General features: G+C 43.8%; 4 protein-coding genes across 4 annotated transcripts; 2 read left to right on the top strand and 2 right to left on the bottom strand.

Annotated features, from left to right (window-relative positions):
- Window positions 1–1182: 1182 nt before the first annotated feature.
- Window positions 1183–4293, top strand: LOC306750129 (transforming growth factor-beta receptor type 3-like protein; the record flags this gene model as incomplete). The annotated part of the gene is made up of 6 exons (XM_079233524.1): window positions 1183–1386; window positions 2293–2376; window positions 2463–2687; window positions 2877–3353; window positions 3887–4076; window positions 4175–4293. The coding sequence occupies 6 exons, from the start codon at window positions 1183–1185 to the stop codon at window positions 4291–4293; spliced, it is 1299 nt and encodes a 432-aa protein (XP_079089650.1).
- Window positions 4294–7639: 3346 nt separating this feature from the next.
- Window positions 7640–10386, bottom strand: LOC306750130 (uncharacterized protein; the record flags this gene model as incomplete). Its single annotated transcript, XM_079233525.1, has 5 exons — window positions 7640–7833; window positions 7913–8078; window positions 8186–8326; window positions 9761–9930; window positions 10128–10386. 5 exons carry the CDS (start codon window positions 10384–10386, stop codon window positions 7640–7642), a joined length of 930 nt encoding a protein of 309 aa, XP_079089651.1.
- An 11334-nt stretch (window positions 10387–21720) lies between these two features.
- On the top strand, window positions 21721–26866 carry LOC306749303 (volume-regulated anion channel subunit LRRC8D-like; the record flags this gene model as incomplete). The annotated part of the gene is made up of 5 exons (XM_079232576.1): window positions 21721–22068; window positions 23156–23746; window positions 24346–24596; window positions 25273–25650; window positions 25744–26866. 5 exons carry the CDS (start codon window positions 21721–21723, stop codon window positions 26864–26866), a joined length of 2691 nt encoding a protein of 896 aa, XP_079088702.1.
- Window positions 26867–48532: 21666 nt separating this feature from the next.
- On the bottom strand, window positions 48533–56724 carry LOC306750381 (uncharacterized protein; the record flags this gene model as incomplete). Its single annotated transcript, XM_079233796.1, has 7 exons — window positions 48533–49785; window positions 50358–50438; window positions 51567–51594; window positions 52350–52485; window positions 52906–52970; window positions 55547–55627; window positions 56680–56724. 7 exons carry the CDS (start codon window positions 56722–56724, stop codon window positions 48992–48994), a joined length of 1230 nt encoding a protein of 409 aa, XP_079089922.1. The 3' UTR covers window positions 48533–48991.
- Between the last annotated feature and the right edge of the window lie 15365 nt (window positions 56725–72089).

The following is a 72089-nucleotide window of genomic DNA, read 5'->3' on the forward strand; positions in this document are numbered from 1 at the left end:
ACACAGTTTTGTGTTAGTAACCATTCTTTCTCACACCCTCAATCACCAATCGGGCAGCTGTGGCACATTAGTCAGTTCCTGTAACACAAAAACATGTTAAACAAACCATTACACACATTACAGTGTAAGCACCGCCAACACCTAAGTGTTGATCAAATATTTAGCCCACAAGTATGTTAGTCCTTTCACTTGCACCTTTGATTTAGGACAGAGAGGGAGAGAGAGAGAGAGAGACTGTTGCATCCCTCCCTCTATTTTCCCACAAAATCCCCATATCTAGTTGCTAACAGAAAGGAAACAGAGAGGCTGCCTTTGATATATCCATCATCAATGAAATGTGCTTTTTTTTAGGAATATCTTGACCATGAATCATGTGTAAAGCTGCTAATCATTATGTTGCTTTTACTAATAATTGATCAGATGGCTGCCTGTAATATAAAAATGATAAAACCCCCACATGGAATTATCCCACAACTCTGCTTTATGCAGTGTTTTAGTGTCTTTTAACAGTTTAAAAAAATAACTCTGATAAACCCACCGTAGACTAGTTGCCAAACATCAGACACATAGAGCAGCTGGAGCCAGATGTTTCCCTTCAGGGGTTTAGTGGAGATCGGAAACAGAGCGAAAGGGACGCCAAATGTTGATCCTGTCTGCTAGGTGTATAATACGTTTGCTAATATTTGATCAACTTTACGTTTTGATATAATACTGCTTCGCAGCTCCACAGCCCCCAAAATGACCATAAAAAGAAAAAAGATCAAAGGGGTTTGGAAGCGAGCTTGAGGTTTTTCATTTGTTCAAAGAAGTTTTTTTTCTCCTTTAGGGCCGGCAGCCTGAAATGTAGAACAAACATTCATGTCCCACCAGGATGAACTGGTTTAATGTTGGTGATCTTCAGACATCATCAGGTCGAAATTGTACTTTGTCCAATACTTTGATTTATGAAATAACTACAAAATGAATGACAGTTCTCTTTGCCCCCGCTGTATTTTATGTTAGTGCTACCGAGCAGATGTTAGCATGCTAGCACAATAAACTAAGATGGTGAACATCACACATGCTGAACATGTGACCACCGTCATTGAGAGCATGTTGCCGTGCACACGGACGCAGTACACTCCTAGTTGTGTTAAACTGGCACGAGCAGTTATTATTAAACATCTCTCCGCTGATACAGAAATGATTCCTATGAAAGTGGCGTCGTCTCACATGAGTTCTCCCCTCCAGAGCTCGTCTGTCCCAGTGACCGCCGTGACTCTGCGAGACTCGGCATGCCGGGCTCAGTCCAACGGGAGTCACTTCCTGTTGGTGTTTCCAGTCATTTCCTGTGGGACTGAGGGTCTCCTGCTGGGACCGCCGAGAGGGGTGCAGTTCAAAAACATGGTGAGATGAGAAATGTGTTGTCTATTACACCCTGCTCCAATCCAATGTTTATTTTACTCCATAAAATAATCCACTTTTAAGTTTTTTACTTAACTTTTAAAGAACTCTGGGAGATTTTATGTCGTTCTTGTTCTATTAACTGACATAAACCAACAGAGGCAGCGAAGGAGGAGAAGGAGAAAAGAAGGAGTGAAGCTTTGAGAGCACAAAGGGAAAAACACCTGACTTCAAAATGAATTCAAAGTTTACCAGACAGCGGCAAAAACAAAAAACAAGGCACATAAAAGATACTTGAAAAGTGGAAGTTGCTCCCAGTGAGACTTGTGACCCAGGTCATCGTGAACACAACCGCCGGCCGTAAAGCCTAAAAATGGGCAGATTAAGTGAGAAAAAAGATAAGAGGGAGGCAAGCAACAAAGGAAATAAATGAATAATGTGTCTATAATGTGTAAAAATAAATATGCATCTTTTCTCTGTCGTAATAACGGTAATAATCATGTTTCTATTAATGTCTGTGAGGTCACTGAGCCCAATCTTTGTTGTGGCGACTTCTTTCTTTTCCCACTGCATGAGGAGCAGTTTCTTTGCAAAGATGAGACTATATAGGAGGAGACATGGCTGGGATGTATTTGAAATATTAATGAATAGCTCTGGTTCTATATATCTTATTTTAGGAAAACTGTCATAGTGTAAAAACACAACCCCATAATGTTTAAATCCCATTTATCACAGTTCCTGAGCCACTTTCTGCCACACATTCTTTCATGTGTGTTGCGTCTTTGAGAATCAATACAGTATCACTAAAACATAATACAACAAATATGTATTGACATTTTCTTACACCTTCAGTGCTGAAGTTGCAGTGAATGAACCCTCCCACCATTCTGTCTCCCTCCTCTCTGGCAGGTGTTACTATGGAGAGACGAGCCTCAGGCCATCCTGGCACTCAATGAGACAGAAAGGAAGTCCAAAGGTCCCCTCGGCATACATGTGAGATATCTGTAAAGTATTCTTCATGACATACTCCATTATTCATGACACGTTTGTAACCTGCAGTCTCCTGTCTCTGCTCTCAGTTCAGCTGTTTGGCAGCAGTCCCCACGCTCGTAAACACACCTCCGGCGGGGCCGTTCCCCTGGGCACCCGAGGGCCCGGGGCCCGATCCAGGACCGAGACACCTTCCGACACCCGGAAACACATCCGCACCCGCTCTTCTTCTGGAGCTCTTTGTCGCTGAGAGCTACGAGCAGAACCGGATCGGCCCCTGTGTCATAACTGCAGACCACCGTGTCTACGTTGAGGTGTGTGTGTGTGTGTGTGTGTGCGTGCGCGTGTGTGTCGTATATTTACTGTGTTTATTTGACGCAGGCTGTCAAAACCAAATTCTTGGAAGTCAAGAACTTCCTTGATGTGATTGTCTTTTTTCTTTCTGAAAGTGTATGGCACCGTTGCCATTGACTACAGCTGTTTTGTTATCTGTTATATTGCAGATTTCTGCCAAAGGGCCCTTCATAGATGTGGTGGAGGTGAAGTCCTGTGTGGTCTCTCCTCTGTCGGACCCGAACAGGTCTTGTTTCTGGACCGTCATAAGCGACGGCTGCTCCTCAGACCCCTCGCTCACCCTCAGTGCAAAGACAAAAGAGGAAGAGGAAGAAGAGGTGGATGGTGGTGATGAAGTGGAAGAGGAAAAGGAGGAGACAGACAGACTGGACAGAAGAAGGAGAGAAGCACCAGAGAGGATGGAAAAGAGGAACGCAAACGTGGGAGCAGAGGAGGAGATCCGGCCCTTGAGGTTTAGTTTCATCCTTCGGCCAGTTTTTAACAACTCGATGCAGTTCCTCCACTGCAGCCTCCGCCTGTGCCTCTCTGACCCGAACAAATTGGAACCCACAGAGGAAAGAGTAAAGACTGACTGTCAGGACAGGCTACGTATCCCTCCACTGGTTTCTAGATCGTCCCGACACCAGGTACGCAAACAGTTAGCGCACTAGGGCTACGCTTCATTGCACAAAAACCGCTGCAGAATGAAGCCTCTTAGCAACGGTATCGAGGGACCAGTTTGACATTTGTTTTCTGGTTCAGAGTCAGACGAGCAGATTGATACCACCCTCACACGTGGATGCTAGATATAAGGCTACAGCCGGTTAGCTTAGCTTAGCATAAAGACTAGAAACTGCTCGCCTGGTTCTGTATAAAATGTTAAAACAATCAAGCGAACTCTTTCCTGCCTCTGTGAAGCTAAGCTAACCAGCTGCTAGCAGTAGCTTCCTATTTAACATACAGACAAAAATATTGCTTTACTTTAATGTGACTTAAAAATGTTCACTATTCAATCAGGGCCAGACCTAAAGAAAGTTTGTCACAGGTTGGAAGTATACGAAGTAAATCAAATGGTTTTAGGATTATAGATAATTATTAATCATATCCACTTGTACTTGTACTTTGTAACACTAAAAACAGAACAACTAACCTACAGACCTTCTCCTGTCTCCCATCTCAGTGTGAGGTCAGAAACCTCTACAGGCCCATGCTGGTCACCCAGTACATTAGTTCACTGGTGCCCAAACTGGCGCCCAAACTGGCGCCCAAACTGGCGCCCAAACTGGCACCCAAACTGGCACCCAATGCCGGCCAAAGAACCAAGAGTCTGAGTGTCTCCCCACTGGCCAGTCCAGACCCGGTGGACAGCAGTGAGTGTTACTTATTCTGTAATTCCTTTCCACGTTACCCTGAGACTATTTAAGATGCTCCTCTGCCTCTCTGCCTCGTGAACGTTGTGTCTCTGCAGTGCCGACAGGACCGGTGATGGGAATTGTGTTCGCTGCCTTTGTGATGGGCGTCTGCCTGATGGCCGGGCTGTGGGGCATCTATTATCATACAGGTGACCAAGTCAGCTCCTCCCACTGAAAAGGGACTTGAATGTCCGGAACCTTTGACATATGAACCGGACAAATTAAAAGTCATCATCATATCCATTTTGCAACTGTTGATCAGTGATTCATGTAACATCATAGTAATTCAACACAGTCAGGTCACTTTAGTGGGGTCATTTGGGTTTGGGATCATTTGCAAATTTTTTTACGTCTTATCCAAATTTGGGGACAATGCATGAAGCACTGTCCAAATTGAAATTCTAAATTGTGCCGTGGTTGCACAATGTGTAATGATGTATTTTTTCTTTTCCTTTTAAAATACATGATGACCATGCAGGTTTCCACAGTATAAAGGAACTCTGTTATTATGTCTTTTGAAGGAGCACGTCCAGCAGCACTTGGAGGAGAACGTCATTTAACAGACCGCACTCGTAAAGGCCACACCTGGACTCCACCGCCACCGTCTGACCAGTCGTCCACCTCGGTGTAGGAGGTAAGATCTGATGAGGACGCTCCCGCATTGAAGTCTATGTTGGGGGAGGACTACTGCACTATATCAGCCTCAAGTGATGTCACTCGAGTCAGCATCAGTTGGGGATTAAGACTACAAGTTTGAAAGAGAGAAAAAAAAATAGCACATTCGCACACAGTACGTTAGCCGAAGTACGAGCCTAACACACCTGGATCTTTGACTAAACTGTTGGTGGTCGCGTTGCATTATGGGCAATGTAGGCGGAAGGTTTTGACAAGGAAGAATAATGCATGGAATGAGACAACAGATGTTCTGCTGAATCGATACTACATGAACTTATTTAGTGGAGCACTCTTTTAAAGAGGATTCATCAAATGTGTGACTTAGTCTGTCTGTCTGTCTGGACTGGGCTCCAGGTTATATGATTCTCATTTAAATTCTGTTGTTTGTCGTTTGCTGCATGCTCTTTCAGCAAAAAGAAAGTCAATTCAGTTCAATTAAATTCTTTAAAGAAATCCTTTAATAACACAAGTAGTGGGCGGACAGCTATTTCTGGCTGCCTTTGAAAAAGTACACCGATTTTTGGTAATTATCTTAATATTTACTTGACACAAAATACCATCCAAATGATTCCAATGGAATGCCAGCAACACGTTGCATCACATTTCATAGTCAAATGCATGTAAAGCTGCCTCTCTGTTCAAATTAGCCACATTCCTACTAGCCTGCAGAGTACAACCCAATGTCAAAGCGGTTTATTTAAAATAAACTGTCGTGGTTAGAAGTGCCGGCAGTTCCAGAATATTTATCAGCAACACCTGCAGATTTCGACTCCGGTGTGCCAGATAGGTCCGAACGTTTTTTTCTTTCTTCTTTTATCTCTCTCTCAGGATTTCCTGCAAATCTGACAAATGAGAACTGGGACAGAGGTTCTAACAGCTTGTGTGTGTGTGTGTGTGTGTGTGTGTGTGTGTGTGTGTGTGTGTGTGTGTGCGTGCGTGCGCTGGCACAGCTGTGAGACCTGTGTTTGTGCACTTCTCCTGCATCGTTCATCGCTCTGCAGCATCAATAAGACCGTGAGGACCGAAGTAAATACTCATTGCTTACTAACGTGTGTTTGTTGCCGTGAGCCATTCTGCATGGTGTCATTTCTAAAGTACTCGTCACACGGAGGGACACGTCCGTCTGGATTCGACGGGATCCAAACTTGGTCGGGTTGACTCGAACAGAAACCACGTCACCGCATCGTCACCTTTTAAGAGACGTGGAGGTCAAAGGTGAACTGAGCGGTCACTGCGAGTGCCTGTTTGAAGAGTCTGTGTTTTACGAAGTCAATTCCACTGTTTGTGCTGTCACTGAATCAGCTGGAAAAACGGCATTTATTTGTATGTGGATTCTGTTTATGTTTATGTGGCAAATAAGATGTAATAAACGAGCCGAGATCCGAGTCGACCATGTTGTTTCACTCAAGGCGCATGCAAGTCAAAGGAAGGTAATGTGCAGTGTATAATGTCAGCCGAAACGGAGCAACACTGATTTGTCCTCATGTTGCGGTGCATGCACCTGATGGAGTTCAACACACACTCTCCTCTTAGTTATGCTTTGGTCTGCTTACTCCTGAGAGAAACACTCTTCAGCTGCTAAACGCTCCGCTGTGTTTTTTTTTATGTAATATTTATTTAACCAGGAAAAGCCTCATTGAGATTACAAATCTCCTTTACAAGAGTGTCCTGGCCAAGAGAACAGCAGCACATGAAAACAAAGTTTCAGACATACGACATAAAAGTGACAGAACATTTTTAGATCACAGCATGAGTAAAAACAAAACGAAGACTCAAGACGCAAGTCATCATATCATTACCAGATGAACCTCCAGCTCTTTCAATCTATTTTTAAAAACACCTAAAGAGACCGGCTCCCAGAGACCCAAATCAGTCTGCAGCAAATTCCAAGCCGCAGGAGCAGCAAACCTAAAACCCCTTTTTCCCATTTTGAGACGGACGTTGGGGACAGATAGCAAGAGTAGGCCTTGTGCATGTGTCACAGAGCGAAGACGGTAGCTTCCAGCATCTTAATAAAAGTGGTCCTAGGACCGAACCCTGGGGCACACCCTTTATTACTTTAAGAGAGATCACCGGCTCTGCCAGTGTCGGTCTGCCGTGTGGTGCTGAGCAGGTTGTGCACAGTTTTTTTTTCTTTTAAGAGCTTTTTTGCGGAGGGGAAAACTAAATCCTAATGAGAGCAGCGAGAGTGGCCCAAAACATTAAAGCTGCATCCACAAAACCACGACAATTAGTTGGTAAAAACTAAAAAGGCTCCGCAGAGCAGAGGGGGGACAGAGTTGCTCGCTCGTTCTCTGCGGGTTTAGTCTGCAGCCCCTTTCAGCCTCTCAACCCGCTGTTGACATGAACATATTTTTAAATTACAGTTTTCACATATATGTCTGTTTTTTCTGTCAATTTTTTTCAAAAATGGACGTCCTGTCCTCCGTGCATTAGTGGAAGCGCATCCTGTGAATGTGTCATCATCAATCATCTCTGCCGGGAGCCCAGCTGCAGTGTATTAAGGATGCTACTTCCAATAATGGGGAAAATCTCACACACACAAACAGACACACACACAGCTTTCTGAGGAAAATAGTTCCCTGAAAATTGCACAACGTGATTGAATAATGGTCCTCTTGACACTGTTTCCTGGCACATCCTGGGGGGGAAACAGCCCATAGTACACATGTCCTGAAAGATACAAAAAAGTGTTGCTTTTCAAATATAAAAAAAACTCAGACAAGTAAAGTTCTTACACAATCAGGTTTTATTATCCAGGACGTTACCGTTCTGACTTTATTTAAAATTATGAGGGATTGAAAAAATATTTACAAATTTCGCTTTCACTTTATCGCCTCGTGGTCTCAGTCTTGATACACGCCTGGATAGCCGCAGTGCGTCTGTCGGTGGCGCTGTAGGTCCACCCCGCGCTGGAAGCTGTGCTGACAGCCGGGGCAGCTGAAGGGCCGGTAGCTGCTGTGCTTTCGGCTGTGGGTGATGAGGTTGGAACTCTGGCTGAATCCTTTACCGCACACTTTGCACACGTGTGGTTTCTCACCTGCGGAAAGGAAAGCGCACCGAGTTTGAGTTTGAGCACTTTCACAGCACGAGTTCTGCCCACCGCTGTGTTCACCCACCCGTGTGTATGAAGGTGTGCTTCTTCATGTCCGACTTCTGGTGGAACCTCTTGCCGCAGTACTGGCAGGGGTACGGCCGCGTGTCCGAGTGGATGAGGAGGTGCGTGGACAAGGTGGACGAGCGCTTGAACGCCTTGCCGCACACCTTGCAGTCGAAGCTACGCTCCTGGATACGCAAACACGTTGACTTTGACATGAGGGCAAACCAGAGAATCCATGATGGGTCATGATGTTTGTACTGAAAATAATAAAACTACTTCTTTCTCACTGTACCTTAGCTCTACCGTAGCTGCCTATCGCTCTGAAGCCGATGGGCATGTCGGTGGCGGGCGGTGATCTTGTCAATGGGACACAGAGGGTGTTGTGGAGATGAGTCTGAAGGCCGCCTCCGGATATCAAGACTTCTGAAAGAGACTGAGGGAGACAGAGAGAGGGGGGGAAATGATGAGAAGAATGATACCACTGTCTAGTCTGTGCTGCCGGTTAGCTTAGCTTAGCATAAAGCCTGGAAAACATAAGGAAACAGTGGCAGTGAATCAATCTGCCTATCAGCACACGTGAAGTTCACTGATTACTACTTCTAAGCTGGGATCAGTAACTTACTGGAGTTACTGCTGATTGCCGAGCAACTACAGCTACGATTTTCTCCTTTTTTAAAATGTATTTTACAAATTGCATAATTTTAAAGCTGAATTTCAGAACTTTTGTCACCACACTCTGGCAGTATTACCATATGGGGGCGACCTTGGCAACAGAGCAGCGAGCAGTTAGCAGCTAACGGTGCGACCAGCGCTAACATGCGACTAGCGCTAACGATGCGACCAGCGCTAACGATGCGACCAGCGCTAACGATGTGACCAGCGCTAGCGATGCGACCAGCGCTAACGATGCGACCAGAGCTAACGATGTGAACAGCGATTACGATGTGAACAGCGCTAACGATGCTAGGCTACGCTTCTGCGACGACACCGTTAGTCAAGGGTGCTGTTATTCGCTGTAACCGCCGTATGAGAGCAGTGCGGCGCGGCGGCCGTTAGCTAGCTAGTGGGACACGCTCACATGCACTAAAAGAGATGAGCAGAGAAGATCGGACACTAACGTACACTGAGAGAGAGCGACTTCATTCTCTGGTATCGTATTTACCATATAAACATGTACGTGGTGTCAATCTTCTCATCTAGTTCCCTGCCAGAAAGCAAATATTTATCTTATTTCCCGAAATATTCCTTCAACAGAATAGCTAGACCAGCAGCCTGACAGACATTAGCTTATTGCACTATATATATATATATATATATATATATATATATATATATATATATATATATATATATTGGTGTCAATGTGTATGTAACACAAAATGCCAAAGATCTGAAGTGAAAACAGTGACACCGTTCCCGAGTTTGTCCACAAAAACTAATACAACTTTTTCAACACATCATGGTCTGAATGTTTTAACACATTTAAGGGATCTTCATCTAAAATGTTGGGATTTATTAAAATTTGTTTAAGACTGAGGCTTGAGTGAAAATAATGCATGAATAAGATGCACTATTTCTTTGCTCCACAGTTTTCACCATGCATTCCTCTGGCAGCAGTAAAGCCTCTTATCTTTTTCAAGTGACCCCTTTGTTCACAAACGTTCTCCACAAGAAGAATCATTGCAACAGCACAGACTGCACGTGAATATTTTTATTTTACACTGCCAACACCAACGCCTTTTGCCAGGCTCGGTGTCATGACAGTTACTTTTATCGTTATTCACCCGAGGTTCCTCTTTCTTGACAGCAGCAGATACGACGGAGATAATAAGGATGTGAATATTCTCACCTTGCGGAGGCCTCCTACCTTTTCACAGAGAGGACACTCGCTGACGGGGGATTTGAGGTCAGTGTGCGACGTGTGGTTGAGTAACATGTAGACCAGTCCCTCCAGCTGCCTCTCTCGTTCAGATGCCTGGCGTCTGTCCGCCGTCCAAGGAGAGACCGGCAGCGGGACGTCTCTGCTGTCCACGGGGGCTTTTGTTCGAATAGGAAAGGATGATGGGAATGACTTTAGTCCACAGAGAATATTCTTCATATCATATTTTTAGGGTATTTGCTTAGCAAAGATGTAGTCTGAATCATGAGATGCACTACTCAGTTATAACTGATATACTATCCAAAGAACACTACTGTATAATTAGAAAGTCTTATAATTAGAAAGTGTTGGGTACCTGAAGGCCAGGGTTCATCCCTGTAAGAGCGGCCTGCCATCCCCTCCCATGGTGAGCAGGCCTCAGCCAGCAAGCCTTTGACCCCTGGCATGGGGGTCAAAGGCCTCACAGCACCCTCAGGACACGTCCTGCCCTGTCCCGTCGCATGCGGCTCAGGCTGGTGGGCGTCTGTCCGGGGCTGGGAGTGTTGTCTGTAGGAGTCCTTAGACGGGCCGAGCAGGTGAGTCCTTTTGCTCCTGACGAGGAACGACCGCGGCATGGTTGTGACTGAGAATCCTGCAGAATAAACCCGGGAGGGGGGGTCTGAAAAATCTATGCTATTTCGAGTCACGCTTGTATGCCGCACACCTGCTGCTACATGTTCAGTTACAATGCCAAAGCTTGAGGTTTCCTCAGCAAATACAGCCCGCCACCTGCGCCAAGGTTTCAGGGCTTTCACTGAGGATAACCCGGCTGTGGCGTTTGTCAACTTCTAAACTGACAGTGTGGTAAACTTTGTATACTTCCAATTGAGCTGCATGTACTGTACGCTGTTCAGTCATTGAGAACAACAGCTGAATTATTTCAAATTTAGGAACATAAGTTCAACATTACCTAAATAAAACATAAATAAAGAGTATTTACCAAGTGTTAAATGTATTCATTCATAATAGAATATGTGTCAATTTGCTTTGGTATTAGTTGATTTTAACATTTCATCATATCACAGTCAACAAGAAAGAGGAAAACGAAAAGAGAACACAAGAGAATCACGCTGCAAAATAGTCAACTATTTTTACCAAATCATTTTCCAGCTCTGTTTTATTTTTATTTAGCATGAGTGTCTGTAATAATAAAGATAACTTATTTAATAACCTGATTATGTAATAATGTAATTGTAAATAATGTCCCTCACATCCTTGACATTGGACAGAAGAAGTTGCCAGTTGATGGAATTTGACATTTAGTAGTTCTTTAGAAAATGTCTTAAAGGTTCAATACATAAAAAATAACCTAATAACCTTCTATATCAGTGAGATCGGAGCTGAAGTGATGATCTTACCTCTGTATTGCGCTGCTGAATGCTTCTTGTGTCTTTGTTGGTGGCAACGTCCTCTTTTCTCTTTCTCACACCCATCGACTGAGGACATGACACAAAGAGATTTGATTTGATTTCGAAAGGCTGCTGAGGATTGTGGGTCTTTAAGCATCGGAGGGAAAAAATGCCCAAAAGGTTGATAGAAATGAACAGATAGGTTTAAAAAATATCCTCTTTGTTTCAATAACTTTTGGGGGTTTTACCTCTGTTGCTTCTGTCCAGCAAAGTCCACAAAAGCAGGACGACACCCCGGTGCTTTTTAAAGGTTTGGTCAACCACACTTTAGGTTTAGGACCCATTTCAAGAGAAAGTCATGTCAAGAGAAAGCTTGATTACTGTGGGGCCAATATGGTTGTGTCACCGCTGAATATACAACTCCAATGACTACTCATGTGGGTGGACTCATTAATGCGCTGTGCATTCTTTGGAAAGTTTGAATATCTCATCTTTCTCATGTGAACATGTGGACCTTTACTATTGAGGCACCAATCACACATTGAGATGCTTCTTCTTTTTTTACCTGTCTGTCTGTCTGTGTCAGTGTGTGATCTTATGTGGCACCGAGTCATTCCACACAGTTCCTTATGTGAGCGGAGGGAGAGCGCTGAACCATAGCCTGACTAACCTTTTTGTCAGGAAGACATTGAAAATCATCTTTTATTTAAAGTCAGATCTGGAATGACATCTTATAAGTAATGTATAAGCTACAATCACGTATAGATATTTGATACAACATTTCCAAATGTGTGATATAACACTTTTTCCAGACCCAAATTAACAGTTTCAATATTAAATCACAGGACTGGAACCCTTTAGTCTTAAAGCCAACATTGGAAGGGAGTAAGAAATCAAATTTTGCTTCATTGTTCTCTCAGAAATGAACCATAAAAAGCCACTCAGTGTTGCTCAAAGCGCTTTAAGACTATTGTCAACATTCACCCATTCATACACTGATGGTAGGGGCTGCCATGCAAGTTGCCACCTGCCAGAGTAACATTAATACAACATTCACACACCGTGCACAGCTACAGGAGCAATTTGAGGTTAAAACCAATTGAAAAATAATCCCCCCTAAGGGGGGAGACTGAGCGATTGTTATATTGAACTGTAAATCATAGCTTGTTTTATGAAAGAAAGCCCAACACTGCTGTATTTGGATGTATTGACCACCAAAAGTAATATACAAGTGAAATATATGGTTCGGTACATGAGAAAATTCAAATGTCACAGATTTGTGCAAATGCAAATTTCTCTGTACTAAACCCTCTCTAACTTTGTTCTGCTCCAATTTATCAAAGTCAACCTCAGAGAACCTGCAGAGAGAATGTTCACATATTGAGCTATGATGTGTGTTAGAGTTGGACCTTACAGCTGCATCATTTCAAAGAAATTATCATCCTGAAAGTGATTTTTTTATAGGCGGACCTGAAACCTTTTTATTTTTTCTGTGTGTCATCTTCATTTACTCTTAACCAGTAACATATAGACTGATATTTACACATCTGAACAACATCTCACATGTGTACATTTTATTATAACACAAACATTATTTAAAAAGCCCTAGTGGTTACAGAGATGCACACTTTTTAGTTTGGGTATGCAATTTTCGAGGCCTAAAAATAGGTGGGTTTTTTAAAGGTTAAGTCTTGCGCAAGGACACGTCGACATGGACTAGCGGAGCCGGGTATCGAACCACCGATCCTCCTCTGATTGAATGGCGACCCTGCTCTGAGCCACAGTCGCAGCCATGATGTTTTACAAAACCGTTGTTTTGTTGCCTTAAGATAAACAAATAGTTTGTTAGGGTTTCTTCAATTCTTTTATTTACAACATTTGCCACGTGTTTTAAAAATGCGACAGGAGAAAATATGTTTCCTTTTCAACGAAGTTGAGAATGCAGATAAGTTGTAAGGAACATTATTTTATAGAAGACAAAGTTGCACTATTTAAGTGTGTGAGTGTTACAATACAATAGTTAGTCTCAATAAACGTCATAAACAACACTGAAGAACACAGTCCTTTGAGAGAGTCTATACTCAAATACTTTACCACCCAACTTCAGGAGAATAATATCTTAAAATATTCAGATCCTCAATAAATATGACTAATAAAGGTACCATTTTTTGATAAGACAATAACAAAACACACCCTTTCTTAAATAATAACAAAAGCTGTTTTCTTGACTTTTGCATATCTGATAGTAATGAGGTCTGAATCTGACCTCAGATTAAAATCAAATCATCAAGGGCTGACGTGAGCTGAAACCAAAACATTTCTCAATGTGGCTGTATTTCTGCAAACATCTCATTTGACTCCTGGTGTAAGCGGCATAAACACAGAGCTGATGTGCACGAAGAGAGGCATGTCAGAGCCCTGTGGTCGGTGTGGTGGGGGGCTTGCAACCTTCTCCCAGGGGCTGACAGGGTGACAGGGTGACAGGGTGAGCAGACGAGAGCTCTGCAGGGAGCTGAGACGGGCTGGTGGGTTTGGTGGGTTTCTGCCTCGTTTAGTTTTTGGGGGTTCAGGGGCTTCTTGTTCCCCCGATGGTGGTAGAAAACTTCCTTTCTAGGAACCTGAAACTCTGGGAGGAGGAGGAGGAGGAGGAGGGGGAGAAGCTGGTGTGACTGTAGTCAAAGGTTCATTTTCTTATTGCTTTGTTTCTGATGTTCACTTATCAGTCTCTAACCCTGAGTATCTATGGTGTACCACGTGGGAGGAATGTGGTATATGTGTGATATGACTGCCAGCTGCCATCCAACCAACCATCAAATTATATATTTTTTCAAAACTGTTCCTATTAACTAAATTAGCCAAATGATGACTACTGACCCCTTTAAAACAAATACTAGCATAATGATGTTAATATATTAATTATATTAACTTTTGCTAATCCAAAAGAGAGTAAACTGGTGTTTTACATCCTTATCTTCTTAAAGTGGCCACTTCTCCACATTAAAGGGAGACTGTAGCTTTGGAAAGAAGAGACAAAACTTTATTTTTCTTCAAAATGAAAAGTTATAATTCATTAGAAACGACACGCCACCTTCTTAATTCAACACACTCAAAGGTTTTTCTGCTAAAACTGGTTTTACCCAGTAGCTTAGGGTGGCTAAAGTTAGCTATTGCTTGTGAACTTTTGATGTAAATGGATGTATAAGAGATTAAAAGAATCAATTGACTCTTCTTTTACCTGTTCTTTTATGTTTTAGCATTTACAGACATCCTGTATAACTCTCAGTTGAGGCCACCGCGGCTGCTGCTCAGCAAAGGTTACAAAGCGTCGCTTTCAGGTTGACGTTTGCACATCAGTAGCACGGCTCAGCCTGTGAAAACAGCTTCACGACAGTATGATGTCTGCTGTGGTTCTGGAGAAAGCTTTCTAAAATCTGTAAAATAAATAGTCCTGATGTTGTCATCAGGTGAAATCAAGTGAAACAATCTATTCTATACCATCATGACACAGAAGCATGATGAATTGTTTAAGACACCGAGCGCATCTAAGTGACTGATATTTGTGTACGCATTGTGTACTTTCTCAATGACATCATTAGATCAAATTATCAGAGAAAGAGAAGCTTCAGATTGTCAGGCCGCAGTCTCAGCACTTTGGGGTTTATCTGTGTTGCTGCTGTGGCTGACGGTGGTTTCAGTCCGAGGACTCGACACAAGAAGCGCTGTGCCACTTTCTCACGGCCAGCAGCTTCTCTATCTTGCTGCCACCAGTTCGCCCCCACCCACTCATGTTTACACTCATTTCCTCACAACTTTTCAACTTTTTCTCGCTTTGGTTGCAAAAGAACAAAGGTTATGGACAGTGCAGGGCTGTCTTTTCCTCTTTAGAGGAAGGAAAGGAGGAAAGAGAGGAGTACAAGTCTGAGAGCTTAGTAAAATGTTGATGCTGGCAATGTCTATATGTGTTAAATGTGTGAATGTACATATAGATAGATATATACTTTATTAATCCCCAAGGAAATTTCTTGTCATAGTAATATCTAAATATACACAAAAGAATAGAATACAACTAACTGGAATGAAATATATTTACAGCCGCAGAGTGTATTCATTAATTAAGCAAATTAAATGTAAACAATAGATAGTGCAAAATGCAAAGTATGTATGTGAAGTGTAATAGCATACACGTATACAGTGATGAATTAATCCACAGAGGATCTAGCAAGCGGTGAGTTGTTGTAAAGTCTTATTGCCGTCGGCAGGAATGTTCTTCTGTATATATTTTATATTAAATGTGTATGATATAATAGAGTCAGTGATAACAAGAAAAAGAGGAATTGCTTTGCAGTACATTATGTACAAACAACAAATCTACATCCACTATAGCCATGGGAACTCGACTGTACCTTTTCTCTCAATATCACACTATATGAAAGGCCATGACACTATCAACACTGCCTTCCACTGAACAGGAAACAAGTATGTTGCTTAGGTATTTTTTGTTTCTATATTACGGCTCATTACGTCCTCCTACTCTTTTCAATCAATGACTTTCAGATTGAGAAACATCGCAGATTCAGATTAAAACCAGAACTGTCACCATCATTTAAGGAAAGAAGGATGATGATGATAAAAATGATGATGAAAATGACGACATCTTCTCAAATTCAGTCAACTGATGGGCATCCCCACTCCCACACACACAGCCAGCTCTCTGAGATGTGTATCATAATGCAGGGCATCAGAGAGGTAAGGGGGTGTGAGAACTGACAAGTGACATGGTACCCAAGGAAGCCACTGCCTACTGCAAAATCAATGGTGCTGGTACCAAGAGAGAGAGCCTAAATGTATAACCACTAGCCGGAATAATGAATACATGCATGACTACATATTACAGTAGTCCTACTCTTATTGTCATAGTCACTGTGACAGTGCATCAAAAAGGAGAGTCTGCATGCTAGCAGCTCTGCATGCTAGCATGCAGAGCTGCTAGCATGCAGACTCTCCTTGTTCGACTGTAGGCTCCTTAGTGCTTTGAGCTAAATGCTAACATGTACACAATAACAACAGGCTGATGTTCAGCAGGTACCGTATGTTTAACGCGTTCATCATAGTTTGTTTAACATGTTAGCATGCTAACATTAGCTAATTAGCTAACAAAACACAAAGTACAGCTGTATTCATATCAGAATGACAACAGCTTTGCAGGTATTTGGTCATAAATTCAATTTGAAATGATGATGATGGTGAAGTTGAAAAGTTTTCCATTCATTAAAGTATTCTAAAATGGAGGAAAAGTGGCACATGAGTCTTTGTAAAATAAATAAATAATAAACTTCATGGCAATCCATAGTTGTTGAGTTGTCTATAAACACAGTCGCCAGCTCCGGACACGGACCGCCACGGCTGTATTCTCCATAGAGGCTACATTTGATGTAACCAGTGTAATGTTAGCATGAAAACATTGGGGAATTAGCACGCTAACGTCAGCTAGCTCACCAGCTAACCACTAAATTAGTCAAATTCAACAATTTAATGACTCAACTAGACACTGTTATGATAGCGTAGGAAAGAATATGTCTATAGCCAGATAATCAGTCATCAACACGAATTCACCAGATGTTGTAATGTGCTGATAGCTTCATTTTCAGTCCACAGAAAGGAGAGAAGAGGCTTGTGCTGTGATTGTAATGCTACACAGTGGTTACTGAAAACGAATCTCTGATAGATGCTGTGTGGAGAGGCGAGGATGTGGGTCTGATTAGACCATGACACATTGGTCATTAACATTAACACCAGCATTGATTGTTTCATCAAAGTACAGACATATCATTTAGTTTAGAGTTAAAAAAAACACTTTTAAGTATGCATTTACTCTTAAAGAAAGTCAATACCAGATACAAACAACCGTATCTTTGGGTAAAAGCAGTTTTCTTTACAGCCAGGGTTAACTTTCAGCCAGCATTTCTACCGAATGTTACACATTGTTTCACATGAACCTGAACCTCATGCTGTTTGTGTTTAAAGATATTAGCCATTTGATGTGCAAAGGTCTGTTGCAAGCTTGTGAAGTTGTATGACAGGAACGTGTGACTTCTGTCACATAACACAACCCCACCCGAAGCATCACTGCCTATGGGCACGGTTGTGTCAGTGCCTGTTGCTGTGTTTGAGTGTGTTGCAAATGAAGAGGTGTGAAGCCGCGCGCCTTTTCTGAAACCGAGGGTGTGGATATCGGCCCCTTGTAATGTTAGCTTGCCCCACCACAGCTCTGCAGTCTAATTATAAAGCCATAGTTCCCTGAAAGAGATATACAAAAAAGCAGCTCCATCAGTGAGATCATGGAACCTCAATGTCCCCTTAAAACCAAACCGACTTTTCAGTAAATGATTATGTTGTTTACCTGTTTAGTTGAAGTGCGAGTCAGCGCCAATCAGCGCCAATCAGATCTATAGAGCCCAAAACCGTTTTTGTAAACATGTTTGTTTCTGCTGTAAAGTTGGGCATGTGGTCTGTGGGGATTGAGTGGTTTTTGAAGCCAGGCTCATTTGAGGAACTGCAGTTTTTGGCTGCATTTCTCAGCACGGGAGCTTGCCGCTCGGTCAACTCTTTGCTAACTCTTAAGCCATAATCTTATCAAGCTGCGTATGTCAGTTTTGTGTTTTCAGCTTGTTGCACTGCCTAATGCAGGTTCAAGAATATAATGATTAAAGAAGATTTTGATAAAACAAAAATTTCCAAAGAAATGTAATGCCTTGTTTGCTGAATCCAAGATGACACTGTAGTTGTTGGACAACTATAGGATGGATTGCCATGAAATTTGGTTCGGATATTCATCTTCCCTTCAGGATGACATGTTTTAACTTCTATCCAGCTTCATCATCAGGTCAAAGTTTGAATTCTTCCAACACTTTAGATTATGGCTAAATACCTTTAAAACTTACAACATTCCCATATGCCTCAACTCAATTGCACTTTGTGTTTTGTGCTAACGAGCAAATGTTAGCAATTTAGCATGCTATCCCGCTAAACGAAGAGGATTAACGTTATACCTCCTGAATAAACCACCATTGTGAGCAGGTTAGTGTGCTGAAGTTAGCATTTAGCTCAAAGCACCACTCTGCTCGACTACAGCCTCTCGGATAAAGCAGGTCATTATCCTGCGTTGGTCTCATCAGGACACTTTGAACCCACATGAAGGACTTCATATCTAAAAAAAAAAAAAGGGAAGAAGCCTTCGGGAGAGAAACAGAGGAGGATCCCTCTCCCCGGATGGACAGAAGCAATAGATGTCATGTGACTAGAATGAATTACGTAACAGATTTACAATACATTACATGAATATGACAGAAATGATTCATATAATAAGTAGTAGGCATGGACCACGATCCAGATAACCACAATCCGTGTCAGCAGAAAGAGGGAGAGGAGGGGCATCAGCAGGGCCAGGGCAGGAGACAGGAGACAGGAGACAGGAGGCAGGAGGTAGGAGACAGGAGGTAGGAGGCAGGACCGGCTCTAGACGGCCACGAAAACTTGAGGCGATGAAGCACAGAGGCTCCCGGGAAGAAGTAGAGTCAGTAATGTGCATGAAGAGACATGAATTCATCCAGAAGCAGAGAGAGTAGAGGAAAGAGGAGCTCAGTGTATCCTAAGATGTCCCCCAGCAGTCTAAGCCTATAGCAGCACTTTCAAGGAGGATGCAGCCAGACTGGCTACAGACTGTTTGCTGTTTATGTCCGATTCTGGAGATTGCACTGCTGATTTGAGTTTTAACAAGTTTAAAAAACACAGTAATCGGTTCAATAGCAGGCTTGACTTTGTAGGCTAAGCTGGTGATAATACAATATCTAAGAAATTGCCCCTGTCCCTCAAAGTTACATCTTCACACCTCGTCTTCTTTGTGGTGACAATAAATGCCTCACTTTCTGCTACAACTACTGCACCACTTGTCTTTTCTTCTTTCCTAACCATGACCTAATCCTGACTTTACCCGAACCTTAAACCAAGTCTTCACCATAAAATGTAACAATAAACATAAAGGAAACATGTATTTTGTCCCCATTTGGTCCTCAAAAGCAAAGCGAGTCCCCACAATGTCACTGTTTAATCAGATTTTTGTACCCCAAGACGAGTAAAACTCTCACACACACATGTTCACTCTCGTAAACACACAGAAAATGCACACACACCAGCTGTGGAGAGTAGATCACGATGTGGTTCATTGTCAGTTTGAGTCTTTGCTCCAGATTCTTCTTGACCCCGATACAAAGGAAGCAGCATCCAAAGTTACATATGACATGCCTGTGTGTTAACACACACACACACACACACACACACACACACACACACACACACACACACACACACACACACACACACACACACACACTCACACAATAACTGCAGCATAACAACTCTCCCCGGTCATCAGTAAGCCGTGTGGAGTCAGATGCTGCCGTTAGTGTAACTCACAGTGCAGTACCTTCAGCAGCCCCTGCTGGATAATGCTGGATGCAACGGTGTAAAACATTTAGGGTTCATGAAAAGAGGCTTGAGCAGTGGTTATCCAAACTTAGTGAGTTTATAAAACATGACAAAATGTTAGAGATTAAACAGGGTTCTTACGGCCATGGAAAACCTGGAAAAGTCATGGAAGTTTAAAATGGTTATTTCCAGACCTGGAAAAGTCCTGGAAAAAATGAAATCCCAAAAGTTTTGGAAAAGTCATGTAAATGTGTTATATTCATACGTTGATGTTGTTAATTTACGCTGAGTTTAAAATAATGAATATGCATTTAAAAGAAAGACGCCCAAAATATAAGCAGGCATACATACAGGCATCTATATAAAAGTTTATTCTTTTATTCAAACTATTGTCTCATTCATTTGTGTCATTTAAGGTTTACTGTGTGCTTTGTATTCTCATTGTTAGTTTAAATACTACATTTTCTCGCTTTTTCATGTATACACCAAAATGTTTGGTCATGGAAATTTGGTTTAAAGTCATGGAAATCCATTGGTCAACATGTGTATGAACCCTGTTAAACTACCCAACAAAAGGCTTTATGAAAGAAGGTAATTCTGGCACAAATAACTTCATCTCAACCTGGCGCAGCCATTCTGCATAGAAAGTATTTTACTTTTGGTATATATAATATATTTTTGAGTATATTATTAGTGTTTTCTTGCAAATGCAATTTTTGTCTAATATTCCTCTGATGTTTTCCTCAGAGTCCGTTCTGAAGGAGTTAAAGTGAAGCCCTCCTCAATGGGCGGGTCTTGAATGGGCTTCTCGTGCTGAATTAGATTTTTCAGCCACACATCCTCCGCTGCCATGGCAACCGGTGAAAAGCTGTGTGTCGGCCGGCCCGAGGAGGAGTTTGTTGTAAGTTTCACGGTAGAACCAGACAGCGCCGGAATGAGGTTTCTGTAAAGCGGTTGTAGGCTGATCCCAGGAGGGAGAGGGAGAGAGAACCAGAGATTTAATCAGGTACGTGCAAGTTAATTATTAATTATATTTCTATTTTTTAGAAGAAGTAGACTTCAGAGATGTTTCATGTTGTACAATTTTATTTTGTTTACTCTTAAATTACAACTACTGATCAAACATTTTTTAAAGGTCCAACTGTGATAGCTACTTTGAAAGCTAAAAGATGATGTCATGTTTTTTCTTTTTCTTTTATGGAATTGTGGAATGGCAATTTTCCCTGAAACTCTGTGTTTAGTGTTCTGTGTAACAGTAAGTATTCATAATAAGACATGCAAGAATCTCTGGTTGTTTTTTAGGGAACTCACTTACCAATACTTACTCAGTTCTGTTCTACCATCACATCATGATTCAAATATTGCAAAATCCTGATCGATGCCTGGAAAAACATGTGAAATAAACAAAACTCCTCTGTACCTCCTCTAGACCACAACATTCATAACAAGAAGCTGATTTAGAAACTATGGGTACACATTCTGACCAATGGATTTCCAGGACTTTAAACCAAATTTCCATGACCAAACATTTCGTGAAATCTCGGTGTAAACATGAAAAAGTGAGTAAATGTAGTTTTTAAACTAACAATGAGAATACAAAGCATACAGTAAACCTTAAATGACACAAATGAATGAGAGACAATAGTTTGATTAAAAGAATAAACATTTATATAGATGCCTGTATGTATGCCTGCTTATATTTTGAGCATCTTTCTTTTAAAAGCATATTCATTATTTCAAACTCAGCATGAATTAACTTTATGAACACATGAATATAACACATTTACATGACTTTTACAAAGAATTTGGGATTTTATTTTTTTCAAGGACTTTTCCAGGTTTTCCATGACCGTAAGAACCCTGTTTTAGGGAAGGATCCTCTTGTTGCTCAGGATGCTCCTGGATCAGGCCCCGGTCACATACTACAGTTTAATTGCTGTTACCGAAATGTCTGTTTGTTTAACCCGTCGACACTGACAGTGAAAACCAGACTCAAGCCAGACTCATCACTTCAGTTTAAGTCTTTACTATTTCACAATTCTTCTTCAGTCATCCCTGTGGGACCCAGAGGTCGCCATGTTTTCCCTGTCGGAGCTGGCGCCTCTGAACCAGCACCAGAGCCGGTGTAAACTGTTGAAGCCCTGGTGGGAGGTCTTCATGGACTACCTGGTGGTGCTGATGCTGATGGCATCCGTCCTGGCTTGTACTGAGCAGCTGTCCAGGGATCGAGTGGTGTGCATTCCCATGGATCCAGTTATCACTGCGAACACCAGTAACCGCAGTACCTCAACTAGCGGGCAAGCATTGACTCCATCTTCAAAGCCCCCAGCTAATGTTACACCCAACGCCGGCCCAACTCTTCACTCTACAGGCCGGGGTCGACGCACACATCTGGCCTACCAGCAGTACGTTTACATTAGCCAGGTACTGTACTAGCCCGAGTCATTAATAAATGATGCAACAGCAGAGGTGAACGTGATTTAAATGATTGACTGTTAAGTCCCTGAAAAGAGCGATAATCCATTTATATTTTCTTTTTTTTTATCAACAATGCATGTGAAAGGTATTCTTCATAATGATGAACTCAGAGATAATTATCGCCTGACATTGCAGCTCCCCTCAGCTCTATGACCCGCAACTTTTCTGTTTCTGGCTCTGGTGTCATTTTTCTTTTGGTCGCAGGAGACATTTCTTGAGCTTTTTGTACAACAACAAAGCTCTAAAAACACACTGCATGCTACTAGCCCTGCACTAAACAGATACAACTAGCATTTAGCTACTGAAGCATTTAGCCACTGAAGCATTTAGCTACTGAATCATTTAGCTACTGAAGCATTTAGCTACTCTAGCATTTAGCTACTGAAGCATTTAGCTACTGAAGCATTTAGCCACTGAAGCATTTAGCTACTGAAGCATTTAGCCACTGAAACATTTAGCTACTCTAGCATTTAGCTACTGAAGCATTTAGTTACTGAAGCATTTAGCTACTGAAGCATTTAGCAGCTAAAGAGCTAGGCTAGCTATTTCCCCCAGGAGTTGCTAGAGACCAAAAACCGAGCTAAAACAGAGTAACCATTGGACTTAAATTCACTAGTGGGTCAGAAACAACTCAAAATAAGTGATGAAGTTGCTCCGTATTAGCCGAAAGTGTAATTGAGTAAATGTTTGCTAAAACCCACCTATTTTTAGGCCTCTGCGCAAAAATTGCATACCCAAATTAAAAAAGGTTTATCTCTACAACCACTAGGGCTATTTGAATCATTTTGGTGTTATAATAAAAGAGTATAATGTGAGTTGTGTGTTCAGATGTGTAAATTTCAGTCTATATGTTACTGGTTATGAGTAAATGAAGAAGTGAATTATACCGTTTTTATAGCAATATCTGCCATAGGGCTCCACCGTTTTCAAGGGGTTAAAGAGTGATGATATATAATATACAGGTTCACAAACTCCAAGTGGACAAAATACAAGAGTTATTGTAGGTTTAAGTGTCTATCTTCTATCTGTCTAGGTGTGCTACCATGAGGCTTTGCCTTTGTGCTCCCGCTTCTTCCCCTACATGGCCATGCTGCAGGCTCTGGTGCTGGTAGCCAGCGGCTCCTTCTGGCTCCACTTCCCCCACACCTCCGCCCGCATAGAGCACTTCTTGGCCATCTTGGCAAAGTGCTGCGAGTCGCCCTGGACATCTCAGGCCCTGTCTCACGCCGTCCGGCAGGAGAGCGTCCAAGAGAAGGAGGTGGTGGAGGAGAGACGACCGCCCCAGCCTCCTCCTCCCTCTTCAGCTTCATCTTCACCCCCGGTAACCCGCACGGGACGCACGAGCATAGACTCGGGCACTGACAGCCCGCTTTTGAAGAGGTCGGATAGTGCGTCCTATGGCGCCCCTCCCTCCCCGTGCCCCTCCACACTCTCTTGTAACTACGCCATGTCGTCTATATCCCTCGGGTCCCAGGTGCACTTTCCTTCCTCCAAGCGCGTCCTGGTTGACAGTCCCAGGCAGGTCATGAGTCTGGATAAGAGCGATGGGGAACAGGCCAGGGCGCTGTTCGAAAGGGTCAGGAAATTTCGGTCACACTGCGAAAGCTCAGATGTCATCTATAAGGTGAGAGATCCTCAAGTCTAGATGATTTATGTGGTACCATCTTCTTTGTCTTTTGTCTGTTTGCTTAACTGGTGAAACATTTTCTTTTAGTTCTTTACCCTCCCAGAAATGTTATGATGTGATGTTTTAGGACTTTACATTGATAGCAACCTGCTGTTTTTATTTATTTCAAAGGTCAAGTTATTGTATTGAAGCTCGTATCTATTGGCAGAAATACATTTGATTACAATTAAGTATGTTTTCTTTAGTGTATGATCACCTGAAAATATGATTCGTTGTGTTTTCATGACCTTAGAATGAGCCGTTAGGGAGCAGGTCGTCTTCACGGGTTCCCAGAGCGGTCAAATCCAACGCTGGCTCTCGATCTGCCTCTTTACGTTTTCTTGTTTTCGTGTCGGCTACCAGAGTTCTCCTACCTACACGCTTGGCACACGGGAAAAGTTTCACTTGGTCTCAATCAGCAAACTCACCTCTAGATGGCGCTGAATCCTACACACAAGACCTTTAAAAGTGCAGGCGTTTAAACACAAGTCAATGTTTGATCAGGCTTGATCGAACTATGTCAATTGCTTCATGATACCTCCCTTTCATCTCTTCAGGTCTACTTGGCTCAGACGGTATTCAAATTGCTGATGGTGACGCTGATCTTGAGTTACACCATCCCTCTTCTCAGCTCCCTCTCCTTCACCCACACCTGTCACCCTGAGGAGCAGGCCTTGGTGGGCTACGATACCTTCGAGTGTATCCATGTGCTCTCCTCCCTCCTCCGCAAACTGCTGGTGGCTTACCTGACCCTACTGGGGCTGTACGGCCTGCTCAACTTTTACACCCTCGGCTGGATTTTACGCAGGTTAGTGCATTGGTGTACAGGAACAAGGATATGTGTATAAATACCCTAAACACTGTATATTTTGATTACAACTTTAAAGCTGCACTAATACATATATGTATACATTAACAAACGATAAATGTACTACATGTAATGTTGAAGGGGTGGCTTGCAATGACGGACCCACACAGAGTTAGTGCTCAACTCTGCAAATTCTTTCAGCTTTCTCAGTTTTCTTCTGAGTCATTGTTCTGGTTTTAAGGCCCGCATCTTCACTGTTTTGATTCACTCCAGCAACAGGTAGCTGCTTTCAGAAAATTAAGTTTGGATATACCCATGATACCCACACGAAATATGAGACAAAGTAAGCGACTAGCTGGTGGCTCTAGTGTAGCATTTAGCTGCTGGAGAGCCAGATATGACCCTGAAGGAGTAATGGAGGAGACCAAACTTAAAGGACAATTAATTGCTGTGAGCTTTTGAAATTTATCGGCAGAGATTTATTGTAACTCTATGTATTTGATGCATTGTATAAACAAAATAAACATGTAAAATGTTTGTTAAATAATTAGTTGAGACTTGAGAGATTTTTCAAATGGCCTTCAAAGCATACCAGAGGCCTGATAATAGGATTAGAGCTAAAGCTGTGTTTTGGGCGACTTTTTTTTATATTTTTCTTGTTCTGTGCCCTACTTAGCGCTCTGCGGCAGTATTCCTTCCACTCGCTGAAGGAGTTGTGCTCCCTGAGAGATGTTCCCGACCTGAGGAATGACCTGGCCTTTCTTTTACACATGTTGGACCAGTATGACCCTCTGCTGGTCCAGCGTCTGTCCGTCTTTTTGTCTCCCGTCAGTGAGAGCAGGCTGCTGGGGGAAAGCTTGGAGAGGCGCTGGGGGGAGGAGAAGCTGCGTGCCATGACGAGCGTGGACGCGGAGGGCTGCTCCAGACTGCAGCTGGTGGCCCTGCCTCGCCTCCCTCCGGCCCTCTTCACCCTCAGCCAGCTTCAGGTCCTCCAGCTGGAACTCATCGCTGATGCCAGGTTCACGGCGCAGGTGGCCAACATGACCTCACTCAGGTGGGGTTTGCAGTGGTGAAACCCACATTTAACACATTTTAAGAATGCTGTGACGTACATACACAAGTCTTTTATTGTTTATTCACCCAACAGGGAGCTCCACCTCTATCACTGCACAGCAGCGGTGGATCCCGGTGCACTCAGAGTCCTCCAGGAGCATCTGGAGGTCCTCCACCTCACCTTTACTCAGGCGTCAGAGATCCCCAGCTGGGTCCTCTCCCTCCGCAGCCTGCACGAGCTCCACCTCTCCGGCCGCCTGAGCAGTGACGGCGGGGTGGGCCGCGGCTGGGCCTTGGGGAGCCTCCGCCAGCTGCGTCACCTCCGCGTGCTGGTGATCCGAGGCACGCTCCAGCGGATCCCCGCGGAGCTGTGCGAGGTGGCCGGCAGCTTGGCGAGGCTGGAGATCTACAACGAGGGCACCAGGCTGCTCGTGCTGACGGGCCTGAAGCGCATGGCCGACCTGACCGAGCTGCTGCTGCAGGACTGCCGGCTGGAGCGTTTGCCCTCGGCCCTGCTGGCTCTCGCCAACCTGCGGACGCTCGACCTGCAGCGCAATAACTTGAGGACTCTGGAGGAGCTGCTGAGCCTGGCTCACCTGCGGCGTCTTTCTTGCCTCCGGCTCGCCTACAACCGCGTTCTGGCGCTGCCGGCCAGCGTCGGTGTGCTGCGAGGCCTGGAGCTCCTGGACCTCTCCAACAACCAGCTTCAGAGCCTCCCCCCAGCGCTCTTCACTCTCCACCGCCTTCGCAGGCTCCTGCTGGCTGGTAACCTGCTGCAGGTGCTGCCCGCAGAGGTAAAGGCGCTGCAGCTGCTTACAGAGCTGGACATCAGCGGGAACCGGGTGGAGAGCCTCCCTCCTCAGCTCTTCAGCAGCTGTTTGGAGCTGCACATCCTTAATGTGGCTCGCAACTCTCTCAGCTCGTTACCCAGCGGGGTCGCGGCTTTAAGTCGGTTGCGCAGGTTGGACTTGCGCAGCAACAGTCTGGAGGAACTGCCGGCCGAGCTGGGCTGCTGCTCAGGGCTGCACGGAGGTGGTCTCCTCGTGGAAGACTGGCTGTTTCTTTCTTTGCCTCCACAGGTCCGCGACTTCCTGAGCCGTTCTCGCGCCCCCTCTGGTACTCAGTCAGAGGGACATTCCCGCCCAGATTCGGACAGCTTCCCATACTTCTGTCCTACACAATGGAGTTTCTCTTCCGCTCTGGAGTCACAGATATAGCTCTCCTAACACGGATTTGCAGGATTTGCTTTTGCGAGGCTTTGGGCAAAACGTTGACCATCTGTTCTTTTAGAAGGCAGCTTTCCTATTGGTCATTTTAATGTGAGGCTTTAATAACTATTATTAGTACACGTTTCTTGATAGTACACATTCTGCACATGAGTTTCATACCACACTAATTACTGAACTAAATTAGTGGCAACCAAAGGCTTTCAGGAAGATTAAATAATGCAAAGTAAAGTAAAGTAAAGTGTACAAAGCAATATGCTGTGTACACTTTGCAGATACACTGAGTACATTATTTATAGTAAATGGACTGAAACATGCAAAATACACCACTACTGTAGACAACTTGTTTTTTCCTGAGATAGATGAGGAGACCATCTGTGTGTGTTGTAGGGTTGAATAACAATTGTGGATAAAAAAACATTCACAAAGTATTTCTTGCAGGGATCTCTCTGATTACAACATGGCACAAAGATTTGTGTTGTTGGATAACAAAGTGTATATCATTAATACAGAAACTACTCAAATTAGTGATAACATGACGATAAATACACTAAAGTCTAAAAAAAGTATTATACATAGTATAAAGAACAATAAACATGTTTATTTTTAATTGCTCCTGTTTGGTCACTTTATTGTGAAAATTACTCCAAAAGTGTTAACATGCTATCAATTCGGAAATAATTCAGATTATTTCCAGCAGGTTATTGTCTCCACACCAGAACAACTTACATATTTGTATTTACCTTTTTGGCATCACAGAAAGAGGCGAGAAGAAAATGAATGAATCCATGAATTCAATCAAATAAATACAAAATTAAATGAATAACAGTCACTGCTGGTTTGCCAGATATACACACACAGAGGTTTGTACAGTAATGCTTCCATATTTGATTAATAATGGGTGCTAAGCTTATTGAGAAATGGGATGTGTCTATGTATGGTCTATCTAAGCACTATAGTATATAAAAAAATGAAAATATCAGATTTTATAGTCATCAGCTTGAGTCATTCAAAGACCAGTTTATGATTTAAAAGTATAACATTGATATTTAGTTATATTAAATTATATTTAGATGCACTCTTCAAGTGCTGTGCTGTCCTGGTGCTTCACTCCAGTAAGCACCAGGAGAGAAATCACTGTTGTGTAAATGCTGAGAGACATGGACTCACATTTGTTTCCCCCCTTTATGATTGTGTAAACGCCGATGGTGAATCAGCACAGAGCAAATACAGTACTCACTTTTATTGTGTTCTGGGCTTCACACAGTGAAGCACAGGGACCCCCAGGGCTGTACACCCTCTTCACATACAACTGTGGGCCTCCCAGGAAAACACCAGCATCATCAAGTTTGCGGATGATACGACGGTCAAGATCACTGGTGGGGCTGAGACGGCGAACAGACGAGAGGTGGAGGAACCTGTGGCCTGGTGTCGGGATAATGATCTCTCCTTGAACGCAGACGAGACCAAGGAGATGATTATCGACCCAAGGAGGAAGACGGTGCAGCACGCACCACTTCACATGGGTGGGACAGAGGGTGAAAACCTTTAAATTCCTTGGAACGCACATCAGCGAGGACCTCACCTGGTCTCACAACGCACTGCAGAACATCAAAAGGCCCAGCAGTGACTGCATTTCACAAGAAGGCTGAGGTCCTTACCAGCTCCATCACAGTGTGGAAGCTGCACTGCAGGACAGGAAGGCATCCAGCGTGTGATAAAAACTGCACAGTACATCTCAGGAGCAGCTTTACCCTCTACAAGACATTTACTCCACTAGGGTAACCAGGAGAGCAGCCCACATCATCAGGGACACAACACACCACACCATCAGGGACACAACACATCACACCATCAGGGACACAACACACCACACCATCAGGAACACAACACACCACATCATCAGGGACACAACACACCACATCATCAGGGACACAACACACCACATCATCAGGGACACAACACACCACATCATCAGGGACACAACACACCACATCATCAGGGACACAACACACCACACCATCAAGGACACAACACACCACATCATCAGGGACACAACACACCACATCATCAGGGACACAACACACCACATCATCAGGGACACAACACACCACATCATCAGGGACACAACACACACTCTTCTCCCTCCTGCCATCAGGCAGACACAGGAACCAAGTCCAGAACCACGAGACTGACCAACAGTTTCTACCCGCAGGCCATCAGGCTGGTGAACATTGGACATTGTAGCAATGCATAGTGCACTTTATACACAGAACAATACTAATACTATTATCATATTTGTATGTATTTATTATTCTATTAATGATTATAGTTAATATGTATATAATATATATTAATATTATTATTATAATATTATTATTATTATTATTATATTATACTATTATTTATATTGTTTGTGCAATACTGTTATATCTTTTATATTTTGTGCCTTATTTTTATTAATGTTTTACCTTAAGTTGAATCTAATTCTGTGTGTTAGGAGGACCCAGCAAAATAAGCATTGCATTGTATAGAATAACTCTGCTATCTGTGAATATGACAGTAAAAACATCTTGAATCTTGAATCTTCACTGACACCTGCTGGCTCCCTGTGGTTCTGATACATTCAGTGTTCTCAAACTTGAGACACACCTCTTTTTCTCTCTTATTCTGACTTGACATAATCTAAAATATTTAGTTTTCTTTCATGACATTTTTTTTTAATTGACTTCCCAAGTACCCAAGTAATCAAAGGAGTACACCTCTGGTGTGTGGAGTTTGCACCAATCAGAGCACCGTGTTACATTTTTTTAAATCTTTTTTATTTTATTTAAAAAAATGCAAATATGAAGGCTCCAGGACAGCCAGATTACTTAGAGGCCAGATTTAGAGTCCACGCAGTTTGTCTTTTTTGTTTATTTCGTCTTCTGGTATAACTTACTCAAGCAACTATTGCGTAACAAAACCAATACAACCAGGATAAATATACACTCGTACTCACATAATATTGTCTAACATCACAGTTCACAGGTTAGTGCGTTCGCCCTTCACTCGGGAGCTCCGGGTTCGACTCCGAATCCGGGCGCAGCATTGTCTGAGTGTGAACGGCTCAACTGGATAGGTCTCCCTCTGCAGACATCTCTGTAGCGGGACCTCTGCTCCACTACTAGCGGGAGCATTGTTCACTGCGGTCCTACAGCCAGGCATGGCTGAGACGGGGCCGTGAGTGAGACGGCCGCAGTCCAGCGGAGTAGAACAGTTCTCGGTGGGGGTGTGAAAACGCGCTCAGAACGGGCTGCTCCCTACAGGACGCTACTCGGCCTGTAGGCACCAGCGCCACACGAGTGTTAAATCGCACTACCAGCACTGCTGATGTTAGATGAGATGCATCTGGGGCCGGGACCCAATTTTTTTTTTTTAAGTTTAGTGATGTTTTGTGTTTTGATTGATTTGTTTTGTGATGATTTGTAAAATAGCAAAAATAAACAGAAGAAAAAAAACATTTACTCACATTTACACATTATTGTGTAAATGTAGTTTTAATTGCTTTTCCTTCTGTCTGAACCTTTCTGTTTAGCTTGGTGTTGAAGCTAATTAAACATCTTCCAACAATGTTTAGTCCATTAAATCTTTTCATAGCAACTAGTTATTTATTGAATATTAATGGCATGAATTTCATATTTAGCACATTTTTAATCAAATATTATAATAAGAACTGAACAGGAGTCGGTGGGAGGTGTAAAGTGTGGTCACTTCAGGTCTGACAGTCTTTCTTGCCTCCGGCTCGCCTTCAACCGCGTTCTGGCGGCTAGCGTTGGTGAGCTGCACATCCTTACTCATCAGCCACAATATATATGTGTATATATATATATATATATATATATATATATATATATATATATATATATATATATATATATATATATAATAAATAACATATATATATATATATATATATATATATATATATATATATATATATATATATATATATATATATATGTATTATTTATGTTCTGCATAAATACTATCAAAAGTCAAGAGTCTGATCAAAAAATGAGTCCTCGGTCGCTCCCTGAGTTTTTTTAATTGTATTTGTGGTGCTTTCCCATCATGCCCCAGAGTAATACTGCACCTCTTTAGAAAGATTTAGACCTAAAGCATCCAAATCTGCAATAATAATCACACTAAACACAAGCAATGAAAATCATGTTTTTCGAAATATTTTTATAATATATATAAAATAATTTTCAGAAATAAAGAAATGAGCAATTTTTTCTACATCTTGGTCGCACCATGAGCTACGTGTACTTAAAATGACCGTCTGCTTCCGCGTGTGTCATCTGACGCGCTTTTAGATGCGTTTGAGGGACAATGAGACCACAGGACCTCGAAACACGGAGAAGAAATTCACGAAAAAACAGCCGTTGCTTTCTCGCAGCTCGCGACGTCAATACTTTACAAACAGTGATATACTTACTACTGTAATTATAAAGACTCAGTCATTTGGAGTTTGATCAACTTCTGGTACACTTTCAAGTTATGTGTATCAATTCCAATGAGTTTATTAACTCATTTGATCTAAATTGATTTTATAGACAGTGGATGTGTTCTAAAACTTCACTGATCCTTGATCTGTTGTGAAGACAGGTGTCTGCAAATGTACATTTCCCGGCGTTTTTTCACTACGATGTTTCAAAAGTGACCGAGAAATAGACACTGTACTATCCGATAACGCCGTTATTGTAACCAGCAATAATGGTTGATGTGCTTTGCGAGGCATCAGTCAGCCAACTTTCGCTCGGTTAGACAGCCTGACGTTACTTCAGCGTACCAACGTCACACGGTATAGTACACGCCATCTTAAAAGACCGATGGAAACAAAGTTTGTTAGATTATCGTGTCAGACACCTGTCTTAACCCTCCTGTTATGTTCATGTATACAGCAATGACGTTCCCGGGTCAATACTTTAGCACAAGCAATATATTCACATCACCGCAGCGCACACACATGCTGCTGTTTGTGTGCCCGGCTTAACCCGCGTAACGGGACGGCACGTGGACCCAGCTCCTCCGGGAGGAGAGGACTTCAACACGTCTGTCTGTCTGGGACTGACGTTAAAGTGAAGAGAGAAGATAGGAACTCACAACCCACTTCTTCGGTGGTTTAACCCCATATGCTGTCCTTAAACAAAGTAAGGTAAGGCGGTTCTCTTTTACTAGCTTGCGTTAACATTACTGTAAGGAAAGCGTGTACTGTCTCAAAGCTCTTTCTCTTAACGTGGAGTTTGTCTGCAAACAAGTTGTCTTTTTCACCCATTGGAGTTGTTGACATCTGCACATGATTTTTCCATCCAAATTACAATGCCTGAGTGCAAGTTCATTAAGTGACTGTAATCTGCTGTTAGCTTAAATTAATGTTCCTGAATAGGCTTAACATGGTTTACGTTAGCATGATTGTGCTGGGCTCCACGTTTTAGCATTGCTACCGTTAGCATGATTGTGCAGGGCTATACATGGTGATATATTCAGTTTGGGGCTGCAACAATGAATCGATAAAAATCGATTATCAAAAGTGTTGGCAACGAATTTCATTATCGATTCGTTGTGTCGCGCGATTATTACGCCGGGCAATAAGTCGCGGAGAAGAAAAAAAAGAGCAGAGCAACTGGCCGGCCAGCGTTTCTGAGATTGGAGTGAGACACGAGAAAAGCTGAGGTTGTGATCTTCTCAAAAATAGAAGATCTTTGACAAGTCGAGTCTTGGCCAATCAGCGTCTTCATGTTCCTCAAACTTGTTTTTAATGGAAGCTAGTCAGCTTGCTATCACGTTAGCTAACGTGTTTGGTTGTGTATTGTCGTTAAAGTTACGTTATGTTCCGTTACAGTTCAGTCTTGCTTGTAAAAAAACGTAACGTGATGAAACATGCCGTCACCCCCCCCCCCCCCCGGTCTGGTTCAGTTCACGCTGTCACTCGTTAACGTTAAACCGGCTCACCGGTGGATCTGGCTGCAGGTTTTTTTTTTTTTTTACTCAAAGTAGAATGAAGCAAATCACGTAGTTGGGCTTAGCCAACAACGTGACGTCGTGGTCATAAGAGACCCAGAATGAAAGAGTTTAAGGAAGAGGACGCTCTATATGGAGCAGTACAGCTTCCCTCTGTCCCAGTATTTCATACATATTGATAAAGCAGGGTATGTAAATGCAGCCTCTGGAGGGATCAATTACAGTTAAAAGGGCTCACATTTGGCAGATGTAAAGCATAGATGTGTATGTTTTTAGTGTTAGTCCATTTTGTTGTTTTAATTAACAGCTCAGGGATGTTCAAGGAGTAACCTGTTTGTGCACTTTCTGAAGATGTTTTGCACTGTCACTTCTGTTTTTGAATAAAGGGTTGGAAATGAACGCTTTTTTGATTAAAAAAGATTTTTTCATCCGATTAATCAAAAATAATCAACCGATTAATCGATTATTAAAATAATCGTTAGTTGCAGCCCTAATTCAGTTTGTTTCATTCACATGCAATTTTCACCAATTGCGCAGTTAGGACAATGGGATTGAGATTTTAATATTAAAATGATATCCAACAGTTGATTTAATTTAAGGCATTCAACACATTTGTGGCTTAACATTGCTACCGTTAGCATGATTGTGCAGGGCTCCACGTGGTGATATTGTTCAGTCTGTTTCATTCACATGGGGTTTTCACCACTTGTGCAGTTAGGACAATGGGATTGAGATTTTTAATATAAAAATGGTTGATTTTAATTTAAGGCATTCAACATATTTGTTGCTAATACACAATTATACCAAACTAACATTACTGCCTTATGTTAGCCACGTTTTTCTTCTTTCTTTAAAGCCTAACTTTAATAAATTGACCGGTTTATTTTCATATCAGTTGTGGCTGAGCTCCTGGACCCAGGTCATGTGGAAATGTAAGTTATGTGCTTTTTCTAGTCCCATCAAAGTCTGTTTTTTGAGACATTACAGAATCCAACATGGCCAGTATTCTACTGTTTCTCCCTTACCAATGTCTACTCAACATATAACTCTCACAAATGCAGAGAACATTTCATTCCAGTTTGAGGAAACTGGAAGAGGGTGTACCACCCCGGGCCAACATTAAACGACCCAGAAGAGGGGAAGTCCAGTTCCTCCCTAACATCCCCGTAGTGAGAACAAGGACATCCTGGAGACCAGAAGGAAGGAGATGCTGGAGCGCACCTTTCCACTCTGAAGAGAAGAGATTCTGACATTAGCACCTCCCATCGCAGAATTGACAGAAAGGAGGCCTGCCCTCTTCTCTGAAGCTCAAGTGAGTAAAACATACTGACGCAATACACAAAAAACCAAGGTGACATGTCTTGGTGACATTACTTCAAATCTTACTCTGGGAAACTTGCAACTTGCTTGCCCTTTACAGATATGCTTAGATAATGTAACTGTTGCCCAACATTTTTAAATGAATCAAACCATTTAATAAATTGAAAATATGGACTTGTCATGATTTAACCTCATTATGGGATGTCTCTTTATGCTTTTGTGTTTGGTACAGCTCTATGGCGAATTCCATAGGATCACCAATCAGAGCCTTTAAATATTCCTTCTTCGCTGCGCTGGATAAAAACACTCCACAGCTGCTCAAACTCTACAAAGAGAGGAAGACCGGAGCTTTTGGTGAAAAGATGGCAGATCTGCTGATGGCATATGACGAGCAGGTAAGGGTGCTATTATTGTTTACTGAAGGGTTGAATTAACTGCAATAATGATAACTGAACTGATGAAACGGCTATCAAAATCAAATGGTCAATTCAATAAAATCAAATGTTGCATCAAATAAAATCAATGAAATGAAATGGTCAAATCATATATTCAATATTTCAGTTAAAAACCTCTCTCTGTGTAAAAGGACAAGAATGACCTCAGTGCAACTAGAACAGCAGCCCTGGCTGGACTGTACCTAAAAGAAGACTCATCGTGATCTTCAAGAGTTGCAAGATAGCGTTAACTCCTCATTCTCCCTCAGCCTTCATTGCTCATCATCTCCTGTTTACACTGATGTATACAAACTTGATGACTTTAGACTCGACAAAATTAGGAAAGAGTTGCAACCTTTTTCCAAACCGAAAGATGAATAAAAATGTTGGAAGAATCTTTTTTTTTCTTTTAAGTTAGATTTTGGTGAAGGGTGTTTTTTGCCTGTCTTGACTTGGGACTTGAATACAAAGACTTGAGACTTCTGCCGTGTTCACACCAAAACAGTTGCGAATTTTCGCAACGCCACTTCGCCTCCGCAGGTGAAAAATTCGCACTATGTGGTTAATCCGTTTTTTCGCAACCATCGCTGGGGAAAGGGGGCTTATCTCTGTGTCTTGAAAACATTTACTATTTCCTTCATCCACCAGGTAAATAACCACTAGTTCTGCTTTATACTTGTTGAGGAAGTCCCACACACGTCGGAACATCAACCGCCCCGTGTCTGGGTTCATAATATTATCCGTAGTCGCACACAGCTCCGACTCCTCCAGGACGAGTGTCTGAATAATGAAGCCGCTTCCAGCGCTCCTTCAGCGGACCAGCAGCAGTTTGATTCAGTAACGGCAGGACGGCGGTGATGCCGGGCGGAGCTTCTATCTACGTGTTTGTGAAAGCATTTACTATTTCCGCCATTCAGCATTGAAATAACCTCTTGTTCTGCTTTATACTTGTTGTGGAAGTCCCACACACGTCGAGATCTCGGATACAAGCGGCCGAAATGAGCTTCCTCCGCAGGGTGGCCGGGCTCACCCTTAGATATAGGGTAAGGAGCTCGGACATCAGGAGGGAGCTTGGAGTCGAGTCGCTGCTCCTTCGTGTCGAAAGGAGTCAGCTGAGGTGGTTCGGGCATCTAGTCAGGATGCCTCCTGGACGCCTCCCATTAGAGGTTTTCCAGGCACGTCCAACTGGTAGGAGACCCCGGGGAAGACCGAGGACACGCTGGAGGGATTATATCTCCCGGCTGGCCTTGGAACGCCTCGGGATCCCCCAGAATGAGCTGGAAAGTGTTGCGGGTGAGAGGGAAGCCTGGGTCGGCCTGCTGAACCTGCTGCCACCGCGACCCGACCCCGGATAAGCGGCTGATAATGGATGGATGTAATGTTGTGGTCAGAAAATCATTTTTGTTCAAATAAATTCTTTGCATCTAACTGATTATTTGTATTGAGTTAATTCAACTTTAATAGTTCAAGGCAATCAGTTTCCTTAAATGAATTGAGTAGCTGCTAAACCATTTTTAGTTGTTGTAACACAAGCTATTTAAGTTAGTCGGACTTAAATCATATATTTGCTGTTACATCATTTTAATGAGTTCATACAAACATTACAAATAAGTTTCAATAATGTATATGTTTTAAGTTCAATACAAAGAATGGAGTTAGTTCTAGTCATTTATTTACTTAAGTATACCTAACAATAAATACTTGAGTTAGGAGTACTCTATTTAAGCATTTCTTTCCACTAAAAGGATTTGAGTTGTATAACTTGAATGGTTCAAGGCAATCGGTTTCCTCAAACCATTTGAGTTGACTTTACTCATCAGGTTTTACAGTGTACAGTTATTAACCACAACATACCCACAGTCACACAAACACAACACTAATATGTAAACAAATATAATAATGTATACATGCTGTTGTTGCTTTGTCTTCATCAGGATCCTCTGCTGCTGACGTGGTGGAAGCAGGAAGCTGTGAGGACATGATGGCTCGCCTAGACGAGAATAAAGACAAAGACAATTAGTATGATTGTGTGTAACTTGACGACACTACATATGGATATTTTTAGGATGCAAATACAGGTAAAATAATACACACCAGGCATTGTGACGGTCGCCTCTGTGGACAGACGAGCTGCTCCTCCTGGCATCAGACACAGGAGCTGTTGGGGAACCGGCTCAGGGCTCTGGTCTCTTTACAGACGACAAAGCAGAGGCTGCAGGGAGAGAAGAATCACAAAAAAGAATCATAACTAATAAGCACAGTGAATATGACAGATACTGTTTAGACATAACTATGATTCATTTACATCTACTTGTGAATCCTGAGTGCAACAGAAACACACTTGTTTGTTGTTATTTTGACAATACTTTAAACACACGTCACTTTAACACACACCTACAGTAGACTTGTTTACAGTACTGCTATCTGTTTCTCTGTGCACTTTATGTTATATTCTATTGTGAATGTAATATGTTTCTATTGCACTGTGTTGATTGTTGTTGTTGGTCTAATGTATGCACCACCCTCCAAGACTAATTCTTCATATGTGTAAAACAGACCTGGCAAATAAATGGTTCTGATTCACAAACTACTGTTAGTGAAGCCAGAAAGTATCTTTACTTCACCTGCTTCTCTCAGCCAAATCCAATGAAACGGACTGTTTCTTACATTATTATATAAAGAATATACTTCATTCATACACATGTGTTTATGTTGGAATGGGTTAATATTCAGTAGCCAGTCATCAAGATTTAACCTCAGCAGGGGAAGCAACATGACACTAAAACACACTTTAAACACATGCCATCAGGTGTTAGTAATGAAAAGTATTCTTTAAATCCCAGGTGATCATGGGAAGTAATAGTCCGGAATGTGATGAGGTATAATTAAAAAGTATTTAATAAAAGGTTGATCACAAAAACAGCTTATGCATAATTGTGGATAAAAAACTGTTTAACTGGAAGAGGGGAAAAAACATTCACAAAGTATTTCTTGCAGGGATCTCTCTGATTACAACATGGCACAAAGATGTGTTGTTGGATAACAAAGTGTATATCATTAATACAGAAACTACTCAAATTAGTGATAATATGACGATAATTACACTAATGTCTAAAAAAGTATTATACACAGTATAAAGAACAATAAACATGTTTATTTTTAATTGCTCCTTTTTGGTCACTTTATTGTGAAAATTACTCCAAAAGTGTCAACATGCTATTAATTCGGAAATAATTCAGATTATTTCCAGCAGGTTATTGTCTCCACACCAGAACAACTTAAAAATCAACTTGCTCTTTATTAACACAATTATTACCAATACAGACGTTTCTGCTGTTGTTTGCAATAATCTCTCTTATAACGAGTTGTGCAAACTACTAACAATTTTACCGATCTTAGTACCCAAGTACTCAAAGGAGTACACCTCTAGTCAGAGCACCGTGTTACATTTTTTTAAACAGGAGGCTCCTCCCCCTGTCCGTTGCAGTTCCTGGTGTTAAATTACAATCGAACAAGATGTTTTTTTAAAGTTTAGTGATGTTTTGATTTTGTTTTGTGATGATTTTTAAAAAGGTAAAAATAAACAGAAGAAAAAAAAGCATTTTTTTAACTCGCTATTGGAGTTTTAATAGAGGCTATTGCTTTGCCTTCTGTCTAATTAAACATCTTCCAACAATGTTTAGTCCACTAAATCTTTTCATAGCAACTAGTTCTTTGTTGAATATTAATGGCATGAATTTCATATTTAGCACATTTTTAATAAAATATTATAATAAGAACTCAAAGTACAGGAGTCGGTGGGAGGTGTAAAGTGTGGTCACTTCAGGCCCGCGTCGGTGAGCTTTATGGAGCTAGATCGAGTTCATATGTATTGTTCATTTGAAAATAAGATTTGAAACCCGCCTTCAACCGCCCTCAACCGCGTTCTGGCGCTACCGGCCAGCGTCAGTCAGCTGCACATCCTTACTCATCAGCCCCAATATATATATATATATATATATATATATATATATATTTATTATTTATTATTTATTTTCTGCATAAATATGATCAAAAGTCAAGAGTCTGATCAAAAAATGAGTCCTCGGTTGCTCCCCGATTTTTTAAATTGTATTTTTGGTGCCTTCCCATCATGCCCCAGAGTAATACTGCACCTCTACTCTACCTCGACTGTAGCTCAGGGGGATGAGTGGTCGCCTCGAAATCCCAAAACCCCAGTCCCCCCATAGCTCACATGTCCAAGTGTCCCTGAGCAAGACACCGAACCCCCAGCTGCTCCCCGGGTGCCTCAAAGGCTGCCCACTGCCCCCCAACCAGGGATGGGTCAAATGCAGAGAAGAATTTCCCCAAGGGGATTAATAAAGTGCATGTTTCTTCGTTTTCTTTTTTTCTTAAAGATTAAGACCTGTATGACCTGTATGATCACCTGAAAATATGATTCGTTGTGTTTTCATGACCTTAGAATGAGCCGTTAGGGAGCAGGTCGTCTTCACGGGTTCCCAGAGCGGTCAAATCCAACGCTGGCTCTCGATCTGCCTCTTTACGTTTTCTTGTTTTCGTGTCGGCTACCAGAGTTCTCCTACCTACACGCTTGGCACACGCGAAAAGTTTCACTTGGTCTCAATCAGCAAACTCACCTCTAGATGGCGCTGAATCCTACACACAAGACCTTTAAAAGTGCAGGCGTTTAAACACAAGTCAATGTTTGATCAGGCTTGATCGAACTATGTCAATTGCTTCATGAATCCTCCCTTTCATCTCTTCAGGTCTACTTGGCTCAGACGGTATTCAAATTGCTGATGGTGACGCTGATCTTGAGTTACACCATCCCTCTTCTCAGCTCCCTCTCCTTCACCCACACCTGTCACCCTGAGGAGCAGGCCTTGGTGGGCTACGATACCTTCGAGTGTATCCATGTGCTCTCCTCCCTCCTCCGCAAACTGCTGGTGGCTTACCTGACCCTACTGGGGCTGTACGGCCTGCTCAACTTTTACACCCTCGGCTGGATTTTACGCAGGTTAGTGCATTGGTGTACAGGAACAAGGATATGTGTATAAATACCCTAAACACTGTATATTTTGATTACAACTTTAAAGCTGCACTAATAAATATATGTATACATTAACAAACGATAAATGTACTACATGTAATGTTGAAGGGGTGGCTTGCAATGACGGACCCACACAGAGTTAGCGCTCAACTGGCCGATCATCGGCAAAATAGACATTTAATTATCTTCTTCAGTTGGCGAGCTACATGCGACACGACCTATCTGACCTACATCTGGGATGCTGGGAAGCTGACGTCGCACAGGCCTGACTGAAGCACGGATCCAACCACGAGAGGTAAGCAGAACGCCTATTATAAAAGTAGCTGCATAGGTGCATTCAGTCAGTCTGTGTGGATGTCAGCGACCTGCCGTCACGGAGGTCATCAGAGGGCGTGGAGAACCATATGGATGGGCACTCAGTTAATTGGTTAAATCCCACTAAAATTGCAATAAGTCTGATTGGGTATGATAAAATTGGTACAGGGTAATTCGTAAAAAAATGAATTCGTAAAAAGTGAAAATAGGGCCTTTGGCTTGTAGGACGAGGTGGCGTCTGAGGTGTTGATGTATGGCTGGAATGGGAGTGAAAGGCTTGAATGAAAGAAGCCCGTGTGGTATGTGTGTAATTACGGGAGGTAATTAATGTATAGCTCACAGTATATTCAGGTCTAAAGGGCTGTGGTCTTTCCTTGGGTTACCTTTCCTTGGGTTACCTATAGAAACTGTGTACTAAACGCTGGCTTCTAATGTGCTCTGAGGCTGGATTCTGCAAGAAACAAAATGAAAAAATAAAAAAAGGCTGCAGAGCGGCCCGAGGTGGGAGAATCCAAGGGTGGGGATGAGCAGCAAGGGACTTTTGTGTCTAGGCAGACAGAGAGTCGGAAGAAGAAATGTAAATAGAGTGTGGTGTATGTGTGCTAAAAACTAGAAATTCCTGCAGAGGAAAGTACAATATAACATTTAAGAAAAAGGCTGTTTGTGTGTGGAGTGTGTTGTATGTCTATGTGTGCTAAAAACTAGAAATTCCTGCAGTGGAAAGTACAATATAACATATATAATATAACTTTGTAAAAGAATATTGAGACCCTATTTTGAAAAGACAAGGGTACGTTGTATTTATAGATAATTGATGTTTAAACTTTGTAAAAGGAAATGAGACCCTGTTTGGAATGCAAAGGTACTTTGATATACATTTGTCAACTCCAAGCCCAAATGACCCCGATGACATCATCACTCTCTGTGACGAGTAAGCTGAATTTACTGAGTAAAGCCAGCAGATTGCCCCTTTAACGTCTCAACGGTGAATTCTGAAAGTATATAGAGCATGGCACAAAAATCATTAAAAACAACTGTGTTGATAAATGGAAATACACAACAAACCAATGAGTGAAAATGTGGAATCCACTTTTTGCTACAGCGCTCTTTTAATTAATTCATTCAATTGAATCTCAAAGCAAAAGATCAAATGGACATTTGCTGTGGGAACTTACGGAGAAAGAAAAATAGAAAATGACATCATCAAATGACTGCTGTGATACTGTTGCTTTATTTATGTGCTGAATAAAACTAGTCTTTAAAAATATCAAAACGGATATTTGACACTGATATAAAGCAGAAAGTTGGAAGAGACAAAAAGCATTCAAGCCGGAACTTCAGGATTTATGGTTATATTGATTATGTTGGACTTGAGCAGCTCTAGCATTGCAGATAGTTGATATTCTATTTGTAGTGTTGAAGACGTCCCAGTGGCCATTATCAGTGCTTTTCCTTTGACGTCTTCCCGTTGATTAGGCCGGACTCCCAGCGTTGCCACAGAGGAGCCCTCTGACCTCCGGCTCTGGGAACCTTGGGCTCCTGCTGTGAGATAAAACAAGCCAGATTTAGAGCGGGAGATTAGCTCCCTTGTCTTGATCCCCTAAATTTGAGAACAATTGCAGAACTACTCGTACTAATCCAAGCATTTGTAAAGTAGAGAGCATGTGCGAATAAATTGGATCTAATGTAATTTTTCAGGTTCAATAACCTGTGATCCAAAAAAGCCATTACAGCATGTAGTATTTCCTTTAATTAGCGACAATACAACACAATGGCTTACAGCGTTGAACAATGAAGAAGCTATTTACAGTAATGAGACTTGCCACGTCACCTGTGTCTGCTCAGTTTTCGTCTGGTCTTTCTTGGAGGGCGGCGGCCAAACCCGTTCCAGCTTCGCCCTGGACTGTTTACTGACATCTTAAAGACAGAAAACAAGGATCAGGACATGATAAAGGGATTTGACTTCTGGCTTCAATTGTCCATTAAACCATTAGGATTTCACGAATCGAATCAGACTAATCCGTAGTTGGTAGTCAGCTCGAACGTAAGCAGCTAACGGTAGACGCTAGCTAGCTTACTACCTACAGTGGTGACCTGTGCGTTAGCTTCCAAGGCTAGCAGCATTTCCTACTACTATTTTGTGTTCTCATTACACTACATGTTTCTGTGGTGATACCTATAAGTATATCTATCAGCCTTTTTGGGTTTGTGCCTAGAACGTAACGACTTGTTCCTGGTTTCTCGTGAAACAGGAAACACGGACATGTTGGACGTGTATTCCTGGGAATCTCGTTTCCCCGGAATTGAACCCTTGATCGCATGTTTTCCACACAATACATCACCAAACAATACAAGTCAGCTTGAGGCAACATTTTCAAATCGACTCATTGAGCTAAAATTAGCATAATTATTTCCCTAGCTACTGATAAACTTAGCGAACAACAGTTGTCTTTTCAGCCGAGAAAATGTGTGTCTATGTGTGCACATTTAGCATGCTTAAAATGGGTGCTGCTTTGAAATGAGGAAGGCTTTGATGTATGGCAACCTCATTATTCACTGTATATTTGACTCTATGAGAGGTTATATTTTCCAAGTGTCCTGTCAAAACTGTGCAGAAGCATCCTCAGTGAAGACATCACAGTGTATTTTGGGTCTACATTCTCATACAGTATTGTGTCACAGCTGGTTAGGATAACACACGACAGCTTATTTGACTTATGACTAGGAATGAGTCATTTCCTTCAGTTTAGCCCAGTTTTACCCCCAGACATATTGTGTTGCTGTCACATGCAGCCTCATCATCCTCACCTCGAGTCAACCCCACGCATCATTATCCCGGCGCTGTGGCTGAGAGTACCAACTCGGTGCTATATAATGAGACACTCCCCGGCCGGCTGCCCCCAAGCTCTCCTGCCATGCATATAGGCAATAACAGCACACAGAAAAATGCACACAAACTGCATGCTTTCATTAAGACCTCGCAACTGTCTGAAGTCGTTTGTATTTACACAACACTATGACCGAACTAGAACTGCCCCTGGCTGCAGCTTGAGTGCAGACAGTAGCCTCCATGTTGTCACTCAGCCCACTGGCATCTGCTGACTGCGATCAGGCCGCCGCCAGAGTGACTCGCCCTTAACCGCTTGTGACAGGGTTGACACTAAGTTGTCGATAAGACTCCTTGGATAACGCTGTGTGACGCTGATGTGGGGAGGCATTCATTAAAGTGCTCAGACGGAGTGTCAGAATGTGCAATGAATAAAGATCTAAATGACTCTTATTAGACATGCAAGTGTTCCCATGATACATCTGAACAACCTGAACAGCCTCCACTCGTGTTAACGGCATTGCCAGTATCGTTAATCCGAATGATCAGATTGAATTTCACTATTCTTAGTTTAGAAATTGTTAAAACATTGTGCAATTTAATGATGCGTGCACAGAATAAAACATCGTCCTCATCAGTGATGGAACAAGTCCTCTGTTCTTCTATTGGAGTTAAAGAAGCAATACAACAATGTGAAAATACTGCATTTTAAGTAAATGTTATGTATCCATGAGAGACTGAAGTAAAAGCACAGAGTTATCGAAAGGAACAACAGTACTTGAAAGTGAAAGTACTTCTTTTGGAGAAAAATAAGCCCCTTGAGTGGTATACTATATGTAGTGCATTAGATATATGATATACTGTGGTACTAATCTGAGCTGTATATTCCAGCACAGACCATGCAGACTAACCTGGCACGAGCGTTGGTTTGAACCGTGACCTCTCTCCGTCTTCCCCAGTCCGCCGGTTCTCGCCGTACAGAGAGCATCTCTGCCTGCGCAGCTCCTCCTCTCTCTCCTTGGCCTCCCGGATGTCCTTCTCTACCTCGGGCTTCAGACCGAGGGCTGGCCGCAACTTGAAGAAGGGGTTTCCTCTGAGGATGGGAGATCCCTGCGCCCCTTTTCCCTCCCTAGCTTCGCTCCTGCCGTCCACAGCGGACGCAGAGACCTCCGTGCTTATGGAGTCCATGCTTCTGCACAAGTGTGCAAGTTTGTCCGGTTTTGCGTAGGGAGATGAACGTGTTTTGTCTCGAGAATCACCAGTTGGGCTCATTGGTCTTAAGATTTCTGCAGTTGTCTCGGTCTCTTTATCCAGCCTGAAGGAATGTGCTCTGGAAACGGGACACATTTTGAGTGACAAGATCTCCAGGCTGCGAGTGCGCTCTAGCACAGAGGGGTAAACGCGACCTTTCACAGGGGGCTTCCGGTGCCTCGTCGGACCCTCCATGTTGTCCTGCTGGAACGTCTCAAACAGCTGCTTTGTCTCCTTTAACTGGCGGACTTCTCCTTTGCTGTACTCCCCTGGGATCCTCCCCTGGTTGAACAGCACCAGCTCTCTCTGAGTCTCCTGACTTATCTCCTTTTTCATCTTCCGCTCGGAGAACTGCCAGTCGCTGCGCTGCTCTGGGCCATCCTTGGTGGGAAAGGGATCAAGCGAAATATTGTTCTTAAAGGGGATCTCCAGCACATCCGGGTTGTCCGTGAGGTTGACGACACCGCCGGCTCTCTGCAGGTTCTGCTTCCTCTGGGCTTCCTGCCTCTCAATGCAGGTCTCAGCGACCGAGAGTCGGTGGCAGAAGGAGAGAACGGGAGTTTGGGCGGAGGGTGTTTCATTGAGGTCGATTTGAGACAAGTCTGCAGGTACGCCGTCGTCTCTGTGATCATCATCGGAGTCTCCCGCCTCTGCTCTGGCAATCTTGTGATGCTCCGACTCGACAGGCGTCGTTGACGAAGACCTTTTTGCCTTCGCTTCGACGTCTTTTCTCTCGTTCTTTTCCATCGCCATCAGGTTCGACGTGGCTCCCTCGCTGTGAGACATACTCTCTTCTTCCTCATCTGCACCTGTCAGGTGGGTTTCTCTCGCTTTCAAGTCATCTACTTCAGTCTCGCCTCTCGTCTCCTGGACAACCTGCTGGCTCTCTGGCACACTGACATCCTGACGCAGCTGCACCAGTTGCAGACGTTGAAGCAGTTCCTGCCCTTGTTGGATACCAGTAGATATTCTGCGGCCCCCGTCTCCCTGCTCGTCCTTCGTCGCCATCTCTTCGTCGCCATCAGAGACGGAGAGTCGGGACGCTTGTGTCTCGCTGTTGCCGCTCTCTCTCCTCACCCAGTTGTACTTTGTGAGGGTATAGTTCAAAGATCTCGTGTCAACGTGCTCTTCATCACCATTAGACTCTCCTGCTGGAACCTCTGGTACCTGTGGCTGACCGGTTGCTCTGTCCATCGCGTGTTGGTCGGATTTGCAGAGCTCCTGTGGCCCGTCGGATTTAAAATCGTCATCACTCGCACGGAGACCGGACTCTGCCGGGGCATTTGTCTCCACATCACCGCAGTCGGCATTTTCTGCGGTTAGTTTTGAGTCCGTCTCAGCAGGACCACAGATGTCCTCGGATGCTCCCTCTTTGTCAAAATGCATCTCATTTTCAGAGTTCTCCTCAATGCTTGAAGGTACCCGTTTTGGGTAATTGTCCTGTCCCGCTTCAGTTTCGCTGCACGTTTCCTGCCCCTCGCTCAAAAACCCAATATCCTCAGGTTCTTCATCCGACTCTTCGTCTCCCGTTGTGTTTTCCTGATGGTGTTGTCCGGTTGGATCAGAACATGCATCCTCCATGGATGATTGGTCCTGCTCTTGAGGCAGAATGGAGTCTTTAGACAGAGGTGCGGTGTCCATAGACGCAGTAGAAGTCTGCTCTGTGCTTACTATCACTTCATCCACCTCGTTCTGTGTTGCCATTAACTGCCTCTGCCAGTCTAAGCCACCGGGATTATCCTCAGCTGCTCCTTTTGTAAGGGTCACGCTGGAATTATTCACCTGAGCATCCGTGCTGCCCTCTGCGGGCAGAAAAGGAGCCGTGTGGGGTGGAGGAGGCGGGGGGAAGTCATCATCATCATCATCGTCATCCATCACACTGTAGTACCTGGTGACCACTGCTGGGCCAGAGGGGAGGGCTGTGGTCTCTCCACGCTTCACCGATGGGCGACCTGTGCGGTCCGTCACAGGGTCGGCGTCCATCTTCATCCAGAGACCACAATCATCTGGGGACATCGGACCTTGAGGGCTGGGCCAGGGTTTTGTGGTTTCCATGGTTACAGGCAGGGTGTTTTTCTGTCTCTTCCCCTTTTAGGTGAAAGACACGTGAGTCCCTTCAGTTGATAGTCAATTAATTTGTACAAAACTAGGAGCTTAAATACCATCTGTTAAGAATAACTAATTAAAAACTGAAGTACGTTTCAAAACTTGACAGGATTTACATTTTTAGATCAAGATTATAGTCTTTCTTTTACTTTCATTATTATTTGTATTTCCTCTTATTTTTTACTTTGCATTGTCTATATATATATATATATATATATATATATATAAAGAGAAGATTATGGTTCTTTTATCATATTGCTCTGTGACTGCTTCGCCTACAGGCCTCGGCCACAGCAAGGGGTCCACGTTGACCCCCGTTCATCCCGCTCTCTATGCAATGTGTACAGGCTTGCAGTGCCATAATAATATCATAATAATATCTTTACTATCAGGTTTGATGGTAAAACTGAGGGTCTTGAAACTAGTTTTTGACACAGAGGAAACCTGCAAGAAAGGGTCGAGATCAGATTATAGACCAGGACCCACCTGAGAGGTGTCCTGTGGAGTTTTTGACCACAAGTAGCTGTAGAGTCATGTTTTTAATCATGTTTTGTAATACAATAATATTTGGATTCCAAGTTTAAAAAGAGCGACATCCCTTTTCTTCTTTTTAGCAGGGCACAGCTTCTGTGTTGTTTCACTCTGTGACCTAGCACAGCCAATTCTTCTGACAAAGGGAAAGAGTAATCGGCTTTGCTTCGTCCGTTTTGGCACGCACATCATGCACAGTGTCTGCCGGCTCTCATCATCTCATCGGCTGTTGTGAGTCCTGCTTTCCCATGATTCCACTGGGCCCGTTTATCCACGAGCCACGGTGACTTGTACCCTTCAGTGGTCTGTGACCCGCTTTGTGCATTCAGTGCCATCGAGTACTGCCAATATGTTCTGCCAATAATATGAATATTATCCCGGCATTATCTGGTTCCCTGAGCTGCAGGTTTAAATCTATGAGTCTATATTTACACCTGCATTCAGGGGCTTAAAGGCAGCTACACTGCGCTTCAGGATTACCAACAGCAGCAGCACATTGTGTCTAGAGCTCAAGCTACAGGACATATTAATGCGCCTTAATGAGCTTAACCTGTTTATGCTGTTATGAAGAATGTTATTCAAAACTATTATAATACTTGCCTACTTAAGGGTCGTGCACTTTCATGAGTCCATTATCCAGTATTTGGGCATAAATGGTTGCACTGCACACACATATATTCTCACATTTTTAAAGATTATGACATCTTTAACCATATTTTTCTCTTTCTTGCTATGACTGGATAAAGCTTTTCTATTAATACCTAATCATATCATCACATAACGTCAAAATGCTGAAGGGAGAGAGACCCACCTGACCGTAGCGCCGCCGTCACCTCCTGTGCGTGATCGAAGCCCGGTGGAAATATGAACGATGCGGCCGGCGATGCAGCTGATCTGCTTTCTGGAACAGCTGTACCTTCCTGTCCTCTGGGTCATGTGAGCAAACAAAATCCCTCTTTGAGAGGCGTTCAGAGGACCAGCGGCATCGTGCTGATTCACGTGCGTCGACTCCGTGGTCCAACCAGCAGAATGTTGGTGTGAGTCTTTAGTGAACCCCTTACTGTTGTTTTGTGAAGAGATGTGAAAAATACAATGTTCTTTTATGCGTTTGGATACAATTTTGCGATTACAGTTAAAATTGAATGTGGGATTTTAAAGAAATTGGAGAACATATGAATTCTATTCAGTTTTTTCGTCGTATATTCCAGTAAACATCCACTGTTGTGACAAATGTAAGAACAAATGACAGTGATACAAATAATAAAACACCTAGCAGATAGTTGCACTGTAGCAGACATGAAGATGGAGATTCCTCCAGTTTTACCCAGTGAAACATTTGGGAAATCTATGTAATTTTGTTTTTTTCAAATTTGTGTAATTTAACTGCTTATCTAAATGCTTAAATGCCGTTTCAAAGCGTTTCCCACAATGCTGAGAACATAATTGTGATGGAGAAATATCAAACCCCTTGTTGTTGTTTGAAGCCCAACATTCACGTTCAATCTAAAAGGTACAGGTGGACCGTCACTCTCTTGCCAAGAGGCATCTAATTTAACAACTCTCTGTACGCCTGTCCTGCAATTTTTGTCGATGCGTTTGACTTCACGCCTGACGGGCGCACTGCTCAGGACCCGAGGAAGCGATGTGTCGAGTGTGTCGTGGTTTGGATGAGCGGCTCTCGAGGAACAGCGGAGGTCCGGCGATCGGCCCGTTCTGAAGATGCACCAGTTTCCCAAAAATGTTCCAAGGATTTTGACGGAGTGGAAGAAACTCAAAATGAATTTAATTCATGTTTATTGGTAGAATATGAACCCCTCCCATGACATTATGAATCCCAAATTCTCAGAAACATCGCTGGTGTCCCATGTGGATCAATTGTTCAAAGGACGTTGTGACAAATATCGCTGTTTTTTTTACATTTTCAAATTAACATTCATTTAGACACAATGAATCGCACCGTGATTACTGTCAGAAACAGTATTCTTCCGCTCTTTGGCTTTTCCCATTCGTTAAGCAAACAACAGCGAAACATATGGAGACGTTTTGGCTGGCGAGGCACAGAACAAGTCCTCAGGGACAGAGAGACGTTTGAGATGAGAAACAGCTTCTTGAGGGCGTGTTGACATTCTCATCTTCGTCCACCAGAGGGAGGAAGTGGATTGTAGCATTCCCTCAGAGCGGCTATAAAAGACCCACAGCATGATGCGCTGGTCAATGTGGTCCAGCCTCCCGTATCAGTGGTTTGGGCAGCAGCGTCTCTCCCGTCCATCGTATGCTTACATGACGGAGCAACACTTACAGGTCTTGGGCTTGGAAGTGGCTTTACTGGGCGAAGATGAGCTCTGCCGCTCATTACCGCCTTCCTCTCCCCGGACTTCCACTCCTGCCCCGTTCCCGTCCAGGGGGACGTCCTGAAACACCCGGGAGTCTTTCCCCTCCTGAGGCGGAGCAGACGTTTCGGGCTCCAAGACGCGTTCCTCTCCCTCGTCGGTGATGATGACGTGCTCCGCGGTGAGCATGCCGCCGTTGTCCTCTCGGCCGTCTCCCTGGTCGCCGTCCGTGTATCCCAGGAACACCAGAGTGACCGGGCCTTCCTCCAGCTTAAGATCCTCCACGTTGCCCACTTGTCCCGCGATGTCTCCGACCTGTTTTTTATCCTCCTCGTGTCCCGTATTTGTAAAGCGCTCCTCTATCCCCAGCTCAGCTTCCAAGTCGGCGCCTCTCGAGCTGTCCAACTGCGCACCGTCCCCCTTTGACGCGACACGGCGGGTAGAAAAAGAGACGACTCCCTCCGGAGCTCTGCCGGCATCCACACTCTCGGCTTCGGCCTGGAACTCGTCCAGCAGCGCCGTCATCCCGACGCCGTCCACGATGCTCAGGATCTGCCCGAGCTCTTCGGTCGAGAGTTGACTTCCCGACCCGCCGACGGCGTGGATGCTCTTCCTGCCGTCGTCGAAGACGGCGGTGGCCGTCGGCGCGCCGGCCGGCCCGGACACGGGCGCCACCGACCTGACGACGGCGGCGCCCGTCTTGGGGTCTCTCTCCACCTGCACCGCCAACATCCCCAGCACTGCAAAACGAGTCACAGAATAGAAATTATGAAGATTAAAAAAAGGAGAGGGTGAGAGGTTCAAAGGTTAACGGCAGGTCAGGACCAGAGCTTTGTGTCACTAACATGAGCCGACACGAGAGACAATACAGAGACACCAAAAGCCCTCCAGCGCGCATTAAGGAAGGAACAAACAGAAATAGCGAAGTGGGCTAAATATAACGCTGTTCTCAGGCCTTGCACCTCCGTCGCATCATTACGTTACTCAGAGGGCGGCAGATAAAGGGAAGAGAGGAGAAAGGCTCATTCAAATATTATGCTCCGTCGCCTAAATTCCTGTTTATACACTGCAGCTCTTTGTGATCATTTATTTGGGTTCAGGGTTTCCAGCACTGCTTAGTGAAATAATCACAAAGAGCTGCAGTCAAACTTTTGAGGACCTTTAAAGTGCTACGGGAGCTAAAAGCACTCAAATCAGCAGCACGAGAGCCAGAAATACTGAATATTACCTGTGCGTATCCTGTGTGTGAGCTGCAGCCCGGTCAGTACATCAAAGTCATGGTAAGCTACACTAACTAACTGCTGTGTCTCACCTGATCGGCCTTCTTGCCCACTTTCATGAAACATCCGTTGCGCCATTTGTTTGGAGGAGAGATCCTCGGCCTCTTTGTTCACTGAAAAAGAAGAAGTACGTCTTTCAGTTAAACTCCAATGAAAAGGTAGCACTTTACTTAGAAATCAGTTTCTCTATCCTCAGTGTTTGTTTTGTAACTAAAGCTGAAAATTGAATTCACCAAACTCTCAAAACCTAAATGCAGCTCCAGCCGGGTTATCCATCGTTAGCGATACCAGCTGACAACAACGCGCTACGCCGCTAGTTTCTTCTGCTACTAGCGCTTTTTACTGTTGATGGACGGGTCGGGTGTATCAACGTTTGTGGGACTTTGTGCATTACAGCAACAAAATAACTGCCATTATTTTGCCTTTTGACTTCATGCAGGAAGTGGTCATCAATAAAATATATTATGTTACTATTTGGGTTGATAGAAAAATAGGATTTCAGACTAACAAAACAAAAAAGATAAGCTGGTTACGGGAATGTTTATGAAGTATGTTAATAACTCCGCAACCTTTTGATGGGTAAGAATCTGAAGCTACCGCAGCACTCAGGAGCTGAAAGCCGGTTAACGTGGAATGGAACGCGCGTCAAAGATTGTCTTTTTAATCCATATCCGTGTCCAGTAGGCGGTGCTGTCCAGGCCGTACGAGTGTGGACCTGTGGAGCTAACGCTTGAGAAGCACGGACCGATCAGGGCCGTGACTTGCTTAAATTTGCTATAAACGGAAATAGAAACCGGTAGTTTAGAGAAATAATCAGAAAGAAAACGAACAATTTAAAGAGTCAAACTTACTAAAAGCCTTCCTCGTTTTCTGCAGCTTTTAATGGGTTAACATTACTTTAGCGTGATTCCTAATTTTCATTAATTTAACATTCTTTGAATAAAGTTTGGATTTGTTCTTTAGTCTCTCGAACGCACGGCAGAGTCGGCTTTTCCTGGACCTGTAACTTTGTACACATTGGCCCGAAAAGGTTTTGGATAAACTCCGGCCCTCGTGACGTCGCCCCGATTTCAACGACTATTCTTCACGCAAAGTCTTAGTTCGGGTAAACGATCATCTGTCAGGAGAGAATGGACGACAAGGAAGAGCGACGGAGAGCTCATGACGACGCGGCCCCGTAGCCCCGCCCCCCGCCCCGTAGCCCCGCCCCCGTAACCCCGCCCCCCGCTGGACTTCTTTACCTTCCTGCTCGTCCTTGTCAGTGCCAGCCTGCGGGGCAGAGAGAGAAAGAGAGGAGACAATTTAGGTGATCTCCTCGGTCACACACAAACCCTCTACCCCGACTAGCCCCGCCGTAAACATATCACAGTCATCACCAGAGAAGTGTTGAACCAAACTGTCCCATCATGTCGAGAGGCGCTGAGACTGAAACTGGGGCTGGACAGTAAAGCGGAACCACCGTGCACTCGCTACAATGACTGATGTTAACGCATCAAACTGTGTTAAAATGTTGCGTTTAATTCAATAACACACACACAAGTGATATTCATGTAAAGGCCGAGAAAACAAGGCGGACATTAGTTTCATTGTTCACTGAAGTCGAGGTGAAGTTCCACGTGGGTTCAGTCACACGGCGATAAATCATTATGTGGCAGCGGCCGTCGTCCATTCTTTATTCATGATACATAATTCGAAGCACTCACATCCCAGCCGCACGGGCTTGCGGATTATTTTGCTGTTTTGCTGAAACGTTTATTTATTTAACACTGGACTGCCTGGGCTCGTGGCACGAGGCCAGACCGAACACAATCTGCATCTTTTGACCTAAGACATCATTCTGTGCCTCATTTCATATTCACACTAGATGAGATTAAAGAAGAAAAAAAGCCTTCTAAGGAGATTTTTTGCCGACACAGCGCCTCAGATCCTAAAATATACATTTGGGGCGATTCACGGTATTCATTTTCATTTAAGGCGGTTTCATCTGTGGGGATCGGTGCTCCAGAAACATCTGTCCGTCTCACCTGGCTGTTTGTTCTGACTGCAGCTGGACGGTTGCCAGACTCTTTGTTTTCTTCTCGGGAGGCCCGCTCCTCGCTTCTGGCGTCAGCTGCCTCCTCGTCTTCGTCCTCGGGCGTCTTTTGACTTTCGGTCGGCTCCCTGACACACATCGGCACAGACGGAACACTTGTTAACACAAAAAGATGCGCATCAGAGCTCAGAAAAATAAAAGAAGAAGCAGGGCGCTGGATCAAGAAAAATAACGACATTATGAGTCGAGTGTGTGTGTGTGTGTGTGTTTATGTGCTTGGCCATAATCCACCACACCAGCTGTCACATGGCTGCCTCCTGTGTGATCTCGTCATGGTCGGTATAGAAGTGTATCTGTGACGAAAATACTGTTCTCACCGCTTCAAAAATAAAAAGAATCTTCAGAAATGTGAGCCTTGCATGTCTGTTATCTGTGTGCCAGCAGAGCGCAGACTAAATCGACTCAACCCCCCCTCCTCCATCATGAATGTCTCAAGCACTTGTGATTGAATTAAGTGCGCTTTTTGAAGCTGGTAAAATGCGGCTCACCCTGTCGCCGGCTCGTCAAGGACGGCAGGCGCCTCGCTGAGCCACTGCTCCCTCAAGTGCTTCCTCTGTGTGAGAATGAGACAAAGAAAAGAAAATCAAGTTCAAAACTAAAAGGTTGAGGCGGAGACGGACAGAATGTTTGGTGATTGGACCAAGTGAGTCCACAGCCTTATTTTAAAATAAATCTTAAACATACACTTGATGGCTACAAACACGATGTCAAGCCCGAGGCTGAAGGCCTTAACGCATCTGGAGATTGATGATAAATGACGCCGTAATACGAAATACTCGCCTGCAAATATTTTGCTTCGAAACTGTTTCTCGTCTTCAGATCTAGTAGTTGTACATCGTTGTACACGTGTACATGTACGGCTCTGAGTGGAAGTACTCGTGACAAAAACAACAGTTTGAAAAAATATATTTGGACTTTTAAAAGCCTGAAAGCTAACAGGCAAAAATCATCTTCATCAACTGTTGATCCACAGTGACTCTTAACCATAGGGCCGCGGCCCCCCATTGAGACGCAAGCGCCACCTAGAGGGCCGCCAAAAACTTTCCGTTTTCACCTGTGGGCCACGGGATTGAAGACAGCAGAGTACTGTTATCCACGAGACGCTCAGTTACAATACAGCTTCCCACCACTTGGTGGCGGTAATGCGTCAGTCAGTTGTTTAACAAGCTCTAATATGCAGAAGAAGAAACTCAGCCAGCAGCTAGCTAGCCTGTAGCGAAAGTTATAAGTATTTAAAACGAAAACATGAAGACTAAAGTGCTGCTGAACACCCAAACGTCTAAATGTTTGTGCAAGTATAATCCTGACTTCACGAAGTAGAGCTTTGTGAACGGAGGTAACGAGGCGGAGCCCTGAGCCTGTGTGGAGTGAGGGCTAACGCTAGCCTCGCTAGCTAACGCAGCACTGGGGGCTTCACAGCTAAAGCGATATCTAGAGACCAAACATCCAACGCTCGTGGGAAAGCCGGTGGGATTTTTAAAGAGAAAGGACGATGGGCTCCAGGTGCAGGAAAGGTCTGTCTGTCACCGACAAGCAACTCCAATGTGCTGTGAAAGCCAGCCGTCACAGATATGAAGAGCAACTTCTGGTTCTGCAAATGAAGACTGCTGAAGCATATCATTCACATCATGAGGCTATATTTTAATGTGCACTTTATTTAAATGTTATTTACAGTTTATTTAATCAGAAAATTATTATTTTGACCAATAATTGTGACCACACAGATATTTCCTAAGAAAGTAAAACCCTCACTTTTAAATGTTGAGATTTATTAACATTGTGGATTAACCGAGAGCACCGTAGTTGTTCAATATTTCATTAAAAAAAAAACTACTTTCCTAATAATTGTGCAATGTATTTATTTTATTACCACATTATGTTATTATTTATCAAATTTCAATTTTGTTCTCTTTTTTTGAGAATTATTAGTTATTTTTGTGTTAATACGCCTGACTTGAGCCTTTAAATTAGTTCTTGTATTAGCTTGATTTGTTCCATGTCTGTGCAGGTTTACATACACATGATCAATAAATGTCTTTGTGATGATCACATTGCATCAAGTCATTCATTTGAAAAGGTTTTTGCTCAAACCAAGAGTGAGATCAATTAGTTAATAAACCAATACAGTGTTAATGAATGGGCCCCGAGGTCAAAAAGGTTAAGAACCCCTGATGTAGTGGACATGGAATTGCAGCGTGGTGCTAGTAGAACCATACGTCTCTACGTAAGATCAGGTTTAATTCTGACAAACTTGTTTGTGTTTTTTAAAATGTTTATTTTCACTTTTAACCGAAAGGTCGACCACATTTTCAAACCCCAAAACTGGGACACGATGAACGTCTATGTAAGCGCCGACAACGTGGATATTATTATTATTATTATTATCAATTTTTGGCAAAGCGACATTATCTTGCGCTCCTCTCTGCCATTTCGGCTCCTCCGCGAGACGCTGCCGGTTTGGATCTTGCCGAAGACGAGTGAGACCGACTGCTGTCTGCGAGAAAGACGCTGGAAAGGTGTCGCCTCTCCGTGAGCCAAAGCCGCCCCAGACGTCCCGCTCCTGGGGTTCAGATACGACGTGTCACTCATTGCCTGGCGGTGGCGAGAGCGGGAGTGAAACTGAAAAACCCTGAAAAAAGTCCCCCAAACCCCTTTGATCGATCTATGTCTCCATCTCCCTGTGGGCGGGACCAAACTGGATAGACAGCACATCTAATGCAACATGCTCACGTGACTGAAAACAACTTGTGAATGCGACTACATCAGTCATAATGAAGTCATAATGAAGTCATGATGAAGTCATAATGAAGTCATAATGAAGTCATGATGACCCCACCCAGAACATTAGAGCTAGGCGTCGGCCAGCAGCTCTTTTTAACATGAAGCAGATGAGAAGGAGGGAAAACAATGAAAAACAAAATGCCTAGATCCCATCTGTCTGTTTTCACAGCATCTACAAGACAAGAGTGCATTATTATTTCAGTATTTTGCCATTTTTATTGTCCGAGAATTGGATGCGAGGATTGATAACAATCTGCTTATCAAACTCCACTTAAGAGAGCAAACAAGCGTATTCTCAAAATGTTTTTTTAATCGTTCGGAGGACCAAGTGGAAGAACGGTAAATCACCTTTTCCTGGGCCGTCTTCAGCCGCTCCTCCTCCGTCTCCCTCGCCAGCCTCTCCTCCTCTTCCTGCTTCTGACGCCTCTCCTGGTGACAGAAGAAGTGAAATGTGAAGAGAAGAAGAAATGCAAAATAATCTCGGAGGGAATTGTTCTTCTCGGTCACATTTGTCGAGGCGTGTCGTCAAAGAGAAGGCCGACAAGAAGCCGATCAGAGGATTGAGACAGTGACACCACAGAGAGAAGAGCTGATAAAGCAGGGAGGGATAATTCCCTGTTTTTACAGTTTCTTTGCAGCTACACTCAATCCCAACTCCCCTCGCTCTCCCGCTGTAGATATCACAGAAACCGTCAGAACTATTGACAGCGGCAGATTGTCGACGCTGCCTTTGGATTTACATTGGAAGTCGTTTCTCTAATCGAAACACACACACACACACACACAAAAAAAAGACAATTTACTCAACTTTCTAGGAACGTTACCGCGACTTACCCCTCGCTTGTATTGAGGCCTCCTGTCAGTTATCTCTCAACAGCAAAGAAAACTTGAATCGTTGCAAAAAAAGAAGCAGTTTAACGAGAACTTAAGCAGCTGCTGTTTCTTCCCCCAACAACAGACAGAACTTGAAACAAGCACACTGAACTTATGGTGGTGGTTACACCCGCTTTTCTAATATAATTCTTTAGTAACACCCCTTTGCAGTCCTGGTCCCTGAAGACAAGGACTTCTTCTGTACGAAAGCAGGGGGACGGGGAGAAAGGAGGGGGGGGGAGATATTTTTAGGAGAAGAGGCCGACAGATTAAAGCGGGGAGATGCAGCTGGCGGCGCGCGGGGATGCCGGGAGAAATAGTTCAGCGACGCAGCACATTGCGCGCATGCCGGCTCCGTATCCGCCTGAGCTGTAAACACGGCGACGCCCACTCCGCCAAGCGGGTCGCTCGTGTTTTTGGACAGAGTCTACGTCAGGCGGGCTCCGCTCCGGCCCTGCAGCCTTTCCCTTCGCAGATCAGCGACTTGCTGGCTAGAACGTTACCCGGGGACTTCGGGAAGCGAGTCCCTTTTGACACGAGGTGAAGGTCCAAGTCGGTTTAAGGACGTGGACGGGAAAAGGGCAAAAGTGAAAGAATGACATTCTCACCGCTATGGCTCGCAGCCTTTGTTGGTACTTCTCTGCCTCGTCCATGCCGGGGCCTGAAAGGAAATAGAAGTGTTAGGTTGGTAAACGGATACAAAACCAAAACACACCAAACGGGGAAACCTGGGCTGGTAAAAAGCAGTTACTTTCAAAAGAGTTATCATACGACGTGGGATTAATAATACCGTAAATATGACACTGTTGGTTTGTTTAACATGAAGCTTTAATTGTTTCTGGTTCTTCGGACCATGATAAAGCTATACCACCAGGTTCGGACTGAGTTTGGGTGTTTTAAAATAATAAAAAAATGGACTTGTTTGAAGAGCCTGTGTCTATCTAGCTTCACTGCATCACGTGACCCGACAACATTAAGCTTTAATTAAATAAACTATGAACATCCCAACAAACACAACAGTAATATATATATATATCTTCTATTCTCCACAAGCAGCTGCATGTTTAGAGAAAAATAGAAATCCAATTCAAAAGGCATTTCAGACATTTCATGGGGTCATGTGATATTTTTAGCCTCTCGGGGCTCGAGGGACGCGTGTTGGTTGGTCCACCACTTTGGTCCAGACTGAAATATCTCAACAGCTATTGGATGGATTATGATTGAATAATAATAATAATCCCCCCTGAGGATGATATCGAGAGACTTTGATGACCACCATGAGGTTTTAGAGAACTGTTGGATGGATCGCCCAGAAATGTGGATCAGACATTCACGTCTGGATAGAGATGATTCGTCTTGGTGCAGCGAGGACCAAGGAAGAACTCACTGGCGGAGGTCGGCGCTCTCCGAGTGCCCTTACATAAGGAGGTTGTGTTTTTTTTTCACGAAACAAGGGAAAGGCGACGAGCTTCACCAGCATCCGGTTTCTCCACGACAACGAGGAGGCAAACTCAGAGAGGTATTGACTGATGGAGGAGCGATAAAGAGACTCCGCTGCACCACAGTAGATATTGATCACTTCACACAGATTGAATATCGAAACCCTTTGCCAAGAACCGAGTGAGTTCAGACGGGCGGAGTGTGAGGGCGGCAGCTGAGGATGGATATAGCTCGCATTCCTCACACATTTAACTTGCCCTCTGAACTCCCTTCACGCGGCCCAGGAGGTAAAAGTGGACTCTAGCGCCACCTGTTGAAATCATGTCTTCATACCTGCGGGAAACAAAAGTTAAGGTAATAAGAGGAAATTAAAAAGAGAAAACAACTAAAAGGAAGGAAGAAAAAATAAAAACCCTTATTAGATGCTGAACAAATCAATTTTTTAAACCAAGTCGTTATCTTTTCAATTAAAATTTCAGCAGAGACATTAGGATACGCACAGAAGCTTAATATAAAAGTAATGTTCCTTGGTTCATAATCCGTCGACAGACTTCAGACTTGCTGCATGCACATTACATCAAAGCCCCTCAATGAAAGCGATATCTCTTTGAAGTCAGCGGGCTCGAAAACCCTCGGAGATGTATAATAATTCACCGTTAATGACTGTTTGTTAGTTCCCCAGAGATAAGATGAGTCAACGAGCCGCACCACTCGACAGCGTGAACTTCACGTCGCCTTCTGGCAGAGCGCCGCGTTGGAAGAAGCCCTGGCGGTAACTTTCGGCACGAGGGCGGGGCGATGTGGATTAGATCCCACTGTGACCTCTGCGGGAAGAAGTATCTCACTGGGAGTTCTACGATAAATCCATGAAGCATTTTGCTGGATAAATCGACCGTGAAGCCAAAGTTCCTCGAGCCAAGAACAGCTGTACGCCAAGTGGCTCTCACTGCACGGTGTGATTTATTTAATTTGGCTGTCATCAAGGCATCCCATGATGCAACGGGACCCACTCTGGAAGTCGGAGTTCCGGTCTTTTGTCCATATTCTGCATTCCGTGTAGTATTTACGACTCTTCATTGTTCGTATTGTACACACAGTATCACAGCTGATTTCATTCACACGGTTAATCTCAGCATTGGCACTTTTTCTTTTGTCTGTGTTCACCGTTTAGTATCATTCATTGATATTTAGACACATCTCTACGCACTATGCAGCTTGCGTTCTCCAGTTAGTTGCAAAGCTGCATTTTGTTGTCTCGGAGCAGCGACAATAAAAATGAAAATCCCACAAATCCCTGCAGCCGGCCTCCAAAGATCTGGAGGAAAGTCTTCCCCAGGAGAGCGCAGGCTGCTATAGCAGCGGCAGATTAAAATGCTCACCGTTTTGGAATTACGCGTTCGACAATTGCACATGGGTGTGATATAAAAAAAAAAAGGTCAAAGCGGAGCCGGAGTCACAGCAGTGGCAGCAGTGACAATACAAATCTGACAGATCTTTGTCACGCAGAGCCGAACGATCTGCATAGCAGAGAAAACAAATAAAATAAAAGATAAAACGGAAGCGTTAAGATCAAGACAAATTAGATCTGTGACACGCGCTGCCACCCGCGGAGTCCCACGGGTCTCGGGTGGCGTGCCGTGTTTTCCGCGACATGTGAAGGAGAAATAATTAGGAGCTGCGGCAGTTCATGAAGGAGGAACACCGCTGGGAGTTGAACATGAGGAAAAGAAGCTCATCGGGAAGCACAAAGTCACAGATAAACCCCCTGGGGGGTGGGACTGCTATCTCCTCGTGACAGCGGCCCTCAGCACGCTCATCCACGCAGTGAGAGAGCATATGGATGGGACACTGTGTGTGTGTGTGTGTGTGTGTGTGTGTGTCCTGGAGGTGAATGAGATCAGACACGGGGCGACAGTTTCAGTTGCCAGCGTTTCACACACACTCTATTCTCATGGTCGCCCCGCGGAGATGGGCTCACGTGATGGACGTTAATCTCTTGAGACCGATGCGTATCGTTTCCCCTCCGGACGCGGAGGAGGCGGTCGGAACGAACCCGACTGCCGGAGCGCCGGGAAGGGCAGCGACCAACGGCGCTGAGAAGAAGCGGTCCCGCGGGGTGAAAACCAAGAAAGGGCAAACAGATGTGGATTGAATCCCCTGGAGGTTTTATGACCCCAGGAGGCCACCGTAGTGCACCGTTTAGCTGTGAGAATTAGAGCGTCGTGACCCGGCCGCCATGTTGAAGATTAACGAGCCAGAACCAAACCTGCCGGATGCAAGGCTGGTACATGCAACTTCATGATAACTGTACAGGGCTGAGTCTGTGTACATTTAACCCGTTTCAATTATATCGAGGCTTAAAGTAACTCATAATTGACAGCCGGGTGCCTTTTTTAAGTTCGCTAGCTATAACCAATGCAATATGGGCCGGTCACAATACAAGAAGAAATACGGCATTTTGTTCCTTCTAGAAATTAATTTGTCAGTGAGAGTTGATAAGACATTTTAAATCAGTCTAAAGTGGTGCCTGGGAAATGTCATACACGCTATTGCCTTCACACATTAGTGAGGAACAATGCTCTTCTGCTTCAATGGAGCCGAAATGATTTACATTTTGTAAATTAGCAAAGTAGAGAACGTCTGCGTCTCCTTCGTGATTAAACCATGGACTTCAAAAAGAGCTCCCCTCCGCGTTTAAGAAGCAGAAATCCTTCACCTTCCAAGGCGGCTGTCTCTACCTCGACTGCTTTTGATCTTTTTCACACAGACCTTTCTATATAAAGATAAATGGAGGCTGCTCGCCCGTAGCAAGTGAAATGTTTACCGAGGCTTCAGTGAAAAGTGCACACGCGGAGCAGAGGAACATAACAGTGGGAGTGCTGCAACAAGCAGATATGTAGGGGAGAAGCATTCTCCGCCAGGAGAGCCACAGATTTCAAAGCCCGTATTACTTACAGGAGCGCCGGCATCGCATCTCCTCCAACCTTATCTTCTCCCAGGGGGGCTCAAAATGGCCTTTTACGGCTGTCACTTCCTTTTAACGCACAACTCGCGGTTCAGGTCTGGCGAGGAGCGACGGGAGTGGGTGTGAAGTGTTCGAGAGCCGAGGCGCTGTCTGCTGCTGGTTTTAAAAGTACAATTATAACAGAAGTATCTGCTCTTATTCTCGAGGAAGCGGGAGGAAAAGAAACCGGATAGTATGGAGAGAATAACAATCTTCAAAGTAGCGAGATCTTGAAGAAACGTCAGTTAAATCGTGTGTTCTGCGTCAACGCATTGAGGAGAAAAACTGACTTTTGTTCTGTTACCACTCGACAACACGTTGGTTTGTCTGGGCCAGATATGCCGTGCTAATATGCTAATGTGCTAATGTGCCACGCTAATGTTCACTGTCATCAGCAACACCCCCACTCTTTCATCCCTCACCAAGCTCAATACATTCTGAGCACAATGCGATTGACACGAGAATAAGCAACATTAGCATTAGCTCAAGTTTTCTGTCACACCGCTAACTTTTTGCTGGAGTTGGATGAAGCGATTTCCACCTTTGAGTTTCCCTCAAAAAAAATATAAACGCCAACCGCGTGGTCCTGCGTCGTGACTGAACTACCTGGTGTGCATGTTCTAACAATTCAAATATATATATATATATATATAAAAAAAGGTCAAATCTGACATTATGACCGTCCTCCCACGTTTTTAAAATCAGGTCAGATTTGAAAACCCTCCAGTGTGCAGCGGGCATGAAGGCTAGAAAGCATCAAAGGTGCTGAATACGAGATCCTCTGCTCAGGTAGACTTCACTCCACTAGATCTTGACACAGCAAACAGTTTCTGTCACTGCAGCTAAAAGAAGACAATAACACAAGTGCCACACAGGCAGCGGGTCTGGTTTCATACCACAGTAATACAGAGAAACTTGACCGTTTTCATGGAGCGAGTGAGTTTTAGCATCATGTCACCTTGTGGCAATAATTCACTGCATTCTAGCGAGGCCACGTATCTCCTCCTCCAATGAGGAACCAACATGTACCTCCTTCCCAGGCAGGTACCAAGTGCTCGCCCCGTTTCATGTGCTCACTCTCCCTCTCTCATCCGATCTCATCCTCGGAGGTCCTCCTCCGCCGCCAGGCGCCTTTATTTGTGTAGACGTCGTCATCTCGCGTCGCGTGCGTCTCCTTCCTTCAGAGAGGCCCGTGTGTGCGGGCTCGGTGTCAGTGTGACTTACTTCATCGTTGGCTCAAATCAGCATCAGCGCCGCCGGCTGCTGAGCGCATCGGTCGCCTCCGTTTGTCTGAGCGGCTCCGTCGAGCATTTGTTGATTGGAAAGAAGGCCGTGCTTCCCAGCAGGGGGAGGCAGCCTTCAGAGTTCAGCCCGGTCCCGTCTCCTCAAAGAACTCATCGGTGAAATGCGATGCTGCTCACTGTTGCACACGCGAAATGCGCTGAGCACATTTCTCATCTCTCTCTTGGTTTTTTTTTTTAACTCCAAGCGCCCCTCAGTGTCCATGCTTCGATGCTCTGTTGCTCTCTGTTGTGCGAGAAAGAAATATGATGTGTTATTTAGAACGTGTCTGAGAGCGGTCAGTGGAGCTGGAGAGCAGCTGTGGGATTGTGGAAGCTGGTGATCAGTACTTTGAACGGCCAAATATGGATGGATGGAAAAACAATGCACACGTTATTTCTCCACACATAAACAGGTCATTATTAACACAGTCACTGTGACGTCACCCATTTGTTTGGGGACTGCCGTCTTTGCAAATCCTTTTTTGTTGTTGTTGTAAACATCTGTTTTTCCCATCTTGGTTGTTTTTTTAGTCATTACCATCTTGGTTCGTTTTTCAACGTAACCATCTTGGTTTTTTAACGACGCCATCTTCGTTTTTTTGTGACACGAAAGAGTGGAGCCCAAGTACAACAGATCTTTGAATAAGACATTTAGAAAGTTGTAAAAACGTAATTAATTTGGAATTATAAAACTATTTTTTGCGCACCGTGTATTTTTAATCAACACTGGAGACATAATTTTCATTTCCAGGGTTATTTTTGTCACTTTGAGTTAATATGAGAGCTATAAATCACAAATCATGCGAGTGCTTTAAACGAAAAACCATTAATTAGCTTCTTTTTACAATTAAACCAACGTGATATACCACGTCAATCAGATTATATTATACACATGTTGTCACCTCAGGACAGCGAGAGGCCAGCTCTAATCCACAAACGGTTGACTTGGCTACAGTCGCTGCTAATTGACAATAGTTGCTGTTTCAGCGTCGACGCTACAGTACATACATCAGCACGTTTCTCTGTGTGTGTGTGTGTGTGTGTGTGTGTGTAAGAGCCTGAACACTTAACGCTGCATGGCAGTGTGTTAAAGTGGTGGTGTCATAACCGACGCTGGGATCACCACATGCGCTCCTCTCCCCGCATCACCTCCGGCAGGCCATTATTCAAATGGTGCCACAGTCGCATTTCATGACACGCCAGCCGTGGAGAATCCAGCTCGGCCCAATAAGTGAACCAATATAAAAGATAATGAGCGCGCTTGTGTGCGTAGAGCGGATGAAGTCGACACTATGCAATTATCTCACAAAGCTAATCAAATCAGAGTATTTTACGGAGAGGAATTATTCAGTACTCGGAGAATGAAAATGACGCGTCCAGATCATATTAACTGTCATAAGCCTTTTTAAAACATTCTGAAAAATGTGCAGCGAGACCTTTTCATGGCTCTTAGTCTCCTAAAATAACCCCCGGCTTTGCTTTGGTCAGAAGAAACTGACCTCTGCAGGACGGGAGAATCTCAAGTATTTACAAGCTGAGAACTCGGCTCAGCTGTCATTTTATCAATCACACAACGGCCGGGTAATTTGTTTTCAATTGATTCTCTAAGTTGACAATCAATACACATTGTTTCAGAAAATGAATGCCATATATATATATATATATATATATATATATATATATATATATATATATATATATATATATGGCATTGCTATGAAATGCAGCTGTGATACAACATTCCTTCTTACTTGCCATCCAATTAAGCCAAAACAAGTGTAATCAATGTTTACTAATAATATATCAATAATAGGAATTGCCTTATGGACGATGTATGGATGGGTATCCTTATCAATCTATCGATATTAGTACTCTTATCGGTTCTTTTTATTATTTTGTGGAGAGAAAAAAATGTATGAAGAAAAAGATCAACATTGGTTTATAATTCTACTATGTAAAAAAACTGGTATTTCTTGAGTAGCAATACAAAAAGTTCGCACAACAAATAAAACACAGCTCCTCTCCTCGTGCAGCGACGCTGCAATTTAAAACAGGCACCTCATCAATACTCCGGGTGTTGTTCATTTTGAACTGGTCCATGTTTGGAACAGTTTTTTCGGGGGAGCAGATAATAATTCTCATGTTGTATATTTTCGTCACTGCTCTGATTAATGCTTCAAAATGTTTTTGAGTGCTTAAAGCGTAATAATTCTACACATCAAAAAGCTGCAGTATGTCCGGCTGAGGCTTTGAGTGAGTGTTTGTGTTGATGTGTTTGTATCTGTGGATGTAATCTCTTTCTTATTCCATTTTAAAAAAGCCTCCTGTGGACAGGTGTTGGAAATTAGCATTCGCTATATACACTTAACACAGTGCATCTGGTTTTTCCTTTGTGCATTATGTGTGCTAGAAATGCTAATGCCATTGTGATGTCCACATCAAATAAATAAAGTCCAGTCATGAACAGTCCGGTCTCACTTCTCTGGACGGTGTCTGGCCTTCCTAACTCAAACTCACAATGTTTCCCAGGCTTCAGTCTTCTCAATCAAGTTACAAGTTCAAAGCAAAGCTGACTGTGTAAACATATACGGCGACAACAAAAGCTGATTAAAAGGAAATGTAATCGGGCATCTGCTGCAGGTTTGAGCACAACGTGTGAGAAACGCTAAGTGAAGACCTTGGGTCAAGATATTTCAACACTTTGCCGACTCTTCACTGAACTTTGACCTTCCTTTTAAGGAGTCACATGCTAAGACACAAAGAACGAAGGCAAACTTTACCATTAGGCAAAGTAGGCATCTGCCCCTCAATAAAGGGGCCCGGGCAAATAGATGGCTATAGATACAGTAAACTGGCACATTTTGATATAAAACACACAAAAGGGTTAGTATTCCACTAAACTGTTTTCTCAAAGTAACTGCTAGCTAGTAGTACCAGACTGAGGCCCTATTTAATCCATCCACAGTGCATTGTGTACGCCATGATGCAACTGCATTTAAGGCGTAGCCAACTCTAGTTAAACGGCGCATAAGCTTTATCTGCACAGTTGCAGATAAAGTGGCCTTCATCTACACCCGCAGGCGGAGAGGAGACCCTGATGCAGACCGAGGGAGGCATGTGTGCACCGTCCACAAGGGCATGAAAGCAGCACTCAGTCTGTGTGTGTGACGGAGAATCTATTGTTTTCCTTAACATGAATAAAAACATTGCACACTAAAGATTAACCACAATTCAGGAAAGTCTCCGTTGTGAACTTTAGCCATGTAGTCGCATCTTACCATCTGTAACAACACGCCCTTTAAATAGCAGGAAAATACTAACACTGACTTAAGACCAGTGTTTTTGTTGGTCGATGGTGAAATCGCCGTCTGCTGCCTCGATGTTGCAACGCGGCAACAATGCGCCATGACCATACCTCACGTCAAGTATGCACAGACCGCTAGCTACCGTTAGCGCTCGGTGTGTAAACCACAACGGCGTCGGTCTGAAGCGATGGCGGCGGCGCTGCGACACAAATAATTTCCATCCCATCGTTGCCTCGCCGGATTTCATGGAATATCAGAATCTGATTTATTGGCCATGTGTGTTTACTTATACACACAATACACAATAAACAAGATAAATATAAATATAAAAAAGACATTAGAGACAACAGTAGTAGTAGTAGTGCAGATGGAGGAGTCTGGTCTATCCATTTCAGATTCTTAACGCCGATAATATGTTCAATCAGAGAGAGGGAGGCCTCGTCTCTGCTTTTGAACAGGGTCCCCCCAGAATCCCTAAATCCACCCCACGCAGCGAAGAAGCACATAAGGCTCGTCGGAAGAGTCAACGGCACACACACCAATCTCCCGTTCACATCGTCCACGGCTTTGTTTCCGTACGTCAAGGTGTCTTTTCTCGCACAGAACTCGAGCTCTCAGAGTCATCGAGCCTTTAATCATCTTCCCCCGCCGGCTGACGCCGAATAAAGCGACGGATAAAGAAAGCTATAAAGCCCCCGGTGGCTCTCCGAGGGACATTCCCCTCCCGTTGAAGGAAATCAAAAGAGCCGCTGCAGCCGATACACGCGACGATCGGGACCGAGCGTGGACACACTGATCCACCCACGAGGCGGCCAGGGGGACGCGGACGTGACGACGCTCAGGAGGAGGCATTAATGCAGCATTGTCGCTCTGCCCGCGCCGCAGATTGAGCTCCGTCTTACTCCATCTGGCAGCGCTGCTTAATTCTTGTTTATTCAACATGGGACATGGAGTGCTGGGGGCGCACACACACACACACACAGAGACACAGACACACACAATCTGATCTGTGAAGGAATGCGTCTGTGTGTGTTGTGCTTCAGGCGGCCTGTGAGCTAAATCCACATGCAGCAGCGTCGCTCCCGGCAGAGAGATAAACAGGAGGCCCCATTTAAGCTCAACAACGCTCCTCTGTTTCCCATTTCCTTCATGTCCACGTCTGAGCGCCCTTCCTCTCCGCTGCCCTTCACGTGTCCCCGAGAGACGGGAGGCAGGGATCAGATGTTCCAAGACACAGATATAATGGGTTCACACTGCAGGAAAAGAGGGATTACCTTTCACTGAAGGTCAATGTACTGTATATGGCGCTAATGGCAGTTTTAAGGGGATTAAAAGGAGCATGAAACACGCGTGTGATGGGAGATTAACTTGCATATGCTACACGTTTATGAGTTTCCAAGCGCTTTCACACCGATAATCTATAAAAGTAAATGTTTAGTCCACTTATTTGATGTGCGGTTACTCATTTATTTAAAGTTGCGTCACCCGTCGAGTTTCAGCCTTGAAGCGCTCCACGCTCCACTCCGCGATTACGTCGTATAACCTGTGGGAAATATATGGATGTGAATGTTGGTTTCGCCCCGCAGCGAAAAATATGATTGTTGCAGGAAGTCAGGAGACGTTTCTGCGATCACAAGAACGCCTTCGGGGAATGCTGCTAGCGAACGCGGGCGAATCACTGAGTGAACTTTGGACCGAGCAAAAGTCGTGCACACGGATTCATTCGTAGAAACACGGAGAAACTGATTTTGTGAAAGTTTAAAGTGAATAAAGGTTGAGACAGCTAAACAATGACACATAAGGCAAATACATCAATATCATATTGGGATGAGATATATTCTTAGTTTGGACATTGTAACACGGTGTCTGTTCCCTTTTCCTGTCATTTTCCTGTTCTATTATTTGCCAATACCTGCTTAAGTCATTATATCCACATTACTGATGACTTTTTATCAAAAATCTCATCGTGTTAAGATTAGGTGAAAGCACCAATAGTCAACTTGCAACATAAATACTGAGGTATCAATATTGTGATATTTCATGTTCTCCACATCGCCAGCAGATTCAGATGATCATTCTATGTCGGTTCATCACTGCGTCATATAGTTTCACATTATTGTGATTATAAAATATAGATTATGGCTGCTTTAAGACCTCCTGGTTGATATGGCAACACCTGTGGTTAACAGAAAAGGTCCCTGAGTTAAGTTAGAAATAACACATGTACAGATCACTGGGGAGAGGCTTTATCTTGTCGCTTTAAAAAAAAAATCATAATTACTCTTCCTCGATCAAACGTCAAGCTCCAGCTGACTCCAGCTGTGAAATCAGCACCGTTTCAAACGCAATTATAGAAACCCGTATAGAGGTGGACGCTGCCGGTCGCCACCAGAATCAGAGCGGCAGTGAAAGAGTGCGAACACACTAAAGGGTGTTGGTGCTGACGGCAGCGGAGAAACATGTCAAAAATGGGATTTGATGTTGTGAAAAATGCAAAGAGAGTCTCCAACAACACAGATTATGAATGGAATTACTTTTTAAGATTTTAGATCTTCCGAAATGTACATGACCACGGCTGCATTGCAAAACCAATAACTTTATGGACCACAAAAAAGCAAAACTGTTCTTTATCTCGAGTAAGTTTCTGTAGGTTTTCATCCAATAAAACGTGAGCCGTCTGTCTATGTTGGTATATTGATTTACCGTGCATCATGCCACATATACATTGTATTTATCTCCGCATCGCATCGTGGGAAACAAGGCAGCCAAACCCTATTGGAGCGATTCCTGCAGCTCCTTCAGGAACAGGTTGACCCGACATCCAACCTGTTGACCCGTTACAGCACTTCTACACTGAAACAGCCTGAATATCAAATGTATAATAATGTGACTCTACAATTCAAGTGCCCATTCACATTTTCCTTTAAGATGTTTGGGTTTTTTCAGTAAAGACTACTCTGGAAATACGACATGCACTCAAAATCTGTGATCCTTTATATATCTAGCGTCAGCTGGCAATGAAATTGGAACGAGGGAAAACTATTTTGGGCAATAGCAGAGATATTTCTGGCCTCTGCTGATGCACTTCCTTTAAATAGCCTCATGTGGCTGTGTTCCTAATATCACTTCATATTTCTACTTCCACTTAATCTGCTCTGCTTCCTGTACAAAGATCTAGTCAAACAGCCTGAACCTGGGATCCATTCGAGAGAATCATCTCCCTCCCCGGCCCCGAGCTCATTAAAACATACAAATAGCTGGCAACTGGCCTGACTAATGTTTTGGACCCAGACTTGGTATAAATACTGATCTAAAGAGACACCAGGTGCTGCAGAGGGGTAATCCAGTTGAAGGTTTATTACGGTTAATTAAATGTAAGAAGGAAGAGCAAACTATCATAATCCAATCACAGTCTGCAAATGGAAATTATCTCAATGCTCATTATATATTTATCAGACTGACCGTGTATAATGATGAGGTATTTTCTCTTTCAGTCTGAGATTAAATAATACGTAAATACGTTCTTTAAACGCATGTTTAGGGCTGCATATCAGAAAATAGTCCAAATGTGTTGACACCAGTTTCTCAGGGTCCAAGAGTGTCTTTAAATGTCTCGTTTCGTCAGTCCAGAACCCAACGACAGACAGTTTAATAGGATTTGAAGCAGAGAAAAGCAGAAAATCTCCATATTGGAGGCTGAGAACATCCCAGCTGCCATTTACGCATGTGAGAAATACTTTAACGATAAATCAATTATCAAAATGATTGCTGATTATTTCCCTGTCGATTATTTCAGCTCTCTAAGTGTTCAGCTGTCTAAAAGTAGTCCCATTCCTTAGCAGATGAATGGGGTCAATACTAGAGCCAATGCCCTTCAGTTTAAACTTGTGTACCACAAAATACAGAAATACTCTAGCTACACTGACGACACACAGTTCTACCTCTCTGTCCTCTTGAGATCCAAACATTGATACATAACAGTTGAATTATTCACAGGCATAGAATAGTGGATGTCCTACAGTAGGAGCGTGATTTGCAGATCCACGTCACTAGCAGAACAATACTGGCCACAGCGCGGTGCTTCATCATTTTTATGTTTCATCGCTGAGCTAGAGTGGGCTCTGATTGCACATTCAACATCGGAATGATTGCACAGCGTTTCCAATAAATGTTGATTTACGAGCCCCACGCTGACCGTATCTGCACCGCTTCCTCCTCACAGCCGGGTCACCTGACCAGAGAGTAACGGGTCTGTGGGACAGAGAGCCTCATACATTATGCAAAGGAAGCAGAAAGACAAAGGCGGAGGCAGACGTATGATTGTGACAAGCAGCTGGGGGGAAAGAGAGCGATAGAGGCCCCGAGACGCCTTTTATATCGGCAGATATAGCAAACAACAAAAATCAGGGTTTTTTGTGTCCCGGGCGGCGCCATCCATCATGTTGCAAAGCTGATTCACGGGTCTGAAGCTGACAGCCCGTTGTGTGCTGCAGGCCCCTGCAATACTCGGGCCTCTTTGTCAGCACGGTAGACCATTTTAAGCCACATGATGGACATCCACAGCCTGGGAGGTTTAGCTGGGACGGATACAAAACCAGTGTGTGTGTGTGTGAGGCAGAAACTCACTTGAAACCACCGGTTCAAATAAAATGACATTGTTTCTAAAGCTGCTTGTGCGACACGTATTCATAGTAAATTAACTACACTGAAAACTGAACAAAGGAAACAAGGAGACATTTCCACAAATGCGTCAAACTCAATTTAATTTGTCCGCGACAACCAGGATCAGTAACACATTCTCCATCGGTGTCATTGGTCCTGACTGAAATATCTCAACAACTAGTGAATGGAAACTGTGTACAGACGCGTCCGGTAGCTGTACGTACGGTTTTCATTCATATTGAAGGCGTTGAGTGTTGTATTTTCGCTATCGGCATGATAGCGATGCACCGGCCGGGTGTGAAGTAGATCAGACGAACGGTTCTCGAGAGACGTGAACGACATGCATTCATACATACTTGCTGAAATATTTAGACTACTTTACTACGGATGCACGATGCCACTTCTCCTCAAAGGAAGACATGCTCGCCTCGGCAAGGGATGATTCAGCCCTGATCCGCCCCAAAGTGGATATACTTATTAATCCCTCATAAAAAGCCAGTATATTATGAGCTTGACTAAGACACTTTATGCTGGGGTTTTAATTCATCACTCATCTTTAGCACATTTATGGCAAATCTGAGTGCTGCAATAACTGTCAGATGACACAGTCAAATATCAATTACACAAAGTGGGATGTACGACTTACGGTGAAAAGATGTGTAATTCTGTCAGGTGAAGAAAAGCCATTAAGGATAACAGACGCTAACAATAGCTCACCTAGCCTCTCGCCCGGTTGCTCACTGTACTCGACATCTTGGCCCTCACGACCCCAATGTCGCTCGAGACTAAACGTCTAAAAGAGCTGTGGGCAGTTCAAAGTCTGATGCTTCATTTTCATTTCGTTAGATTTCCCGCTGACCCACACAACCCCTCCCCCGTGTCGCCAACCCTTTGAACTGCACGCAAAGTCCCGACACGACGGGAGCGTTTTCCTTCTTTTTTTAAAAGATTCTGTCCAGATGGAGCGTGAAGAAGCATTCCCCTTCATCTCTCTCCTCCTCTCTCCGTCCTCCGCCCCCCTGCCCCCACCACCGCTGCGTGTCCTACCTAATGAGGCGCTCCGATTCAGCATGTGGGTGTCTTTTTAGCGAGTCTCAGCAGCCTCGGGCGCCACATCCGGAACGCTTGTAACACTGTCAAAACCCTTTTGCCGTGCTGCAGGTTTCAGTGAGTCTCTCTCTCTCAGCTCAGACACACAGAAACGCAGCAGCACACACGCTTCTCAACAATCTGTACGGGATATGACACCCTCCGTCCCGTGACCCCTCGCTGCAGATAAGAAAAAGCCCGCCTCAAAAAAACTGCACTTTTACTAAAGTAGGAGTTTAAAACAAGACGTTAAGCTGTAACCGAGTAGTTTTTCAAGGTTGTATTAGTACTATTACTTCAGTTACTGTGAGGAACTGCTTATGAAACAGTCTCAACTTCATTCTGGTGCTGGGAAAAACACTTTCGTCGACAGGGACCGGCAAAACCAACGCCAAACGAAAGCTCCTTAGTAACTAAACATGTACTCAAGAGTCTATAATCTATACCAGTGATTTGTTTTGAGCCGCAGCACATCAACACCCCAAAAAGTTACAAAATGTCACATTGTAGCATAATACAGCGTATATGGAAGGTAAGTATTGCGCTACCTACTGGCATGGAAGAGCATTTCATTACTAGGCCAGCCACTATGATGCAGGCTCAGACGCTCAACAATGGAACATTATTTGCGGCAACTAAATAATATTTTTTTGGACCGATTAAGTGAAATTGGACATTTTCCTACGGCAGACCTGACGATCTCTCACAGCACACCAGTGGTTGGAAATCACTGATCTATATAATATTATCTAATGTCTCATTAAGAAAAGTAGAGTGAGATGATGAGGTGTCGGGTAACTTTGGCTGAAATACAGCGCCACTGCAATGTCACCATGTCATAGATGGGCTATTACACTGGACCTGACACTTCAGGACACACATATCTTATAGCACCGCTTCCTAATCCTGATTCTTTAACTACTCCCCCCTAAAGAGTGAGAGAGAACCGGGGAGGGGGGGGGGGGGGGGGGGGGGCATGCGGGTGGCAGCAGTGATGAGGACGATGAGGACGATGAGGACGAAGACAGTGATGCTGATGGGTGGTGGCGGCGTGCCGGGACCGCAGCCACCGCCTTTAATCAAAGCAACCGGTCTGAACGGGCTCCTTCGCCTCGGGCGACAGCCAGCATGTCCCACAGCAACTGGTCTCCTTAGCAGTTGGGTCACATGAACTCTGCTGCCCTGGACCGAGGACGCTCTGTGTTGATGATGAGGATGATGCATTGGAAGTCACC

The sequence above is a fragment of the Taurulus bubalis genome, assembly GCF_910589615.1.
Source record: "Taurulus bubalis genome assembly, chromosome: 17".
Taxonomy (NCBI): domain Eukaryota; kingdom Metazoa; phylum Chordata; class Actinopteri; order Perciformes; family Cottidae; genus Taurulus; species Taurulus bubalis.